The sequence below is a fragment of the Amborella trichopoda genome, chromosome 3 (assembly GCF_054954075.1).
Source record: "Amborella trichopoda isolate Santa Cruz 75 chromosome 3, AtrichopodaSantaCruz75HAP2 v2.0, whole genome shotgun sequence".
Classification (NCBI taxonomy): Eukaryota; Viridiplantae; Streptophyta; class Magnoliopsida; order Amborellales; family Amborellaceae; genus Amborella; species Amborella trichopoda.
In genome coordinates this window covers 48,455,451-48,527,539 of record NC_142338.1, presented here as the reverse complement: position 1 = coordinate 48,527,539, position 72,089 = coordinate 48,455,451, and the positions used below count along the sequence as shown (strand labels likewise).

The window sequence follows — 72,089 nt, the reverse complement described above, 5'->3', positions numbered from 1 at the left end:
AATGGTGGTTCCTTTGGAGAGAGAAGGAGCTATAGCCCCATACCATAAGATGCAATTTCTTCTTAGAGAAAAGAAAGCTTCATTTGAACAGAAACATTATGATGATTCATCTTTTAAACTCCCGAAGATTGATAGGCTTGTTTGTTTCTCATAGAGAAGCGGTTCCCCCTTGAGATTTTGGATGGTTTTCCTTTTAGTGACAGAGAAAATCAGTTTATTGTTGCTCTCACGCGTCTCTATCTGGTATTGTCGATATTGTCATAAGTTTTCTCGACTTGGGATATTTGTCGAGGTTTGTTCTAAAATCTTTGATGTAACTTTGATTGGTATACCCGATATAGCCCTATCGGGTGAACCACGTAAATCTGTGTGTTCTTGTGGTGTGTATTTCATGTTTTATTTCTCATACTTTATTTGTCAAAAATCAACCCGTTGGATTTAGAGCTTCCACGCACAACAAAAATAACCAAAATACCTCTGAAGTTTCAAGAGGCATTTTGGTCATTATATTTTATCACGACATTGGTTTTAATATTTTTTCATGTTCAGCCCATTGAGATGATAATACGTAAACCATGTTTCAAAACTCTTTTATTCGGATCACCCATCTAGATGGTGAATCTGTCAGAACTTTGGGGTGGTATAGGTCTGGTTCCTTTTTAGAACCCCTTTTATATTATATATTTTTTAAGCAACATTTTTTTTTAGACCCCTAAATTCCCACCTCATAAATCTTTATTTTAATTTTTGTTTTATTTTATTTATTGATTAATATTGTTTGGATCATTAATTTGGACCAATTTTATATGGCCGATCCAATGATCCAATACAAATATGCATAGTAAATGATCCAACCCACCGATCCGAGTTTTAAAACGCTGATATAAACTATGAATCGGTAAGCTACTCAAAGCTATCGGACCCCTCTTCCCCTATCTTTACCCTTCCATAATTTCATACACACTTCTTTTATTCTCATGTCTGGCATCCAACTCTTCACGAATACAAACAATCTCTTTCCAATAAATGTATTCCAAGTTACTTTTCTTGACTCGTGAAAAGATGGCAACCGAAGCAAGTGTACGGACATGCACCTTATTTATTGACTCATTCTGGAGAGCGACTGCCCTGGCCTCTTATTTTGAATTGCACCTGGATCCATCATCCGATTCAAGGAACCGTGAATACGGTTGAGGGAGCAAATGTGCAATCTACTCTTGAAGAGAGCACGTTTGGTCTATTAAAGGAAAACTTTATACAAAGCATGCAACTTGGATCTTTACATGTCGGAATAAGTTTATATAGAGCCAAGGTTCTAAATAATCAAATTAGAGTCCACATCAAAAATTTTATTAAAAGAGGTTGTTTTGACGCTCAAATATCTTCAAAGAGTCACGAAATAACTAGAGGTTATTTTCATAGATTTGCTCAATCTATATTATTTTTAAAGCTTTAAATTTTATAATTAAAGATAGAAATATATTTTAAGGCTATCACAAAGATTTTCAATATTGAAACTATATTTCTCGATACTATTCGAAGGACGGCCCTATACAAACTGCACCCTAACATAAAACCTATTAAAAAAAGGTTGTACCAACATTGAAAAATCATCTAAGTGATTATATATAAAGGCAAACTTTCTATGCTTCCCCAGCAGCATAGAAGTTCTATCCTCCCCCTTATCCAACCCTCCATTCTGAATGGAAGGCTAAGATTGCCCCAATCACAATGTCACGTCTCTACACTATTTTATTTTTAATTTTTTTCTATAAACTATTTTGATGCCAAATTTTGGACGTCCATTCCTCTATTAAACTCGCACTAGCAAAAAGTATAAAAAAAATATTTTTAATAAAATAAAATGACCAAAATACCTCTGAAAGCTTCAAGGGGGTATTTTGTTTTTTTATAGGTGTGCCCCAATGAGAAGATGACATGTACCAAATTTTATATTCATACAATTTGTATAAAAAAAAAAAAACTAAAAGTAAAATACTTAGAAACGTCAGATCTAAGATCAAATGGTGAGTGGCTCTCTTGATCAAAATTGGACGGCTGGATGATAAAAGGAGGATAGAACTTCTAAGCCGTAAGAAAAGCATATAAACCTTTCCCTATATACAAGCATATAAACCTTTCCCTGTATACAAACCACACCCTCTGTAAAATAGCCTCGCCTATTGTCCAAACGGCCCAGTATCTGCTTGTGGGTGGCCCTCCCATTGAGAGTTCACTCCTTTCCCAATGTACAGTCATAATAAAAAATAATATGAAATATTCTCCCTCCAGTTTTAACCAACGATTTAAAACTCGCTAATCAGCGTGAGACTGCCCTGATTTTAATAAATTGGTTTGATTTAGAGGGATTTGTTCACTTCTATCAAAGAACCAAACGAGTTTGTTCAAAAATTTAGAAAATCATTGATCCAGATCGATCCAGTAACCAGCTGGTTTACCCGGTAGATCCACCCTTATCAGTGTACAATCAAAATCATGTACCACATGAAATACTCTCTCTCAAAATTTTGTCACCAAGTGTACTTTCGATTTTGCAACATCAGTCCCACCATATTTGATTTGCATGCTTTGTTCAATTGCCTACATTTGGAATTGGGGCACTGACCCACTTTAATTGATTTGAGCTTTTCACAATTGCTGTGCATTCGGGATTGGCATGGGAGATTGCAACCCTAGTCCGAACCTCGATTCCCAAACTCACCAACCAAAAGACTGGGTTAAATTTCAGCCTATTTGCGGCCGGAATAATCTAATACCTGAAAGCTACATATATTTCTAGTGTTTCAAAATGTGATTCGGCCAAAGTGCTCAGACTTTGATAGAGGCGAGTTAATAGGCCGAGTCCGATTAACTCAGACGAGTCTTGTACAATTTAAAAAATAAAATGACAAAAAAAAACCGATTATATAAATATAATTTGAACTCGCTCTTTATACACGTGGCTCTTTATATGAGCCTTTGTAAGAGGTCAAGTGTTCTCCTATGCCCTCTTTTTCATCTCATGTTTTTTAACTCTTAAAAAAGAGAAAGTGGTTGTTGTGGGGGATCGAAACCCTACCTAAATGGGCCCCTAATGAGAATAATAACCAATATGCCACTTAGCAATTCTTGCCTAAAAAAAATATAAGGGCAAGCTTTCTATACTTTCCCTGTAGCATAGAAGTTTTATCCTCCCCCTTATCCAACCGTCCATTTTGAGTGGAGGGCTAAGATTGCCCCAATCACAATGTCACGTCTCTACACTATTTTATTTTTAATTTTTTTTCTATAAACTATTTTGACACCAAATTTTGGACGTCCATTCCTCTATTAAACTCGTACAAGCGAAAAATATAAAAAAATATTTTCAATAAAATATGATCAAAATACCCCTGAAAGGCATTATATTTTATCAAAAAATTATTTTTAATATTTTTTATAGGTGCGCCCAAATGAGAAGATGACACGTACCAAATTTCATATTCATACAATTTGTATAAAAAAAACTAAAAATAAAATACTTTCAAACGTCGGATCTAAGATTAAACGGTGAGTGGCTCTCTTGATCAAAATTGGACGGCTGGATGGTAGGAGGAGGATCGAACTTCTATGCTGTAGGGGAAGCATAGAAACCTTTCCCTAAATATAAACATGATATTTAGTGTGTACATGATACTCGGCCGGCGAGTTGAGTCCAGGATCCCACATTCAAATGATGATTGCTCAATTACATCCCTGGTACCCATCAAAGCCCAAAGAAGAGGTCATAAACGGGCACTCAATTCATCCAAAGCAAAATCTAAAGACATCCAAGGTGCAAAAAGCAAATGGAGAGAGAGAGAGAGAGAGAGAGAGAGAGAGAGAGAGAGAGAGAGAGAGAGCATTGGCCGGTACACATGTCATGTAAAACTTCTGCAGATTCGAAAGCCCAAAGCTCAGAAGGACCGCACAAAACCAATCAATCCATTGCTTACTTTTGAGCACTTTTAATAAACACTAGGCAAGAAACTCACTTGATATGGAATAAGATCAAAGAAACAGTATAATCACAAAAGAACTATATTATTTCTTAATTGGTAAAAGAGAAAATGTATCACTTAGACATTGAACGGTCCTTATTATTCAGAGACCTACAAATGCTTTGGACAAAGGGTTCAGATGTAGTTTGGTAAAATGCCTGGGCATGACCAACATAGGATGTGGTTGTTATTTCCAAGCTGTGGTATAGCAAATTAGAAAATCCATTCCAGATAGGTTATTTGATGATGAAGTACATGCCCATGCTAGTGATTAGGATACAAGAACACATGAACAATCCAAATGCTCACTTCAAATGCTAGAATACATGTAAAGTAAGTTTTACTGGTTCAGACCAGAACCATTTATGGAATAATTCAAAGACAGTTGTATGTGCATATCTCATCCACAGTGTTTGAAAAACAAGACAGAACTTTTCATATTCTTTTTAGTCTTTAAATAGCCTATATGATTCAACCAATTGATAGATAAATTTTCACTTCCTCAGCTTTCACAAAAGAAAAGAAAGATTTTATTTTCTTTTTCTTTGATTAGTAATTGGCAAAAGAGAGAGATCGTCAATATCGATCAAACATCTGACATTGTGTTCTAGATTTAGGAAGAAAAGATGTAAATTTCTAAACTAAGTAAACTTCGATTCTGCTGATTTCAACTCACCTTTGCATTCACTTGACAAGAAGTAGGGCACGGACATCTACATTGAGGGGAGTTCATGGCCCATATCTGACCAATCACATGGTGCGTGTTATCCCCGTTCTCCATGTCTCGGGTTTCTTGCTATTGGTAAAGAGCACATGATCCTTTTCTACATTGTGGGCCATTGTGCATGTTAATATTGGAGTATAAAATACCAATTTTTTTATTAGTAGTACTATAAACGAATGGATGGTTTTCCATAGTCCAAAGGGGTCATCCAAGAAATGATGTGATGGAGAGGCAATGGAGCCCATCATGTAGGTCATGTACTGTTATGCTGGATCCAAAACCCTCAACATCACTGTCCATTTTATTGGACCATGATGACCCAAATAAACTATGCTCTTTCATAGTCCATTAGATTATAGTTATTACAACACATTGTTTTCTTTTCATTTGGCAGTTCAATGAATGAATGAACTTGGGAGATAGTGTTGCTCATCAAGACCTTGACCAATCAAGCCTAGGCCCGAATCATTACAACAGATTATTTTTACTGTCATAAAAGGATTCACCTGAAGTGGTCATATCCAGTAATTGCCTTGTTACATCTGTAACAGAAAACTTTCGTACAATTTCGACACACCATCTTATTGCATCCATCGATTTTTGATATTGCCATGTTGCATGACGGGCACTGCTTTGCAATACGGCGTATCACCTTAAGACTGCGAAGCTCATTGAACTTTTCGAGCAGTTTACGCCTGTGCTTAACACCCTGCATAAGAACCTGCATACAAAATAAACTTTTACTGACCATATATATGTCGCTGTGTGTGTGTGTGTGTGTGAATGTGTCTCTGCATGTGCGCACATTCAAACTTCTGATGTTCCTATAAGATCACTTATGCTCTCCTCCGTCAAAAACCACTTTTAAGGTGTGCAACGGAAACCAAAATAGTTCCATATCATGATCCTCCACATAAGATTTGGTTTGGAGCACCACAGAAAGCTCCAATTTCCTAATATCTGTTGTCCGCCTAAAATGGAGCATTATTGGAGCGCCAAAAAATTATTTTTGTAAGAAAATCATTTTTGGAGTGGCTCCTCCATGTAAGATTTGATTTGGAGCTCCAAATCCCTGGATCCATAGTCGATTATAATGCATGGCTCAGAGTTGCTTGTGACAGTGGCAATGGATTTGTGGCAACTTTAATGATCCTTTTTTCTTTTTTCAAGGAATTTTTTGTTGAGAGGAGACTGATTTGGGACCATTTTGGATCGCTGTTAATGTTCGTAGAGGGAAATCAAAATTTTTGGGAATTTTGATTCTTTAGCTCCAAATCAAACTTTATTTTGGAGAAGCCACTCATAAAACGCTCCTCTCAAAAAAAGAAAAAATGATTTGGAGCTCTGAGAATGCTCCAAATTTATTCCAACCAAAATCAAATTTGGGCTGTCCATTCTGTATGTATTGTATATCTAAGGGATTTGGATCTCCAAATCAAATATTGTTTGGAGGATCATTACCTAGAGGTGATTTAAAACTTTTTTGGTTCCTCATATACCTCAAAGTGGATTTTGAAGTGGGGGAACATCATAATGTCCCCAGAGGAACATCCAAATTTCATAACAACATCATACAATGTCCCTAGAAGAACATCAAAAGATTATCCTATATATATTTTATACATGGGGAATCTTTTGGCACTCAGGAATGCAAAAAAAGATGTTTCCCCCACCTCAAAAACCACTTTTGAGGTAGATGAGTACAAGAAACACTGAAAATCATATCTACATCATGATCCCCCAAGTAAGATTAGTTTGGAGCTCAGAAAAGGCTTCAAATCCTTCAGGTTCACCTTGTATTCAAATGGAAGGCCCATACCCCATTTTGGCTTGGCAGTATACTTAGAGCACTTAGGAGCTCCAAGTCTTTTCCTTTTCTAGAGAGGAGACACACTTGGAATTTCTTTGCGTACCTTATCCACCTCAAAAGTGTTCTCTTAATATATATATATATATATATATATATATATATATATATATATATATATATATATATATATATATATATAAAGGTTTATGTTAGGGTGCTCACACTATGGAGTAATTTATCATTGTAATCAAAAAAATTGAACACTTAAATACCATTGCTTTGTACATGGAGTTTTTTTTTAGTAAGGGTATTTTTGGTCATTAGGAAGGGTGTGATGTTATTCACCTGGGGTGTGACATCACCCTCAAGAAGCACACTAGTGACATTTAATGCTCTATGTAGGTGATGCCACACCCCATATGGATGGCGTTACACCCCTCCTAATGACAAAAAATACCCTTACTAAAAAAAAGCTTCATGAACAAAACAAAGGTATATAATTTTGTTGAGTACAATGATAAATTACTCCATAGTATGAACACCCTAACATATATATATATATATATATATATATATATATATATATATAGGAAAAAGATAAAGTGTGTAGCCTAGTGTAAATGAGCTAAATGCAACAACGGCTCAGATTGAATCTGGGCCGATCTGATGATCACGGATGTTCGGTAATGTTTGAATTTTAATTTCTTTTCTACAAATCCAAATCAATTGAAATTTTAGGCGTGTGCTCTTCAAAAATAGGGGAATCTACAAAAAACATTTTACATGAAAAAATTGACCAAAATATCCCCGCAAAATATTTTGGTCAATTTTTTTCTAGTAAAATATTTTTTTAATATTTTCGTAGATTCACCTATTTTTGAAGAACACACGCCTAAAATTTCAAGTGATTTGGATTTTTAGAAAAAAATTAAAATTTAAACGCTACTGGACACTACCGGGCACCCATAATCGTCAGATCGGCCCAGATTCAATCGGGTTCGTTGTCACATTTAGCCAATCTACACTAGGCTGCGCACCATATCCTTATTCATATATATATATATATATATATATATATATATATAGGAAGATACTACAAAATGACTATAGGCGAAAAATGAACAGTGATTTCGTCTACCCTCATCACCATCCAAACTTCATCGCGCAGTCACAGTTGGCCGGTAGTGTTTCAATTTTCATTTTTTTTTTTACTAATTAGAATGATCTAAAATTTGGAGTGTGTATATCTTAGTGAGGCGCACCTAATAAAAATATGAAAAAAATAATTCGTAAAATATAAATTGACCAAAATACCCCCAAATATTTATGGGGGTATTTTGGTCAATTTATATTTTACGAATTATTTTTTTCATATTTTATTAAGTGCGCATCACTAAGATGTATGCACGCTCCAAATTTCAGTAATTTGGATTTGTAGAAAAAATTAAAATTAAAACACTACCAAACAACTGTGACCGTGCGATGAAGTTTGGATGGTAATGAGGATAGGCGAAATCATTGTTCATTTTCTTCTATAGGCGTTGGGAAGAGTTTTCCATATATATATATATATATATATATATATATATATATATATATATGGAGGAAAAGTATTGTGGCATCTATTTACAAGAACAAAGGAGACATACAAAATTGTGCAAACTATCGAGGGATCAAGCTTATGAGCCATACTATGAAGCTCTAGGAGAGAGTCATTGAGCAACGACTAAAGCATGAAACAAGTGTATCTGAAAACCAATTTGGTTTTATGTCAGGAAGGTCAACAACTGAGGCTATTTTCCTACTTAGGCAACTGATTGAGAAGTTTAGAACGAAGGAAAAAGACCTCTACACGGTCTTTATTGATCTAGAGAAAGCTTATGATAGAGTACCTCAAGATTTGATTTGGCAGGTGTTGGAAAAGAAAGGTGTCTCTAGACATTACATCGACTTGGTGAGAGATATGTACGATGGAGCGCTAACTAGTGTACTACGAACAACTAGTAGAGAGACAAGTGAGTTTTCAGTGATAATAGGTCTACATCAAAGGTTAACATTGAGTTCGTACCTCTTTGTCTCAGTTACTTAGATAGGCACCTACAAGATGAGGTACTATGGTGCATGTTGTTCGCAGATGACATCGTTTTCATTTGTTGATTGATGAGACCTAAAATGGCATCAACACAAAGTTAGAACTTTGAAGGGATTGTCTAGAATCCAAAGGTTTTAAAATTAGTTGGACTAAGAGTATATGAAGTGCATGTTTAGTAATAATAGAGTAGAGACGAGGAAGTAGTCAAGATTGATGGCCAAGAAGTACAAAAAGACCGCACTTTCGATATCTTGGGTTGATAATCCAGGAAAATGGAGAGTAAAGAGGAAGATATTGCACATAGAATTAGAGCTGGGTGGGCGAAGTGGAGATGTGAAACTAGAATTTTATGTGATCGCCGCAGATCAATGAGGCTAAAGAGCAAGTTCTATAGGATAGTGGTGCGACCAGCTTTGTTCTATTGTGCAGAATGTTGGGTCGACAAAAAACAATATATCCATAGAATTAGTGTAGCAGAGATGAGGATGTTGAGATGGATGAGTGAAAAGACAAGACGGGATAGAATTCGAAATGAATCTATTCGAGAGAATTTAGGCGTGGCACCAATAGGCGATTAAATGAGAAAGTATAGACTTAGGTGGATTGGCCATATGTGGTGCCGACCAAGTATAACTCCTGTTAGGAGGTGCAAGTTAATTCAAGTGGAAAGACTAAAAATGCCAAGGGGTAGGCCCAAAAGGATGTGGTTGGAAGTAGTTTGAAAAGATATGAGGATTTATGATGTCATTTGAGGATATGGCCTTTAATAAAGTAGAATGGAGAACCAGGATTCATGTAGTCGACCCCAATTAATTGGGAAAAGGTTAATTATACATTGTCCATCCATCATATCCTTTTCCCAATTTATTGGGGTCGGGTATATATATACATTCCTAAAGTTTTTTCTTTCATCTCCATCAAAAGGCCGTAGGTGGAAAAACTATAAAGCTCACAATCTATGGTTGCAAGAGAAAAACCGCTAACCAACTTTTTTTCAAAAGATCTTCGCCTCTTAAAAAAAATTTTACCTTTTATTTTCAAGTTTTCAACTCCATCTTAAGGACGATCCCGATTTGAATTTTTTTTCAAACTCTGTCTTGTGCTTTCGAAAACTTTAATTGTTTGTTAAAATCGTAACCCGACAGCCTTTGCTTCCAAAGCACCTCCCCCTAAAAAATGAAGGAGTTGGAGCAGCCGCCCATAATGATGAATATGTCGGGTCCCACATAAAAGGATGAACCCTTAGTCCAAAAGAGGAGCAGTCGAGCAGAAGTGAGAGGAGAAAGAGGCCAAACCACACCTCACCTAAACCTCTCACCCAAACATCCAACACTTCTAGCCTTAAACATTGGCCTTCCAACCACACCAACCTATAGCCTGGACTTTAGGACCATCAAGGGTAGAAGGCGTATTTACTTAGTCGGAGAAATTCTTCGTTTTCTCTTCTAAAACCACTTTCAAATCACATTTCAAACTACTGAGAATTTTGTTTTCCTTGGAATCTGACATCATGATCTAAGCTGGCCAACAAATGGAGCTCTTAATGCTTGCCCATAAGACTGGGCTAAGCTCATCTCCATGTCCTAGAGACCATAAGAACCACTGACCGACTGCTATTAGATGTCCAAGTCACTACTTTGCTTCAAAAATCCTTTTGTTCAACTCTGTACTTCTCTAACTCTACGGGTTAGGTTTCTACTTCTTTGCAGCTTAACTAGCCCGAAATGTGCGACACAAGCGATAGAGAGGGGCAACTGCAGACATCCTATTTTTTTGGCTGCCCAAAACTCTAAAAACCATAGGAATTTGGCCTCGAATTTTCCAAGACATATTCCAAACAAATCCTAGTTTCTGCACCATCCAAACACCCTATTTTGAACTTAAACTACACTAGGGACCATACTGCACTTGTACACCCAAGTACACCCTACTCCCATACACCAAACACCCCATTAGGCCCCATCATTAATTAGACTCCTAGTTAATTAAAGCCTAAGCCCTCCTTAACAAACCTTAAACATAGGAAACCCTAGAATTACCTATTTAGGCTAAGCCCCTTTAAAACCTACCTAATTAAGACAAACTACCCTTAAGCCCATCATAAAACCTTCCAAAACTACGTAAGCCCTAGATTAGGAGTCCCTAACTTGATTAGACCCTAATTACTTTTGACTAGCCATAAACCCTATTTGACCCACAATTTATAAAAATCAAAATTTAGTTTATCTAAGTGGGTCATTAGCACAACATAACCCCTAGGAAACCCCCATTTTTAGGCCTCATTTTACCCCAACTTAAAAACCTCATTTACCTCTTTAAACCTCACTTTACCCCTCTTCCCTTCTTTGGAAATGCATACAATGAGACTATTTACTTTTGATATAAGGAGCTTACAATCATCATTGACCATTAGATTTGAAATCGGGTGATTGAGAATGTACATTGGTTGGGCACAAAGTCCAAAATAAAATTTCTCGAATGTTGTCATATAGTTTCATCTTATTAGATTTCACATCCAATGTTTAAAAGTAATTGTAACTTCCTTGTACCAAAAATGGTCTCATAGTGTACAATCCCCCTTCTTTACCACCTATTCCCTTTTGGGATGTGAGAAAGGGAGAACCCATTAAAAAGACCAATCACCTTGAACTTGGAAGAGAGAGGGAAAACCTAGTCTACCTATGCCAATCCCTCATTACATTCACACCCTCAAAACCTTAAGAATTATAGGTTCAACAAAACGCTAGCTCTAGGCGTCCACAGTGGTCCATATCGCCTTGAAAACCCTCGCTGACTCAAGAGCATCTCTGGCTCATCTCTCTAAATCAACAATAGGAACGGTCTCCACGCAACGACACTTCTGACTCCGGTTGCCAATTTCAGGTGCTAGGCCTATGGGCCCGGCTTCGTTTACAAGTAAGCCCACATCTTTTCTTCCTTTCCTTTTTTTTCTTCATTTTTTATATTTTATTCTATTTCTTTATTTTCTTATTGTTTTATTTCTAAGGAATTTTCCAAAATTCCCCTTGTTTTTCCTATTTTTTCCAAAATTATCTTCTTTTTTTATTCTAAGCGATTTTTTGCCGGCATGCTAGTGGACCACCAAAGAAGGTACTGTAATGTCATCTTCCTTCTGTGGTCCATAACTTGATGGAACCCCTTTTTCTACCTATGATCAATGGAGTTTAAACACGAAATGGGACGGATATTGTATTTCTCTACAAGATTCACGTGTAAACAAGTTGTCCACACGTAGACACGCATAAACATGTACACGATTCAACCTTCACAAAAACAAAATTGTTTATGAGAGGAGAAGTACCAAAAGGTAAAATAAAATTACAACAAAGAAAAACCGGAATCGGTAAATTGCAACATATCCAATTCTTGTGAGTCTATGCTGAGCAACAAAGAAACATAACAGCTTTCATAAGTCAAAACTAAAAATATTCTAGGTTATTAATCAGGAAACAAATGGAATAAGATTATCAAGAAACTCCAGATTGTGTAGGATATCTATTTTTCATTTTCTTTTTCTTTTAGAATTGAAGTAATGTATTTAACTCAATAGAAAATTATTAGCAGAAAGGATTACTTTCGTATCCATTTATTGTGGTCATTTTCAGACATAGCTTTTGAATATATTGGCGAATCCAGTTTCAATCAAAGAATTTCTCAAAGAACGCACATTATCGTAGTTTGTTGAATAGCATGATAGTGAAGCAAAATCTCCATATATCAAACCACCTAGAATAAGATTAGAACCAAAAGGATGAAACCAAAATAAAAGTATAAAAAAAGATGGATAAATCTGAGGCCAATCTCGAATGGCATACCTTCAAAATACTGGTCTTGTAATCCATGCATGATGTTCCTATGTGACGTCGCTTCCAACAAAGACTGCAAAAGCGGAAGAAGGACATCGCACATTGGACATGGTTGTCCTCATCTTTTAAGCAAGCAGTTCCGCATCTCGGGCAATACTCTACATCAGGCATAGTGTCTAAAGTCTTTTGTAGCAACAAGGACTCCCATCTTTTGAATGCCTCCTCACTCAACAAGAGATTCAATAGTCCAGGAGGGAGAAGACTTCCGCATTTTGCATCAGGGCAGATTAACTTGCTCACTTCCCCTTCTTTCACATGCATGTTTGAGTATATTTTCATACATTTGTGGCAGAAGAAGTGTTGGCAAGGTAATCTGATGAACTCTGTACCTGATAAGAAGTGAAAGAAACCCAGATTCTCATAGAAACAAAGCAACAAAAAATGTGAATCTCTGATAGGACTAGCGGTGAATAGTAATAACATTTTGAATGGAAATACACATGCATAGCCTTACAACTCAAATCCACAAGAGTATTTTCAAATGGTGGAACTTTTACTACATTGCAAAATTGACTTCCTCAGGACCACATGTCGACAGAGATGCATTGCATTCTTATGCAATTGGGTTATGGAAGTTACATGGGATAATATTTGCATCAAGCATGTGTGGCATATCAACTAAGTACACAGACTGGCTATTTGCAAAGGACAATCCAATTTTTAGGAATATGGTCTTTCTTTTCTTTGCTCAGTACTCACAACTCTCTACTCACTATTCACTAAAGGATGAGGTTTCTATGCGTCAGCCAACTCATACTGTACATATGCCGGCCCCCTCTAAAACCACCTTAAAGATGGATTTTTAATCCAAAATTTTAAGGACTCATGATTTAGGTTAAGATGATGATAAATATGAAAAAAAATAAAATTTTTTACATCTAAAATGTGAATTTTTTGAGAAAAATTTACACCGAATAAGCGCCATGAATTTTTTACAACGTCCATCTTAAAGATGGACGTTGGTGAGTCAGCAGGCTCTTGCACTCGCTGACTCACAAACAACTTCTCCATAAATGAGCATGCAGCACTGGTCAGTGTGTAATGAACTGTTGATACCCATAGTGTGCATGGATGAGGTTGTTCTAGCTTTTTTGTTTTTGGCATACTCTTATCTTATGACGTGGTTTCTTTTTATTCCTGGTATGTACTTTTTGGGATCTTACCCTTCTCATTCTAAAGATGGTACACATTGTTTTAAAATGCGGCTGCATAATATGCGCTCCATTCTGCATATGCAGGAAAATGTGATGCGCCTGCATATGCGGCACATCACCCTTATTTTAAAACTTGCCACGTTCCAATGCATTATGTTATAATAGTTTTTCTTTATTGGTTACAGTTGAAGCATTCTCACCGAGTGACATACTGCTCTCAAACTTCAAGATTAGATGATAAAAAATATGTAAAAAAAAAGAAGATACTTACCTACATAATCGCCAAAACAGATGGCACAAGTATGCAATGATTTACAAAATTTTTCACGATTGAAACTCATCAATAAGGAAATATCACCCTCTGGTGAGGTGCACCCTGAAATGGCACGCCCATCTCCAGCATTCAACATGGGATATGGACCTAATGTGACCTCTCTATCAAAACCCAAATGGGGGAGAGAAGACACATGAAGCCACTCAGCCCATTGATATACCACCACTTGCCCAGGTTGGTCTCCCCATATAGAGTCTAGCATGCAACAGAGATCATAAATCCTTGAAGAATCCAACCATTGAACATATATAGCGAAATGAGGAGGACGATGGCTTGGATACGTTTGAGGCAATAAGCAAGTTAAAACAACTGGGGGGAGATGCTGAACTTTGAGGATGTTCAAACTATTAGTGTCACTTGTGGTGGCATTCTCTCTAAGCTGATATCCCTCAGTAGTTGAATGGAGTTTCGCAGAGAGGGAGAGGTCATCAGATGCTTCAAGGCAAATTTGAATCTGCAAAACCCACAAGTTTGTGAATTCCTTTTTATACAAGTGTGTTTCTCTGAAATACACATATCTAAAGTTTCCTTGGGTTTGGAGAGACCTGAAGTGCACGCATTTCTCCATCCATATGAAAGACAGAAACGTCCTCCCCGTAGATTGCCTTTAAGGCCAATAACTGCAGAAAAAGTGATGGCAACCAGAAATTAGTTATAAGGCTAGTAGCAGATATACGCTTGTACTGTTTGAGATGCTAAATGCCATCCTTGAGAATTTTTTCTCCTTCACAGTTGACAACAATTTGAAGAACAAAGTGGGCCCATCATTAGAAGTCAAACAATGACAACACATATTGTAAACTAAATAATGAAATGCAGAGAACCCAATCGGTATTTGGATTGTAATTTTATAATTAAAAGATCAGCAGAAGATATTCAGCTATCTGTTTTTGGTAAAAAAGAAGACCGCAATTCAAAGGGGTGACATAGCATTTCAATTAACAAAATCACTTTCCGTTGATCCCACAATCAAATTTGCAATCACCATGTAGCAGCTATTATCATATTAGTAACCGACCACATCAGTAACCAATGGATGGTAAGTCCAGGTAGACCACCTTTATAAGATCTAAAGGAAGCCAAAAGACTACCACATGGTTTCGGTCTACAATCTGAGACAGCACCCATAATAGCAGGGCATCAACGAGTGAACTTAGTTTTCTGAGCCAATAAAACCTCTTGAAAATATTTAGGGTTGCACTTGAGAAGAACTTACAACAGATTAATTTGCCACTTGGTGATAATTGTGGTGATGGTCAAAGGAATAGGCTGCTTCTAACGCAACTTCTACAATAAGAAAGAAAGGACCTCATGAAACCTTCTATTTCATAATGTGCTACCTAAAATGGATGCTGTACTACCCAAGGTAAATGAAGCATAAAGTTCAAATACTGCTCCCTGGCAAATTAAGTTGACAAAGATACGTTGCAAGTTAATTCATCGAAACAAAAAACGATGCTTCCTAGCAATCACCCGCATTTGTATCACAAAGAGTCATCATTTATGGCTCAAGATCAATTGATATCAAGATTCTTCTAGTGAAATAAAAGTTAACATTCATAAAGTTCTAGGCATATCACCCGCACATTCCAAGATTAACGACGACATAGAAGGCCAAAAATGTCTCGTAACTTGCAAGTTGAAGAAACCAGAATATGTAGTAGATCAGGGAACAATGTGGAACCAATAATAAAGAGCACTCAAGTAGATCACATTTCAGCTGAAGAATCCATCAGAGGTTAAAAGTTAAAACATAGAACATAGAAAGAATAAGAAGAAGAAACATAGAACATAGGGAGTTGCAACTTAAAAGCATAAGATCCCAGCTAATGCATAGTTTGGGTGCAATCTAGGAGTCAGGCATTGGCATGATTGGTTACTGTGATGACTATTTCAACCTTACATGCCTAGTTTGACTCCCACCGCTGACATATAAAACACTCCCAATTGAAAGAATATTTGGTGCAATCCCTCATAGTGTTCAAGGACTTGGACAAGTCAGCTCGGACTCGACTGAGTAACTTGGCCTAGGCCCTCTGCCCAGCCGAGTTTACGTGTACAACTCGCCCTTCTAAAGATCACTTGCAAAATTCACAAATTTTGTTACAAAATCACTAGTATGATTTAGAAATATGTTCTGTATATTTTTAAGTTTTCTCTGATGATTTGTGAGTTTTTCTCATTATATTTTTTTAATTATTATTATTTTTTGAAATATAAATAATGCAATATTGATAGAAATATTATAATAAATAACATATTGAATGAGAAAATATGACTGTCTTTCATTTTATACTATGCGATTGAATATTAGACATATGCTTGTGACATGAGCAATTGTTTATGTGATATTTAAAAAATGCAAAAAAATTTAATGATATGTAATATAATTCAATATTATTTAAATTAATAATTAATAGATAAATCTAATTACCTAATTTTAATTAGGTGTATTATAAAATTATAACACTGAAATGATATGAATTATAATACTATAAATACAATAAATTTTTTTTAAAACACATATTATAATTATATCAAGTTAATTATAAATAACTATAAACTTATAAATGAATAAATAATAACCATTGCCATGATTATAATTATATTGTATTATATATAGATTTCGCATATTTTTTAAGACAATATAAAAAAGTGACACGTTTCTTAAGTTAATATCAAATCCAGAACGTCCAAAATAAAATGGACAGTATAGAACATCACAATCTCGTTTAGTTTTTGCAATTTTTAATTATTTTAAATAATCCTTTACATTTTTATTTTGGATTTTAAGCCTATGTAGGTGTGGTGCAGGACTTAGACTAGTCCACCGAGTAATTCGGCTTGGCCATGGCCGAGTTTGCTCAGTCCACAAAAAGATTAGAAAGCAAAATTGGGTGTAATAGTAATAAAAAGAATAAACTGAAATCAACAAGAATGAACAAAGTATACTGATCCTCAAAATATGAAGAATCCAAAGTTCGGCGTCATACTTCCATCCACAAACAAAAACAGAGGAAAAGTGCAAATCCCAAATTCAGTTAAAATCACGGCATACCTCTTCATCTTGCTCCCGGTCATTGTTTCTTAATTGTTCTTCTGATAACTGCAGCTCCTCGAAACCAGCCGAAAGCTCCTTCAACCTGTTAAAAATCCCTTCTAGGCCTGGTACCTCATTGTTGCCTTTATCTTTCAAGGGCTCGGTCTGATCACTGGAGTCAAGCTCTTCCCCAACTACAGAAGACCCATTAATAGAAGAACCATCATAGTCAGAGTGATTGGTTTTTTGAGAGTTTTCAACAGGGGATCCATAACAAGAGTTAGATTGCCTCAAAGGCCTTCCGCCTCTCTTATTTGATAGTTTTTGTGGGACTTCTCTGATTATCTGTGACATGGCTATTGAGAAACCAGCCTGCAGCCAAGAATTTAAGAGGGGAATTGAAGGTGGGTCTTCTTCAAAAGCATTTATCTTTGAGTTGGATGAGGACCATCCCTCATTGCACGTCTCAGCCATGCCCTTTTAGAGAGAGAGTGTGAGTTTTAGAGAGAGAGAGAGAGCGGCGTAAGGGACATTAGCTTCAAAGAGTTTCAGCAAAAGGGTGCGGTTCAACCGCCTTCTAACAAATTTAGTTGCGAAAGTTGAAGAACCTTTTTGTAATTTAAAAATATGTGAGGGAGTATGGGGTTTATTGTTTTTCGCCACGTAGACCGCGCTCTCGAGAGCACACAATAATTACTTACTTGTGCGAAAAATCTGCAACACCAGACAATTATCTTCGTGATCCATTGCAGAATCGGCCCTTTTTCGTCAAGAGGTGGCAATGGACCCGACCCGGAACACGACAAGTAGACCCGACTTTGGATCCGAGTGTGTGTTCAAATTTTGGACCTCAATACTATTTGGGTTTGGGTCTGAGTCCGGGTCTAGCTGGACACGACCCATACTAGTAGTGTAGTCATAAGGTATATGATAGTAATCATGTGTCTTTAAACATGCTAGAAAAAAAATAAAATCATATTCATTAAGGTATCCGATGGTAGAACAAAAAAAGAGAGAAAATAATAATAATAATAATAATAATAATAAGCTTATAGTGGCGACTGTGGATTCGACCAAACCTGACAGGTCCAAATATGGGTCTAAATTTTAAACCTGAATATTATTGGCATCTGAGTCTAGGTCCAACCGAACCCGACCCATTGCCCTACGGTTTTATCAGCGTGGCATGCCAGCAGCTAAGTATACATGGTATACGTGCTCATCTTTTTACTAAAAGATTTCTTGCTCTCACACGGGAGTAAAAGATTTTCTACTCCCACTGGAGTATACTAACTATTTTAAAAAGTATATCTAACCTTGCCTTTATCTTCTCATATTATTTTCAATATTAAAAGGTACATACTATTTGGAACGAATAACATCCCTATTTCTCATCAATTAAGTTTTCCATTAGATAATAGGGAATCTCCTAATTCATATTTCATCGAAGAGATTTATCTTCCTATATGTGAGTCGCGTGCTCAGTCTCATATATTCTCTTTTTTTTATAAATTTATTTTTATTGTGATTTTCTAAAGATTACAATTTATATAATAGTTCATTTATAAAAATATTAATTATAATTATATATGGAATAATATATCATTCACAACTTTTCAAATTACAAAAGGTTAATGTTAGAGTGAGCTATCAATAGTGGATTTATTAAATATAGGGTATTTTTTTAAAAAAATGTTACTCATGTCTTGCTCATCAAGTAAGGATTTTTTTGTAAATATCACTTAAAAATAATGAGTATTTTTATCATTTTTATAAGAGATAAAGTTGAAATTTTTACTAAAGGACAAAGGGTTTTTGTGTAAATATCACTTAAAAATAATGACTACTTTTATCATTTTTATAAGAGATAAAATTGAAATTTTTACTAAATGACAAAGGTAATTTTATAAAAATTTTGGCATTTTTTATAAAATTTTTTAATTTACCTTTATTTAATGATTAAGTCACACATTAAAACATCTTTTAAACAAAAATAATGTTTCTTTTAATAAATACACACATCACAACTCATCTTAACATTAACTTGTATTTTGATGAATTATTCACTCTAGACATACCTATTATATATTATATATATTAGATTAAGCGTTTAATAATGCAGGCACAATAGTCATCGAACCTTTTAATTGGATACATCTACCTTTCTTGATAATGTATTCGTGAATTAGGGCGCTTGAATGGGTAATAATCCTTCTCTTGTAACTGTGGGAGTAGTCAGCTTCAATGGAGCTTTGGATCCTCAGTGGCTTCTTCAACTTCTACTCGATGTAAAGCATCATACCATTGTGGTTGCTCACCAAGCCTTACATCTCGACTTTCATTAGTACACTGCTTTCTAGATCAGTGCATCGATATGCGCTGATCTAGAAACATATCGGATTTTTTTATTACAGAGAGCTGCTATAATACACTAATCCCTCTCTTAAGGGCATGTAACTGATCATGTACACTGTATGCCTCAGCCAAATACATCTTAGGTAAGTTCTTATATCAAATCTTCCTATTAGCAATATCATTTTGTTGAGTTGTCAAAAACTAATGCTAGCGCCCCTTGGTCCCCTTTATCTAAGAATTCATTGAATTCTTTCGACACAGATTGTTCGTATTGAATTTTCACTATTTATATTAAAATTATCCTCTACAAGTTGAACTCTTTGAAGTACCTAAATGTTTCATATTTACTTTTGTTTTCTGTACACAAACTTCTTTTTCCTTCATACAAATCATTCACATAAAGTCCCTCTTCAATTTTCTCTGCACAAACTTCTTTTTCCTCATTTTGTTTACCTTGACAACATGGCTTCCTTTGTTATCTCGATAATCAAGGTAAGGCCTGACCTTTCTTTGATCTGGTGGATTTGTATTACTCCTCTCTTATTTTTGTGACTTTGTGGTCGAAATTCTTCATTATTTTTGGGTCTTCTTATACCATGATGTCATCTTTTACCGCAAGTCCTCCGCAACTATCAGTAAACAAGGCTTCATTACAGTCCTCTGTATTCTTGGATCTACAATTTAGTTTAAGAGAAAAATTGATGACATTGTGACAGTAAAGTGAGACAAGGAGATAATCTAATTTAGTTTCAAATGGAATTCAACCTAACATTAAAGTGACAATACATGAGAGAACTGGGGAGATGGCAAGCTCAATTGATCCTAAAAGAGATATGGATAAATTAATCAATTTTGTTTCAAGAACCAACAATTGTGTGGTTGTTTATACAATAGACATCTGTATTATAAATTTTTGAAATCTCAGGTTTGCTCTTTTGTTTAGTTTCCCTTTGAGATATAAGATGGCAATTGGTGATCCTGCAATTTGGGCAGCCAAAACTCTCTCTCTCTCTCTACAGTGGTTCTAACAATCGCCAACATTTTGTCAAAGAACCCAGAAACCTATTCTATGCGAAAATAAGATTGTGAATTAATTGACTAAAAATGAAAAAGGCAAGTACAAACTATTATATAAAGGGTGCAGTTGGCATACGGACGCATCCATAGGTGTAGCGGTAAGGTGCACCTTCAAATTTTATCATAGTATATAATTTTGATGTAAAATGTTCTTAGGATTATCTTAAAATCTATTTTTATATTTAATTATAAAATTTTAAATTTAAAAATTAATTAAAATCAAGTAGATCTATAAACATATGAAAATTTTGAAAATAGATGGTGTAGATAATATGTTGTAAAATGCACTATTTTTTAGACTTAATAATAGTTCTACATCTCAATGTCGAGATGATCAATCAAAAGGTTTTTCAACATTAAAACTACCTTTTCCGATGGATTTTGGAGGGGCATCCATAATTTTACATTATAAGGTAGCATCCTTATATCTTTATATAAACTTTTTCCTTATATAAATATGAGAAATAAAAGATAGAAATAGTCACATCATAAGAGCACAAATACTTATATAGTGCACTCTAAAAGGGCTATATTAACGGGCATGGCAAATTGAAAACTATCATATCAAAGACAATTACATTATCGAAAAAGTTCATATAAGGTTGCATGCAACCTTAAAATGTAGAATTACAGATGCACCTCAAAAATCTATCAAAAATGTTGTTTTAATGTTTGAAGAACCCTCTATTTGATCATCTCGACATTGAGATGTGTGAATATGAATATAACAAAAAAAAAAAAAAAAAAAAGAGAAGAAAAAAAAAGAAGCTTTTGAGTCTCATGAATAGTGATATTGCAACATAGTATTTAGACCGTCCATTTTCAAGATTTTCATATATTTATAGTTCTACTTGATTTTAACTGTTTTTGGATTTTAAAATTTTCTAATTAGATATGATTAAGATAATCCAAAAAAAAGTTTAAAACAAAATTACATATTATGATAAATTTTGGAGGTGGCCTTACTTAGATTGTTTACGATTGCAACTTTATAGAAACCACACCCTTACATTATAGATATTGATATAACCCTCTATAAAACCCAGTCTAGCAAAATTTTTAGATTAAATCTCAAGACTGAGACTGATATCACATGCCGATTCCCATCTCTACCCTACAACTAAACCACTATCCTGAAATAGAACTATAGAAGCAACATAATCTTCTCTAATTAAAAAGGGTATAACACCCAAAATCTCCACAGAAACCACTTCATAAGAAATTATCACTCATTTTGTGGGAGGTAGCGTCATAGCATTTCTCTCTCCAGGAACTCACTTTTCTCTATATAGAGACCTTGCCTATTTATGTAGGAGGCCCTTGCCTCTCTCTAGCGGAAACCGCATTTCCAATATGGTGATATAAAATAGGGAACCCATATTCATTTCTCATTCCTTCTATATATAATAGGTTAGAAATCCCATATCAGATAAGAAACTTCTTATAAATGTCACATATATCTCAAAATACATATAACTAAGAGTTCTAATCTAGTTGCGCTTTTTATTTCTTTCACTAATGTTAAGCTATTTATGGTAAGATTTTTATGGCCCAGGGATTTTGCCTATCAACATCTTTAACAATCTCTACTTTGATAGCAAAAGCATGTTTGTCGTGCTAACATCCATCAAATAGTTTTATGATTTATTCTTTTTTGTTAAATAAGTCCTATTGTCCTTCTTGCATAAAAAGATTAGTCTCACGGTCATATCTTTCCACCTCATACAACTTGCATATTTCACCATGTGTTTTTCTTCAACCAAATACATAGTTCAACTTGCATATTTCACCATGTGTTTTTCTTCAACCAAATACATAGTTCAAGTCATACAACTTGCATATTTCACCATGTGTTTTTCTTCAACCAAATACATAGTTCAAGTCATACAACTTGCATATTTCACCATGTGTTTTTCTTCAACCAAATACATAGTTCAAGTCTTGTAACCAACCATGTGCTCTAATAGCAAGCGGATACAAGAAACTTGAATATTGTATCCACCAAAATCATGTACTTAACCAACTAAAAACAAAATAAGCTATAAAGACGAGAAATATAGTACAGAAATACACACAAAAAAAATATAAAGATTTACATCGTTCACCTTAATGGGCTACATTCATGAGTATAGGAAACTGAAATCCACTAAATCGATGATAATGATATCACAAATTTTAGGACACAGGGTTACCTCTCTAATCCTCGACAAAACCCAATTGAGTACTTTTAAACTAGTATTTCTAACCAATTGAGAGTTATAACGGATTTTGTAGCATGGAGTTACCTCTCTAACCCCTTAACAAAATCTACTTGAGCAGCCCTTTTAAACCTGCTCTCTCGACCAACATGACATGTCAATCTCTCACATCTATGCCTCCACTAACCACTGTTAAAAAAAAAAACCTTGAGAGCAATCAAGACTGTCATCTACTAAAAAGCATACAACCCAAAGTCTCCGTAGAAACCACTTTACAAAAATTCAACCTACGGAGGTACTGTTGTGGCTTTTCCCTCTCTCTCTATATATATATATATATATATATATATATATATATATATATATATATATATATATATATATATATATATATATATATATATATATAGGAAAAGTCATTCCAACGCCTATAGATGAAAATGAATAGTGATTTCGTCTACTTTCATCACCGTCCAAATTTTATCGCGCAATCATGATTGTCTCGTAGTGTTTTATTTTTCATTTTTTTCTACAAATCGGAATGACCTGAAATTTGGAGAGTATGTACATCTTATTGAGGCGCATCTAATAAAAATATAAAAAAAAATTATCCGTAAATAAATTGACCAAAATACCCCAAATATTTTTGGGGGTATTTTGGTCAATTTGTTTCAATTGTAAAATATTTTTTTTATAATTTTTGAATATTCCCTTATTTTTGATGAATACACGCTCCAAATTTCAGGTCATTCCGATTAGTAGAAAAAAAAATTAAAAATGTAACACTATCGGATAATGGTGACGACGCGATAAACTTTGGACGGTGATGGGCGTAGGCGAAATCACTGTTCATTTTTGCCAATAGGTGTTGTGTAGTGTTTTCCATATATATATATATATATATATTTCATTTTTCAATTTTTTTTTCTACAAATCCAAATTACTTGAAAATTTAAACGTACATCCTACTAATTAAGGTTGTCACACATCAAGAATTTACAATACAGATATTCTTGAGATGTGACAGTCCAAAACATATATACAACTCTTGATAGGACAAATTTACAGTGGCGAGGTCTTACAAAGTAAATAAAGAAAGCTAGCACAACAACAATATCTTCCAAGGTTGATCTTGACTAGCACTCAAAATGAATCCGTAGTTATCCTGAAAAAATGTTTATCATAGTTTGATGAGTTTGGCTACTCAGTAAGTGACCATCATAATCCTAAAAATAATCATGGTTGGAAGATATCAATATTTTCCAAAAGGAGATATATTAACAGAAATGCATCAACAGTTTCACTTTCAATAAATCCATAATTAAGTATAATCCGAATAATTGAAATGCATATAACACTTTAACGGTAGTGCATAATTCAAAGGATTTCACAAAATACCCTACTGGCGTCCCAAGTAAGTCACCTATATACCTCATCAGCGTCCTGATGGGTTCACTTAATCCCTATCGGCGTCCCAGATAGGTCCACTTAATCCCTGCAGGTCCACTTATACCTCACCGGTGTACCGGATGAGTCCACTTAATCCCTACCGACGTCCCGGATAGGTCCACTTATACCTCACCGGCGAACCGGATGAGTCCACTTGCATACTTAAATTATTTCTAAATCTCTTTAAACATTCGAAAGCAGCAAATATCATGTACTCAACATATCACTGAAAATCATTAATATGAATTTCACTGAAATCATTAATAATAGTCACTTTCAATAACATTTCAAAAATAATCAATCAAATATTTTGGGCTCAAATTTAAAAAGGAGCAATTTGTAGAGACATTCTAGTATAATTGCCACTTTAATATGTATAGAAAAACTCTTATAGAAATTCAAGAATACGAAATTATCACAATTTATGGAATATCAATTCACAAATAAACATTTCACAACAATGCTATAATCAATTGCAAAAATATCAATTTTTAAATAATAAGGCAGTCATTTGCACATGAATTTTACAATGTCTAAATATAAAAAAAGCAGTAGAAAGAAATCTCACAATTTTAGTAAAAGCAGAATTATCACATTTATTTCTAATAATTTTACAGTATCTAAAATTTTCTAACAATCGACAAGAAAAATAAGTAAATTTATTTCTAAGAGTTTACAGCATTTAAAATTTCTAATATAGATAAAATATCACAATTTTTATTAAAAAGATTATTTTTCAAGATAATGAGGTCGCGTGAGAATAAAATTTATTGCGCCTAAAATTCATGATAATAAGTAGAAATAATTATTTCATTTTATTTTTAAAAAGAATGGATTATTTTTTGAGACAATGAGATCACTTACACACAAAGCTTATAAAATAAAGATCCTGGACGGAAATATCACTATTTATTAAAAACAGATTATTTTTCAGGAAGATGATGTCACTTACCTAAAAAATTTTGTGAGAGAGCTTCTGATAAAAATTGGGCTAGAGAGAAAGAGAGAGAGAAACCCCGCCTCTCGTATTTAAACTCTTACGACACCTTATAATAATATTTTATTAAGTTACACCTCATATACGAGGTGTAGCGTTTATATTACCTCTTATACACTTAAAGCCCACGTCCACTAGACGTGGCAAGGCAGCAGCAAACAAACAAACTCAAACTAAAAGCTTTGAAAATGGTGATGGTCCCTAAGGACTATCATGCTCATATGGACCATCACTTATTAAAATTTTTTTTTTTTTTTTTTGTTTGAAAGTTTAAGATTGTTACAAAGGTGCACTTAATTAAACTATTAAAAAAATAATTTGAAAAATATAAATTGATCAAAATATCCCTAAAATATTTCGGAGGTATTTTGGTCAATTTATATTTTTTTAATATTTTTATTAGATTCTAATATTTTTAAGAATATATGCTCAAATTTTCAAGTGATTTGGATTTGTATAAAAAAAATAAAAATTTAAATACAAAATGATATCGTGACCATTAAATGGGGTCCAGATTCAATCTAAGCTATTGGCTGGTATTGTAGCTGTCATCCCGTGGGTTGACAAGATCTTTTCCCTATATATATATATATATATGGGATAATCTAAACTTTACAACCCTTCAAATTACAAAGATTCAAGATAGAGATTTGTAAAGGGTGGATTTATTAATTTTGTAGTCTATTGTTTTAATAAAAAGTTACTTTTGTGGGGCAATTTTGTAAATATTACTACAAGATAAAGGGTACGTTTGTCATCTCCATAAAGAGTAAAATTGAAATTTTAACTGAAAGACAAGGGTACTCTACAAATAAAATTTCCGGATACTAACTACCAAAATACCATTGTATTTTTATGAAAATTTCAAATTTACTCTTGCTTAATGGTACAATTACTTATTTAAATAATTTTTTAATAAAAAATAATCATTATTTTGATAAATACACCCATCACAACCCCTTCTAACTTGAACCTTTGTATTTTGAAGGGTTTTTAACTCTAGACAAACCATATATATATATATATATATATATATATATATATATATATATATATATATATATATATATAGAAAAAGCTAGGATTAGCTTGATGCCAACCCAACTACGATAACATCGATCTGGATTTGACCTGGACTCAGGTCAGGTTCAAGTCATTTGGACGCGGATCCAATCCACGGGATCCGGATTATAAATAAATAAAAAAAAAATTTATTTTTTAAGCGGCAAAAGTTTATATAAAATTGATACCTTAAAATGTAGAATTAAGGTGCACCTCTAAAATCCTTAGCTTCTTTTGATGTTGGAAAAACATCTATTTGATCATCTCGACATTGAAATGTATAGATATGGAGAAAAAAAGAGATCTCAAGTCTTAAAAATAGTACATCTTGCAACACATTATCTGAACCATCGACTTTTTAGATTTTCATGCGTTTATAATTTTGCTTGATTTGAACCATTTTTAGAGTTTTGCAGGTTTTTTAAAGTAGAGATAAAAATAGGTTCTCATGACATCCAAAGAATTTTCGACACTAAAATTGCATCTCATGACAAAGTTTTAGGGTGCACCTGAATTTGATTGTTTTATACTAATCGATTCCAAGTTGGGTTGGGTCAGGTCAACCCCATCCTAGCCCTAGACCAGATCTGATAGGGTTCAAGCCGGACCTGGCCTAGCCCAGGTTGGGTCCAAGTCGCTTAGACTCGGACTCGACCTGCCAGGTGATACCTATATCAGGACCTGGACTTGGACCCAGTTCAGGTCGACTCAGTAACGACCTGATTGCCACCCCACTGCTTGACTAGTGGAATCTTTGGCGACTGTGCTTATGCTTTTCTCAATTGAGGTTTTATTCAAAGGAGAAGTTTTCATAGGCCTTGTCTCTCTTAAGGCTCCAATGCCATTAGCTGAAGAACAGAGGCATGGATTTTCTCTTTTCTGTAATAACTCCACTAAGAAGACCTGCAACTCCACTACTAGAGGATGGCGAAGATAAAGAGTTTACAAGTTGGGATTTTTTCTTCTTTGAAACAACTCCATTACGAAAATTTGTAACTTTATTACTAGAGGATGGTGAAGATAAAAAGTTCACAAGTTTGGGTTTTTGCTTTTTTGAAATAACTCAATCGCAGAGGAAGGTAAAGAAAAAGAGTTCGCAGGTTTGGGTTTGACCTCATGTAAAATAACTCCATTACCAACAGGCTTGGAAGGTGAGGTTGGGGTCACTGGTTTAAGCTGCTGCTCCTGTCTCATGATTCCATTGGTAGAAGGTGAAAGGGGAGTCACTGCTTTGGGTTTTTTCTTGTCTTCAGCAGCCGATGAGCCCTTGGTATTAATTATCTTAGTCTCACTGCTCTTAACTTTCTTATTCTCAGTGAGTCTATTCACAGATGTTCTAGAAACTTTCAGTGCTGGATTTTAATCAACGTGGGGTTTAATTTCGTATTGAATTTGGTTTTGGTGGAGAGAGAAGGCTTGTTGGGTTTAAGGGAGAGAGAAGGCTTGGGTTTGGTAGATAGAGATGGCTTGAGTATGGGGGAGATAAAAAAGTTTATTTCACCAGTCGATGTAATTTCAAGCGTGACGGTTGGCTTCTTTTTCTTCCTCTCATTGGAGCTTGAATTGACGATAGGGCTTTGGACTTGGACAGGGAACTCTGGTTTTCTGCTGAGAAGAGGACAGATGGGGTGCTTTCCTTTGGATTCAAAGGCATGTTTTCAGCCATAATTACAAAAGTCAAAGCAAGAACTAGTGGAAGCTCTGAGATTATGTGGAAGAAGCTTTTCTTCAGTTTCAAGGGAACATAATGAAGCTCTGGTAATGGCTTTCGCTGCTGAATGTCTCCTTATGCTGCTCCACAATACTTCATACTTTCAGAGCTATTGAAACATCACTCTTTTTCATCTGTTTATCCGCTATTAAAACACAGTGGACCAAAGCCATCCTAAAAAAATGTGCCAAATATAAAAATCGAAAATTATAATTTTCACAGCCATAAAGTCGAAAAATTTCAAATCTATAAAAAAATTGAAATACAGTTGGACAAACGTGCACATAAAAAGATATATCATGATAATATAAAATCCAAATATAAAGAAAGCAAGGCAATGCCTTTATTCAGATTTTTAAAAATTTGAATATCCAAATTTTGTTTGACATACCCAAATATAACCAAGGGTTAGTTATCTGGTTGGATTTTTTATTTTGTTTACCTAATCAAGATTTCTATGGGACGATGATTTTGCCTACCACGTCTCTAACATATATTTCGTTAAGCCTGTCTTGAACTCAATTTAATGATTCATTAGTCAATTTGACCATGGGGAAATATAAAGATCATATGGTGAATGGCTAGATTGTCCATGCCAATTTTTTTTCGCCGCAAAATTTGCATACATATTCTATTGGCCAAAAAGGAAATTTCAAGGGGCTCCAACATAAAGCTCAAAATACCACACAACCAATCTTAGTTAAGAGTACTTAAGTATGAATCAGAAACATTTTGGCAAGAAGCTTGATCTGAAACTGATAAACAAAATGCACAATGGAACGTAACAAGAGAAAGTAACACTTTTTTATTTGTACAAGAAAAACCTATAACTTTAGTATGACGAACTTTATTGCACAAAGAATTGAAAGCCCCTGTGAACAGGGGGTTCAGATCCAATTTGGTACAATGCAATGACATCCGTCAACCGTTACACGGCACCAGTAAACTTGTACTGTTTTGATGGTCTTACCTATACAGAGGAAATAAGTAATTTATAAATGGAGGAAAACACAGGTTCTTCATTTTTTGCAGGGTCACAGATGTTTTCACTGCATTTTCTTGATAAACAGGGCATTGGAAGGGGGTGTTGGCCCATGAATGGAGCACATCAAAAGCAGCGATCTTTCACTCCCTAATGGGGTGGAGGGAAAACATTGGCCCTGTTCCTAAGATTTGGTCTGCCCAAACAGGGCCTGTAGCAATAAGAAGAACAAAATTTAGCATCATCGTCACCATCATCATTTATGAAAAGAGCCAGCTTATGGAATTTACTGCAAGGAACAAAGAAACTCACTGGAGAAATGGATGGCGTGATTCATTGGTTTGAAAGGGCGAGAAATGCTTCAATACTCAAGAGTGTTGTCTACAACCCTTGCGCCCATAATGCTGGGACAACCGTCGCACAACCTTACGGCACAGACCGCAATAATGGATTTGGCATGACCAACAAAATATGTGATTGTTACTCCCAACCTGTATCAGAGCAAATCCGGGTTCACCACCATTCACAACTAATTATTTCATCATCAAGCGTGAGGCCATGTTAATGGGTAATAGATACATGCATTCATATATAAATTCATGTAATACATATGTATGACCTCAGACATACATAAACAAAAGCATGCATGCATAGATTTAGGAGTTTCTAGATGTTATGCATCACAAAAATACAGAAATCCATGCTAGACATGTACACAAATTATTTAATAATGAGACACAAAGTTATGTTAGTGAGTAAATATATATATATATATATATATATATATGAAAAATGTTGAGATTAGCCCACTAGCTCATATGAACATATGAGCCGAAGAGCCCAAATTGAATCTGGACCAATTTGACGGTCACGACCTCATTTCGTGTTTGAATTTTAATTTTTTTTATACAAATCCAAATAACTTGAAATTTTAGGCTGTCCATTCTTCTCATCAAGGTGCACGTATAAAAATATTTAAAAAATAATTCGTAAAAAATAAATTGATCAAAATGCCCCTGAAACTTTTTAGGGGTATTTTGGTCAATTTATTTCTTGTAAATTAATTTTTTGATATTTTTTTTAGATTATCTTCTTTTTGAAAAACACACGCCTAAAATTTCAAGTTATTTGGAATTGTAAAAAAAACATTAAAAATTCAAATACGAAATTAGGCCGTGCTTGTTAGATCAGCCCAGATTCAATTTGGGCCATTGGGCTCATATGAATACATATATTCATATAAGCTAGTGGGCTAATCTCAGCATTATATATATATATATATATATATATATATATACATACATGAAAAGTCTTTCCAACACCTATAGGCGAAAATGAATAGTGATTTCGCCTACCTTCATCACTGTCCAAATTCATCACGCGTTCACGATTGTTCAGTAGTATTTTATTTTTCATTTTTTTTCTACAAATCGGAATGACCTAAAATTTAGAGGGTTTGTACATCTTCCTGAGTTCGAACAAGAGGAAGAGGTTTTTTATTTGTTTTTTCAATATTGATATATTGTATGAAAGCTTCTCTTTTAGCTTCAGGCTCAGTTATTTTGTCTATTATATCTAATATTAGATTTTCTTCTTTGGAAAGTGTATTACAAAAACAATCAGTATTACTATCTTCTGAATCTGAACTACTCAGTATTAGATTTTCGTCCTCTATTTCTCCAACAAGCTGATATGAGTCAGAAGCAGATGAGTCATCAGAAGATTCTATATCTATTTGCAATATCTAGAACAGTTGTCTTCTAATGTCTTTTTCCTATTGCAAGGTGAAAATATCATTCATAATATTTTGAAATTCAGAAGGACCATTTTTTAGCCCAAATGGCATAACATTCCATTCATATTGTCCGAATGGAATATTAAAGGCAGTTTTGTATTTATCTTGCTCAGCAATCTGAATCTGCCAATATCCAGATTTTAAGTCAAATTTTGAAAAGATACAAGCATTGAATAATCTATCAAGTAAATCTTTTTTATTATGTATGGGATATCTGATCCATTTAAGGACTTTATTGAGGGGTTTATAACTTATTACCAAGCGAGGAGCCCCCCCTTTCTTTCTCAGAGGCCTTTTCTACACAGAATGCAGAGCAAGTCCATGGAGAAGAACTTTTTCTAATCAGCTGTTTCTGCAATAAATCATCAATTTCTTTCTTGCATATTTCTAAGAGTCGAGGATTCATCTGTATAGGTCTTGCCTTAGTGGGTATTTTTTCTTCATGAAAATCTACCTCATAAGGAATAGTTACAATATGTTTTTTTCTATTCCAAAAAGCATTAGGCAATTCGGCACATATCTCTTTTTCTATTTTACTTTTGATAGTTTCAATTATCCTTTTATTTTCTGGATTTAACAATTTTTCCTCAACTACTTTATATTTTATTTCTTCCTCCAAGTGATAAAGGAATTTTTCTTTATTAGAAATAATTTCTTTTATATTATTTACTTCTTGAATTTTAGGCTTATCAACAAATTCGAATTTTACTCTATGTCCTTCTATTGTAGATTCAATCCCTGAGCTATCAATTTTTAAAGGATATAGCATATGTAGAAATGGAGTTCCAAGTATAGCAGATTGACTTAGCCCTTTTACCATTATAAAAGGCATTTCAAAGCAATTCCCATTATTACAAACTGCAGTATTCGAAAGTTTATAATTTACAACTAATCTGCTACCATCAACTGTACTTAGTATTTGAGTCGTTTTACCGAAGTATTTTGTAGGAACTAATCCTTCATTTATGCAGTTTAGGTCAGCCCCTGAATCTGTTAAGGCTAAGGTTTGGAAGTTATATTCTTTATGGACTATTATTTTTACTAATGTAAACCACTTCTGAGTAATAACTTTATCAAGTAAGTTTACATAATTATCAGGTTGTATTATACTGAAAGATTATGGTTCTTCCTGTTTGATTGGAAAAGGTGTTTTATGTTTATTTATAAGATTATCATATTCTATTTCTTCATCAGTATGGTTAGAACTATTATCTTGGGAGTTAGAGGCTAATTCTAACACCTGTATCCTATTTTTTAAACTTATTAGTTCATTCCGTACTTCATTTATTTCTTGTTTTACTTCAGCTATAGATGGTTCTTTCTGAACACTATTCTTGTCTTCAACTCTTTTTAGAATCTTAGCAAAATTATAATCTTCCTGAGTTCAAACAAGAGGAAGAGGTTTTTTATTTGTTTTTGCTATATTGATATATTGTATTAAAGCTTCTCTTTTAGCTTCAGGCTCAGTTATTTTGTCTATTATATCTAATATTAGATTTTCTTCTTTGGAAAGTGTCTCACAAAAACAATCAGTATTACTATCTTCTGAATCTAAACTACTCAGTATTACATTTTTGTCCTCTATTTTTCCAGCAAGCTGATCTGAGTCAGAAGCAGATGAGTCATCAGAAGATTCTATATCTATTTGCAATATCTGGAACAGTTGTCTTCTAGAGATCTATACCAAATTTAATGGTGATCCTTTGGGGTCCTACACACGTGAGTGTGGGAGGGTCTCATAGGATCACTACTATATATATATATATATATATATATACACATGCATGCCCTCATAGACACATCACATACGCATGCATATTTAGATTCAGGATGAATGTATGTGGGCCTGAAGTTACCCACCATAATGAGATAAATGCATTTGGGAACACTAAAAACAATTTTTTGACAAATACATACTTGAAAAGTTTTTTTTCCAAACAGATACTTCCTTTAAACTTTTTCAAGACACTGATACTTTGACATGTGGATCTATGGCTGTCTGTGCATGTGCATGTGCATGTGCTGGTCCAGTGAACCCAGATACTAAATACAGCCTAGAATATAAATCGGCAAAAAGGAAGTTATTGCTAATAGAAATCAAACATCTGAAATTTTGTAACGGTATTAGATTAAGAAAAAAAGGATATTAGAAATCAAACATCTAAAAATTTTTAAGGATATTAGATTAAGAAAAAAGGATATTAAATAATGAATAAATAAAAAGTGCAACATCTGCTAAGTTCAACTCACCTTTGCATTCACTTGACCACAATTTGGACATGGACGGGTACGATGAGGCAACGGTACATCTCCACCCTGTTCATTCACTTGGTCATGATTCATCTGGAGCTCCCAATTTTGAATTTCTTGTTCCGGGAAAAGGGTACATGTTCCTTCACTACATTGCATACAATTTAAGTAACCCACCAGAGTAAAAGACCATAACTACTTTCAGATTGTAATACTAAAATCCCATGGACTTTGATTTTCCTTGGGGTCATCACCATCTGATGAAATCATGTGATGGAGAAAAAATTGGACCATCATTAGCATCACTTATGCTAGGTCCCATTCTCTCCATCACTGTCCATTTCACTGGACAGTGTTGACCCAAATGAACTGAACAATAGCTTTCCATATACCATTGGGCAATGTATACTTTCCCCTTTCTTCTACACAGAACTCACCTAAAGTGGCCATATCCATCAATCGCTGTGTTACATGCGTAACAGAAAAGTTGCCCACAATTTTGACACACCATCTTATTGCATCCTTCTACTCTTGATATTGCCATCTTGCATGATGGACATTGTTTTGCATCAGTGAGTATCTTAGTAACACTCAGAATGTCATTGATCAATTCGAGCTCCTTGTGCCTCTGGTTGGGCTTTAGGTGGGATAAATTTTGACGCTCCTAGAAAGAAAACTTGGTAAGTATTTTCTTGGAAAATTTTGGAGGTCAGGAGAAAATGATTTTTAATATGACATTGATATCTATACACAAACCCATATGTATGCATCTATTTATGCATGAATGTATGTATAAAATACACATCTATACATGCATTGTAATTTTTCTCTAAGGTCCATGGAAAGACTGAAGGATTTCATGAAACTCCCTAAAGGTCCCTCGTATATGATCTTAAGCAAAACTCAGAACTTTTCTAAATGGATCAGATCCGTCCCTGGTCAGTGGAAGCCAATAATGATAATCCTTTCACTTCGATACCTTACAATACAAGAACTTTTTTGCCTCAAAAACTATACACCATCTTTAAGTAAAGGGAAAAGTTTATATAGAGCCGAGGCTCTAAACAATCAATTTTGAGCCTACCTCAAAAATTTCACTAGAAGAGGTGGTTTTGATGCCCAAATATCTTCAAATTGATCATCTTGACATCAAGAAGTATGGACATGAGAAAAAAATGGATTTCAAGTTTTGGAAATAGTGTATTTTGTAATGCATTTTTGGACCGTCAATTTTCAAGATTTTCAACTTTTCAAAGATCTGTCGATCTGCACTATTTTTTAAACTTTAAATTTTATAAATAAATATAAAAATATATTTTAAGGCTATCACAAAGATTTCCAATATTGAAACTACATTTCTCGACACTATTTGAAGGCAGGCTCTAATTTGATCGTTTCGAGCCTAGGCTCTATACAAACCACACCCTTCAGTAAATCAAAACAATATAGCTACCACCAATAAGGGATGATAAACATTTATCACCAACAGATGCTCCAAATTCATAGCTATTGTGGAGTTCAAATTTTGTGAGTTTTATCAGTTAGTTGTGGTTGTTGCTTTAAACTACAAAGAAGGGCAATAAAAAAGCAAATACAGAAAGCTGAGTAAACTAGAAACCGCATACAAGTGATAGCTATGATATTTTTGCTTAAGCTATATGAGCTTTTTATACAAGTCAATGACCCAACCAAAAAGAAAAGGGAAATTATAAAAAATATCCCTCCTTTAGGTTATTAGAAATAAATCCCAAAATTTTCAAAACCTCATCCATACCCCTTTTCACCACTTTTCGCATTTTTTGACTAAAATACCCATTACAAAAGTGTTCGGTTTGTGAAGGCATCATAGTTAACCCCGAACCGTGATGGTCTGGAGGGTTCAAACGTTGTTGGTGTGGGGCTTAAGTCATCACGGTTCTATTAGGACCATGACAATGGGGTAGCATTAGCACCATCACGGTACTCAAATAAACGTGATGATCATCTTGACTATCAAGTATCTCGCACCACCGTGATACCATCACGGTTCAAATAGAATCGTGATAGTTAAACAACCCACCAAAGTGCTTTAAGTGCTGTGAAGCTTCAAACACAATTTTTGGCCTTAAATCCAATACAAAGTCACTTAGAACCCACTATGACCATCACAGGGTTAACCGTAATGGCTTCATGGACCTAAAACTATTGTGAAGGGTATTTTCGTCAAAAAACATAGTGTCGAAAAAAGGTATGAACTAGGTTTTGAAAATTTTGGGGTTTATTTCTAATAATCTAAAAAAAAGGGATATTTTTTATAATTTCCCAAAAGAATATCAGTTTTTCAGAAGTAAAAAAAAGAAGAGAAAAAGCAAAAGAGCATCAAAATAAAAGTAAAATTGGTAAATGTGACATTTCGGATTCTTAATGAAATTAATTCTCAATAAAAATTCCTTTTTATCCAAGTATTGTACTCATTTATAGGTCTTATGTGATCGACGCATACTAATGAAACTGAAGGGGAAGTTCTATAAGACAGCTATAAGACCACCCATACTTTATGGCACCAAAGGTTGGGCTGTCAAGAAACAACATATCCACAGAATGAATGCATCTAAGATGAGGACGTTGAGATGGATGAGTGGCAAGGCAATAATAGAATTCAGTATAAATACATTTGAAGGAACTTAGGGGTAGCTCCAATAGTCGATAAAATGAAGGAAAATAGACTTAGTTCGTCTGGTCATGTGCAGCATCGACCTAGAACAATACCAGTTAGGAGGGTGATTTGATTCAAGTGGAAGGCTCTAAATAGGCAACGACAAGGCCCAAAATGATATGAATGGAAGTAGTGAGAAAAGATATAGCGACTTACAGTCTGACAGAGAATATGGCCCTTGATAACGCGGAATGGCGGAACAGGATTCGTTTAGCCAACCCCAAATACTTGGCATAAGGCTCGGATGATGATGATTGTAATCATTTCCAGATATCACAACCTTCGAACTTTTTGGCAAGTCAATTTTCATTTCAAAAAATTTCTTGAAGGAGACCTATTCTCATTGTTTGTTCTATAGCATCTAGAGAGTTAAGCACCACCTACCAAATCCTCTACAGTGAGATAAGAACCATTTTGTAAACAAATAAAGAGTGAACCTACATAAATAAAAAGGAACCAAAACAAAAAGCTAGATAAAATCAAGGGCCATCTCAAGTAGCAAACCTGCAAAATGCGAAGCTTATCTTCTGGACTCATGCAGGTTACTCCAACATGACGCCGTTCCCTACAAAGAGTGCAAAAGCTGAAGAAGCACTTTGCACATTGGGCATGGTTTTCCTCATCTTCTAAGCAAGCAGTTTCACATCTTGGGCAATACACTATATCAGCCATGGAATCTAAAGTCTTCTGTAGCAACAAAGACTCCCATCTTTCAAATGCCTCCTCCCCTAACATAAGCTTCAATAGTCCAGGAGGGACAAGACCTCCACATTTTGGATCAGGGCAGAGTAACTTGTTCACTGTCCCTTCATTCACATGCATGTTTGAGTATGTCCCCATGCATTTGCAGCAGAAAAAGTGTTGGCAAGGTAATTTGATGAATTCTGTGCCTAATAAAAAAAACAAGAAGAAATTAAGTTTATCAAACCAGAAAAACAAGTAATAATCGTTGGTCCATGCTTGGAAAAGTACACCATAACCAAACGGAGTATGGTACAAAGTACTCCAAAGGGGCATCTACTGTCTGTTCTTGATGACAGATGATGGAGATTAACTGTATCAGCGTGAATTTCCCAATGCTATGCATAATCTCCATTCTTCATCATTTGAACAAGATGCTGATGCCCATTAGAATACACTGTATAACATTATGGTCTGCCTTCCCCTATTACGTAGTCACATCCCATCATTTCATTGTCTTTTCTAGAGAAAATTGACTGTCACATTATTGCATTTATTAGCATTCAATTATTACAAAGAAAGATCAAAGAACTTTGTAGATTTCATGCGAGGTTTTAGTGAATTCACAGGAAATGAAGCAACAAAAGAGGTTAACATCTCAGAAGCAATGGTGAAAAGTAACACTGACACAATGTTGAAAACTGCATTTGCTACAGGCTGCCAAAGGCACATCACATTATAATGCAAATTGCTGTATAGAAGTCCATCTTGGATAGTTATGAAGACCGAGTAACACCAGACCGTATAAGTTACAATAATTTGATCTACTCTTTGCCCCCCCACTCACAATTCTCTGTTCACTGATTGCTGCCAGAGCATTTAGCTCTGGCCAGTGCCCGACTGTAAATACTTATTTTCTGCGGTGGTGGGGTGGTATTTTCTTTGATATAGCCCGTCTCTCACTGAACATGATTACTTTCTGGTTTCATGATTCGCTTCTTGTTGGATGAGATGGTTCTTGCTAAGCAAGATCATCCGAAAATGGTGGCCTTCAAGGACAATTCAGCATAAATTTTAGAAGAAGATGCTTGGCCCAATCAAATTTTTTGGGCATTAATACTACTTGTACTTAATATGATGTGTGTTAAGTAAACCTGCATTGCTCTCCAGAGATTTCACAAGGCTGACCAGAAACCTACAGCCACTCTTCAAGAAAAACTACTCTTTTGATAAATAAGCCTGTATTGCTCTCCAGAGATTTCACAAGGCTGACCAGAAACCTACAGCCACTCCAAGAGTTCTTCAACAAAAACTACTCTTTTTTGATAAATAACTAGCTTTCATTAATTCTCCTATATATGATATACAAAAGACATTTTATGTACAAAACTGAGACAATGTACATACGACTCTGACGCTATAGCTACTATACATTGAAACTTGTTCCCACTAGCACCTATTTGGCTTCACCTTTCCCCGCCAAAAAGTGCACCTCTTGATTGGATTCTCTCCCTAATATGTTGGAGAAGATAGCCATACTACTACATCAACACCACACTTCCTCAAATGCATTGCTCTGGTACCATCGGCATTTTTATTTTCGATCAGCCCATTTGATAACAATCGTGGAAAGTACTACAATGTTTGTTGATCTTCATTCATGATAACAATGGTGGAAACTACTACAATGTTTGTCGATCTTCATTCATGATAACAATGCTGGAAACTACTACAATGTTTGTTGATCTCCATTCAGCATCCAAAATCCTGATTCCAATTAGCAGCACTCACTCTCTGCCTTGTGCCGTTCCTTATACTGCAAAGGACCAGAATAAGTTACCCATCCTCTGCATTAATAGTTTCTTATAATACCTCCTAGATCTGAGATGCCCAATGCCAGAAGTAGTCAAGGCAGCAAAATTAAGTTTCATTATACCCTCTGATGGCAGCTTCCATTTCACTGATTCGCTGTTTTTAGGCCACTTAGATGTGCTATATTACCCCATTGATTTTCATAATCTGCCACAGAATAAGACCCCGAATCTCTTCTGGCTCTTGCCCAATCTATATACAATGCTCTGAGCATCTCCTTTACCCTGTATGGTTATTATCTTTGGTCAAGTGCCTCGTGTTTCGCTTCAGCCATATGTCCCCGAGGCCTGCTAATATGGTCAGCCTCTATAGTACATGCCCTTTTCCGACATGGGGGCGTTTGGGTGTGTTCTCTAACAGATTCAAAGTCAATTATGAAATCAAGGAATGACCACACGTTCCTGAACTTAGAAAGTTATGATAATGACTTTCAAATAGGCTGAAACTCCGGGTATAACCTTGAAATGATGAAATAAACCTCCAAAAAATGAGATTTGGAGTTCATTAATGAGTCTTCGAAATTCACCGCGAGCTACAGTGCTTATGAATAGAGCCTGACAGCACTTCACAATGATGGACTAGATGGGGTCCAAATGCCCGCAAATTCAAGGGAATGCTTAATGAAGGTATTTCAAGTCATCTATAAATGACAATGAAGGTTGGATGAGTTTCCAAGGGTAAACAAAGATCGACCGTGGCCTAGTACATACACATATAGGTCATGCAGTGAACTTTTGCTTTAGTTCAAACATTGTCTTGGTAAAGAGCTTTATTATGATGAAATAAAGATGTGTAATGAATTTCATGACGACTAGAAAGATTTGAATAAGTCTAATGGATAAGCATATAGGCCTTGTGGTGAACTTTTCCTTTGGGACCAAATGATATCCAAATCAAACAAAACTTGGAGGAATGATTGGAAAAGATGTTTTAAATATACTTGAAAACCATTACATGAGTTGGCAAGTTTTTAAGGGCTTTGCAAAGTCCCAGTGAGTCTAGTGAAGCCCCATCCGCCTCCTGTGGAAAACTTTTGATTTCATTAAAGTCCAAACCAACTGGAATTTAATGGAGAGTATGGATTTACGCTAACCAACATTTTGGCAAGGCCTCATGATAAAGAACAGATATTTGAGGGTGCTTTGAAAGTGATGCAAGAATAGGACAGGCACATTTGGATTTTTCTTCATAACTTAATTGCGGGGATTACGAGAACTTGTTTTAGGTTTTTATTTTATTTTATTTTAGTTGTTATTTCTGATTTTGTTAGGGGCAGGGTTAGTTATTTAATTTAATTCAGTAATGGATGTCTAGGATTAAAGAGAATGGATGGCAAGGATTTCATAGGAGCGTTTTTGGGTTTCGAGTTTGCTTAAATATTTGTTATTGAACGGTTCTAGGGAGAGATCTATTACCTTTGTTGGAGAACTTTGAGTTAATAAAACTTGGAGGCAGATTCCTCATTGCTTTTGCTAGTTTTTTTCCTTTTCCACTCTTCTTCTTCCATAAGGCTTGTTGCTTTATTGAGTTTTTGTGAATTAGGGTGTTGATTTGAGAAGAACGAGAACCCTAATTTGCATCAAGTGGTATCAGAGTGGGTTATGAAGGCTCAAACCGCAGCAACCCAAGAAGATATTTCTCATTTGACTAAGCGATCCAATCTTTGGTAAAAGCAATAGATGAACTCATCCATGGAGTTGGCAAGCATTGGTGTGGAAGGAGTCTAGAGACTGATGTTGGAGGCAACAATGGTCAAGGAGGTGACTTTCATCTTGCTCCTAACCAACCTCTAGCGGCCTTGGTCAATGAAGAGTTCAATGATCAAACCCCTCAATTGTTGGAAACAAAAAGAGGGAAGATTAAAACAAAATTGATATTCCTAAGTTCCATGTTTCTCTCCATTATCCAATTCCAAGTAAGGGGTTGGATTTTGGGGAAAGAAATGTCAATGACCAACCCATAGATGATGGAAAGATGGTTGAGTTTAAGATAAGGCATACTTAGATTAGAATCCTATTCAAAGTAGGACTTTGATCTTGTTTCTATTTAAACAAGATTTGAACCCCCATCTCTAAACACAATAAGATTCTCTCTCTCACCACCCTCTCTCCTCATATTTTCTATCACGCCACCCTCTCTCTCCTCATGTTGGAGTAAGTCCTATCAAAAGAATAAAAAAGGAGGAAAGATGGGACTTTCGAAACCCTAAGTGAAGCTTGTTGTGTATTGAAGAAAAGAAAGGTGACAACCAACCTAGAGAGAGATCACCTCACAAGCTCAGCTCTAGTTTGTTCATATAAGATTTCTATAAAATCTAGTTGATTTTTTTGCTCTCTAAAACCCTAGAAAAATAATTATTGCCTACAAAGCTTCACTATCTCAGAATTTTCAGCAACACCTAAAGGAGTAAAAGTGTGTCATCGATCAGGGAATCGGGTATGGGGTATACTACGACCTATGAGGGTAACTCTATGCATCTTCCAATAAGTCTTCTTAGTAGTTTTAATTAATTTTCAATCTTATTTCTTATTTTCTGTGAATTTTCAAGAACATTTATTGTACTAAAAATTATAGTGGAAGTTTGTTTAAAACTCCTGAATAGTTTCTATTTCTTTTGGCAGTAAAAATAAGGATCCTAGGTTGTATCTAAGATATTATTTTAATTTACAGCAACATATAGTGGCCCATGTAAGTGAAAAATTCAGGTATATTGTATAAAAGAAATAGAAAATTTTTGAATTTAATAACTTGAGTTCCACATAGCCACTCTTTTCACTGCTTAAAGTTCCCTACCTCAAGAGCACATCGGATCACATATCTAGGAGAACCCCTAGAATGTATTATATATAATATCCATGTACCACACATATCAAGGAGCCGCCTATATGAACGTACATATGTATGCATGAATGCATACTACACATATACACACACACACACACACATAGAGAGAGAGGTTTCAGTTTAATCCACCTCCTAAGTATGCCACCTATTCTTTTGAAATTGTTTGAACCCCAAATTTTGGGGATGGATCTAATAATGCTTGATGAAAAACTTCAAAAAAAAAAGTATAATTAATTTTGAGCACATTTAACTGTCGATCTAACATCTAGTCTAACACACGGTTGACATTAATTCAATTTATTTTCCCCCAAGAAAACCTTTTTTTGGGGTTTTTTTCCTACTGCTTTTTGGGGTATTCACTAGGGTCAAGAGAATGTGTGTGCATAGAAAATGGAATTCAAGCTATACTCCTAACATCAGAAAAATGGGGGTGCCGCCTTTCTACATGGTATGCACTTCTCTACAATGGCATTCTAATAGGCTCACTTGAGCTTTTAGACACACATACACACTAAAATAGGATGAAATTTGGTGAAATTTGGTGAAATTATAAGAAACAAATGATTCAAGTTTTCAAATTGTATACACATGTACCATGGAATTTTAAGTAAGATAGTCCTCAGAAAAAAAAAAATTGAGATTGTTGGCTCATGGCAAGGAAGGGAACTGAATATCATACTTGAACCACTATTGTCTTTCAATGGTGTCATGAAACCTTAAGATCTATCACCAATCTCCTATCAAAGTAAGCAAATAATTGACGCAAAAATTTTATATGCCCTTGCAGGCGCATATCAGACACTGACTCCCTCAAGTAAAATCCTATGGAGGAGTGAACTTGGGACCCCAAGTATTGAGGATGTAAAATCCTCAATCTAGCAACCAACTTGAAAAGGAAAAAAAAGAAAAAGAAAAAAAAAAGTATAAGCAACTTATATAAGTGCAACCAAAACAAATAACATCCTAGCATAGAACAAAAACTGACCAATTTTTTGACGATCCGATCTTTACACATCTGGTGATTCTAAAATGGATCTCAAACTTCCAGATAAAAAAAAAAAAAAATCCTCCTAATTAGGTATTTTACCAAAGAAGTATTAGTGTATCGCATTCTCCTAAAGGAATACGCTATAACACACTCGTAATCAACATACATAGACACATGTGTGCACACACACTACTATAACATTGTGTCAGAGACCTTATTAATCTTTATAACTATAAATTTGTCTAATCATATACTAATTATCATAAAAAAAATCTAATCATATACCTAGTGACTATTGATCACAACCAATCACTAGATGGGATCGAGATCCCATATAGCTCATAGGGATAAACAACTTGAGATCTGCCACCTCCATTGTTCACCAAAACCCATCAATCTCATGGCTCCATCTAGGAATGGCCAATCTACTTTATCACCAAATCCTTTACCAAGTTTACATATAGCTATGTTCCTAAACCTCAAGTGAATACACTCATGAGCCAGCAATATCCCATCTAAACTATGTCTCTCCTCAACAAAAGCAGCATGTGGCAAGAAGATGACCAAGACTTCCCACAACCTGGATGCTAGAACCTCGGCAGAGATCTTATATGCACTTCCAAGTAAGCTTATTGGCCTCATGTCTTTTACATCCACTGCCCCTTCCTTCTTCAAGACCCAAGCTCCTAAATGATGCATTCACGGCCACGTTTATCGTTCTTCTATGATAGAATTCCTGAAAATGAGGAGAAATATTCTTTCGAAAGATAGCAAATTCTTGACAAAATGCTATTGGGTAGCTACCCGGGCCCATGGTACGATATCTACCAGAGCTGAAGACAGCTTATGTAATCTCTTGCTCCTGAAACGACCTTTCCAGCCATCTCTAACTGTTTTGGGAGAGCCACTTGAAAGGAATGTCAACCCTTGATAAGCATGATCTCTTCTCAGCTGTTAAGCATTTTTGGTAGTATTGTTTTATTGCAACATCAGCTTGGTCTCTGTAAGAGTAGTTCCTGACTAAATATATTGCTGCCTCAAGCACAGTAACATCTTCGGATACCTCCCGTAGCATGGAAGAATTTGGTACAGCAGTCCCCATCCTTTGACCATCTGAAACTTTGTCACCGATAAAAGGCCACCTCTAACCTATGGTAATCTCAGAGTTATGCACTAGTTTCCTCGCTTAACTAAATCTATGGTCAGCATTTCTTCTCCAATCCTGTATGTGATCATTTCCATCTTTAAATAAAGCTGATATTTAACCTGAATGTTGCCCAAAACTTCCTTCTGCCACGGCTTCAACCATGTTTTCAATATTTCTAACATTTGGTGTATTGTGTCCAGCCCACCTGTCAACGTCCAAGGACATCCACCTCCATAATTAGAACAGGGAGCTATCCTCTAACCACAACATTTGAACCCAAATCATCTTGGAGTTTTATTGCCCACATTTGTATTCCAGCATCATCAATAGATGGTTAGAAACTGGTTTTGGCATCCTACCACTATAAGGATACTAGGAATCACTCTAGTTTAGAAAAGATTGGGTTCGTGTTACTGTTTTGGACCAGGTGTAGCTGGCTCCACAGTGCTGAATTCAAACAACTTGTGTCTTTCCGATGAAGTGTTCGAAGCCTTCCATGCCCTCGGTCCTCCCACTCTGCCTGCTTTTCTCATGGAGGCTTTCTTGTACATTAAAATGACCATAGGATGGTGCTCGATGGATTGATGCTGTTTAGTTTATTCCAGAAGTCCTCCCTATCTACTGGTCTATTAGGGCCATGTGCTGATGTTAAAGCCATCAAGCTTTAGCAGAAATGGACGAAATTGGTAATCAAACTGGTTGGACTGCCAACCGGGCCCCAAAACAGTTATAGCCTAGGAAAAAAACCAGATCTTGGAAAAGCATTTAAACTTCTGAAAAAAATTAATATATTTTAAAGTTTTCACAGGTTCTAAATGGTCCAAACAATTTAACTACTGGTTTTTTAAGGTGTCAGTGGGAACGGAAGCCACAACATGCAACTGAGGTATGGGGGGTGCTACCACCACGACCCCAACCCTTGAACCACTAAATGAACCAGACATAACACGTCTCTTTTTGCTTTCCAGTCTGGTTCTAAAAACACTCGTTAAAAAGTGCAATTAAGATCAATTAATTGGCTCGTCAAACCATAGTGAGATAGACCAGTTTGTTATCACTCTCTGATCGCACTCGAGTAAAAGCAGATCCCAGATGATTCATATTCCCCCAGAGGCTCCATTGCGGGTTTTGCACACCAGCAAGCAAGAATTTTACCTCAAAAAGACCAACTTGAATTGAGATCTGGCTCCTGCATTTCTTTTTTTTGGGTGGGGGGTTTAGATCACTAGGGATTACAAGGCCCTACCTGTTTTGGAAATAGTCAGATTTTTTAATGCATTAGTGAGAATGAAGGCCGTGACCTTCAACTGGGATTACAGGCCCCAACTTGTTTTATTCTTTAATAAAATCCTCTGCCTCCTCATAGTGTCTTCCTCCTGCTATCCTTCCCTAGAATCTTCTATTCCCTGGAGGGATCTAACATCTAGAACAAACAAAAGGATCTAGACGATACACAGTGATCCACCTGCATATCATCAAGCACATGACTATCTCCTGTTGGGTATCGTCGTGGTCAAATTGTATTGGGGCTGAACTGCAACCAAACTCCATACCCCAGAGAATCTAGCCTCGACATCCATGTATTTAGATAACATCTCCAATCTGCATGAGGGACATCTATGGGGCTTGGAGAGTTAGCTCCAATGACAAACTACAGTCGGCTGAACTTTGCTCTGCCCAGCTTTCATTTCCTGCAATTTGGTTTTTGCGAAGATATCTCTTGCTATGAACTACTTCTGGATGACTACTATTCCTCTTAACCAATGGAATCGTAGTGATATCTTTTCATTCTCAGGTAGCCCCAAGATGCACTTTTTCACAAGCCCAACTCTCCTTCCTATATTACTTTCCCTTCTTCTTCTTATGTTGAACGAGGCAGAGCGAGACGTTTGGCTGCCTGATCCATGGTTCACAAATTCTCCAAAAAAAAGTTTACAAGTGCAGTTTTCTTTTCTAGCAAAATAGAAATCTCTTCCATTGTCCACACCTCAAATAAGTGTTGCAATGTTCAGAAAAGCATAGGCAAGTGCCTAGGCTTTTTGGGGGCTTGGGCGCCCATGAAATCCCAAATGACATTGCCATATATAATTTTTATCAAATATTTGGTTTTGGATATCAAATATTCACAAAATATAAGTCCAAATCAGTAAATGTTCCATCTACAAATATGTAGAAATATCCACAAAGTAAAAAAAAAAAAAAAACTAATAGGATATCAAAACATCACATATTGTACAAAAAAAGAATCAATTATTCATAAAAGAATTCAATAAAGGCCCAATTTCATAGTCCAAAGGAGTTAATAATCAATTAATCACAAAAAAATATAACATAAAAGGAAAAAAAAAGTTAAAAAAAAATCAAATGATTCAAAAGATAATACATTATAGCAAAAAATATCATATTCCTTATTCAAATATTATAATGGCATAATGCTCTAAAAATATCAAAATGAAAACAATGTCGGCTCAAACCTCGTATATTTAGTTGCAGAAGTCCTCAATTTCGACAACTAGAAGCTCTGAAAATTACCACGCGGTATTGTTTTTTATTTCAGAAGAAATCGGAAAAATTAAAAATTTATCGATCTTTCGATAAATCACAAAATGGAGGATTTTGGGAAGTTTTTCTCTCTCTAGATTGCACGGATTTACTTTGGGGGGTTTAGAATGTGCCCCCAAAAAGGGGGGAAATTATTATGTTGACCCTAGCCAAGGGCATTTTTCCACCCTCGACAACCTGCATCGAGGCGGCGCCTAGGCGGCCACCTTGACTATAGTGCGCCTAGGCGGTGCCTTGCCCGCCTAGGTGGGTGCCTAGACGCAATCAGCCCTGCCTAGGTTCTCCTTAGGCATTTTAACCAATTGGCCACCTAGGCAGCTGGGTGGCCGAATTTTCAAACATTGGAGTGTTGTATTTTCTATAATTGACTCATTATTGTTAAAGTTGACCGTACAAGTTAAGGTTAACATTATCAAAAAAAAAAAAAAAGTTGACTGTGCAAGTTATTATTAGTAAACCATGTTTTTTCTTTAGCACAATGGCTTTTGAGCTAGCCAATGCTTCTTGCTTTCAAGCTGTAGTTTGCTGGCTTTGACAAGACTTGGCTACCTAGCATAGCGAGTGCCTTGTTGCTACACATCAAAGCAATCACTCCTAGCTAGTGGAATGGGGCCTCCAATGCTGCACTGAGCAACTTCCTCAGTACGCTCCCCGACATAAATGACTTTTTTGGTTTGGCAGGCTAAATGCCACATTGATAGCATAAACGGCCAAATGAGATGGTTACGTGGACAGATTGGCCTCCATATCCAATCTTAGCCATGGATGAGGCAGCACAGATGAACTCATTGAATGCCACATCAATCAAATATATCTGCATTCATTGTTCAACGAGAGACTAAGCTATTTCAGAGATTGGACTCACTGGTATCTGATTAGTCTGGGTTGCTCCCGAGTGAGGTTCCTGAAACAATTCTGACCAAAATGGATTTTTGAAGAAGGGGGAAGGGGAAGGCAGACACAATGGTCAAACACACCTCTTTTTAGCCGAATAAAGCCGGTAGGATCATCCACTACACGGAGAGAAAGATTGAGAAAGCAACCTACAAAGATTAAAAAGACAAACAGAGATTTTGGCTCTATTATGATATCATGTATAAGGGAAGAAGCCCTAAAATTCCACCCAAAAGTTTGACGGCCGGACACCTTGCTAACATTTGATAATGAGAATTTTAAGAGAGAGTGGTGACATAAAATAATGCTAGAAAATTAAACAAATAGAAATTAGATATACCAATCTTGCAGAATCTCTAAATGAAGTGAAAGTTGAGTTCTAACTTCTAACAGTAGTAAGTCAAACCATAGTTACAAGGATCTCCTACTTTGGTAGTCGATCCCTTCTAGGATCTCGATTCTATCGCGCCAAGAACGCATCTCTCAGGGATTTCGATTTTTAAATTTTGGGATCTTGACCCCACTGATAGGGATCCCGATTACCGCAGTCAGGGATCTCGATCCCAATCTTAAAGACCAAGACAACAACCAAACCAATGATTTTCTTTGTTTATAGCGAACTAGCAACACAACTATTGCTTGCTTTCTATCAATAATAAGATCCCTACTTTAAAGAGTATACATAATCATAGATTATCATACACTTTAAGGTTGGTCATACGATCCCCAAAAAGTTGGGATCAAAATCCCAAAAGGTTGGGATCAAGATCTCCAAAAGGCTGGAAACTTAATCCCTAACATGAATATTGTATGGACGGCGTTCCCAACCATAGGGATCTTCTAGCATTTCACGATCCCTTGCTCCCGATCCCGATCCCAGTACCGTTCCCACTCCCGATCCCAACAACTATGAGTCAAACTGCAAAGAAGAAACTGATTAAAAAGTCTTGAAGGGTTACAAAATCCCACTGGCATATAGTACCATCTCTTCATATATAAGTGAAGAGCTTTTCATCCCAACAAGTATGGATGCACAACTACAACCCACACACGCTTTTCCAAAATTAAAACCGACATGAGTCAAACAAAATCAAATTTCACATAAAGAGAATAATAAGAGAGTTACCTATACAATCATTGAGACAGATGGTACACGTATGTAGAGATTTACAAAATTCTTCGCGGCGTTTGTAATCATTGTAACTCATCAATAAGGGAATATCAACCTCTGGAGAGGTGCAACCTGAATGAGCACGCCCATCTCCAGCATTTGACGTATGATATGGACCTAGTGTGACCTCTTTGTTGATTCCCAAATGGGTAAAAGAAGACCTGTGAAGCCACTCAGCCCATTGATATATCACAACCTGCCCAGGTTGCTCCACCCAGATTTTGTCAAGCATGCCACAGAGATCAGAAATCCTTGAAGAGTTCCACCATGGAACATATAGTGTGAAATGTGGAGGAAGATGGCTTGGATATGATCGAGGCAACAAGCAAGTCAAAACAATTGGAGGGAGATGCTGAACTTTGAATTGGTACAAAAAGTTTGCATCATTTGTTGAAGAACTTTCTCCAAGATGAAATCCTCCTGAGGTTGAATGGAGTTTTGCAGATATAGAAAAGTCATCAGAAGCTTCAATGTGAATGTGAATCTGCAAAATCCACAATTTTGTTATTTTTATCTTTTGAAAATAATTTTGTCATTTTTTCCATAAACACAAGTTTTTTTTGGGGGGTTGTATACTATGAGACCATTTATCTTTGTTACAAGGCGATCACAATTACTCCTTGCTATTAGATATTTTGAATGGCTTGGGGTGTGTCACGAAGTTCAATATTTTTTTTTTGTGTGGAAACTTTGAGTCTAGTCAATAGCACACTTACAACTACCCAATTGGAAATCTACTAGACAAGAGTGATTGTACGTCTTTGTAGCAAAAGTAAATGGTTACTTTATAAACTTTTCCTGGTTTTTTTGTTTTTTTGGGAGAAATGTATAAAATATAAGTCATCTTTTCAATACACATTTCAAATCTAAAGTTCCTCGGGTTTCAAAGAACCTGAAGTGCATGTAATTCTCCATGACTGTCAATGAAAGAGACATCTTCCCCATAAATTGCCTCCAATGCCAATAACTGCAGAAAATGTGATGGTGATGAGAAACCATAAGGTAGGCAGCACATACAATCTATTACTGTATGAGATGCTAAATGCAATCCTTAGGAGCAGCTTCTGCTTTGCAATTGATACCAAATCCAAAGAATAAACCTGGCATACTATCAGAAATCAAAATTAAACCTGAAGCACTATCAAAATCAAATTTCATATGAAGACATGCCGATATCAACACATGCAAATCACACTGCAAGCAAAGGAAATGCAGAGAACCCTATCAATATTTGCATAACCATTTTATAACTAAAAGATCACATGATGATGCACAGCTTTCCAAGATTGACAGAAAGTCCGTTTCAAAGGGTGAATATGGCAGTTGAACTAATGAGATCACTTCTTGTTACTAACATGGGATCTAATTTATAAGAAGCAATGTACAGCAATAGCCACATTAGTCACTGATGCATGGTTGGTGTGCAATTCTAGGAAGTCCGTGGTCATTGGACCCGCTTTCACACATTATAAAATCCGTAGAAATTAGAAAACCACCATATGGTTCCGGTTTACTAACCAAATAGTAGGGTTACAACCTAGTGAACTGACTTTCCCACGCCAATAAACTAGAGAATCTTCGGAGTTTGGAATCACTAACAACATAATGATTTAGATCCCTCAAACCTTGAGTATACTAAGGTAATTTGCTAGTTAACTCACTGAAACCAACGAATAATGCTTGCCACCAATCATATTTTCATGCATGGAGCATTATGGTACCATATGAGTTCAGGGGCACCTTCTAATGCCTAGATAGATTGGTATGATCTTTCTAATGCATAAAGGTGAATAGATTTTGGAAGCACCAGTGCATTGACTTTTCCTAAAGTACTCATGCATGTCGAGGTCCAGTAGAACCTCATAACTCATTCTCTGAATTAGCTAGTGTAATATAATAGACGAGGTCACTATGCCAGAGACTAAGCAATGGAAACTCATGATTCAGACTTTTGGTACAAGGAAAACCCCGAGTGGATCAACTTTCATCTCAAGAACTCAAAATAGGTTGCAATATTTCATATTTGAAATATTACAGGGAGAAGACAGGAAAAACTGAAAAGAAGAAAAGGCTTGGAAATCAAAAATATATATCTCAGCTATTTTAAGAAATTGTTGTCAAACATGATTTGGGTACAATCCATCAATCCACAAAAAGGTTGAAAAACAAAAATTGGGTGCCAAAATAAAAACATTAACAATTGCGATCCTCATTATCGAATAATAAAAGAAACTGTAATCCTCAAATGAACGATAAGTGTATCCAATGCAGATAATCAACTGACCCTCGATAATACTTAAAATCCAAACTGGGGTATCAACTTCGATGCAGAAAACAGAAACAATAGAAAATATTAATTCAAGATTTCCCGAAGTCAAAAACCATACCTCATCCTCTTGCTCTTGGTCATTGATTCTTAACTGGTCTTCTGACAATTGGGGTTCCTCAAAACCAATTGAAAGCTCCTTCAACCTATTAACAATCCCTTCTAGGGTTGATGAATAATTATCTTCCTTACTACTAGAAAACTTTGGCTCAGGCTCGGGCTCGGGCTCGATCTTATCGCTAGAGCCAAGCTCTTCACAAGCGATGGGAGAACCACCAACAGAAGAACTATCCCCCACACCAGAAGTACCCATCTCAGATTCATCACTACTTTGACAGTTTTCAATGGTGGGGGGTCTATCAGAAGAGGTGGGTCGCTTCAAAGGCCTTCGATCTCTCGGATTTGATGATTTTTGTGAGGTTTGTCTGATGAATTGCGCTATGGGTATGAAAGATCTATCCGTTGGTTGAGGACTTGAGAGGGGGCTTGAAAGTGGGTCCTCTGCAAGTGCAACGGATTCATGGTGACGATGCTCAGACTCTTGATTGAAGGGGGTCACGGTCCATATTTCATTGAGTTGCAGGTCCCTACCCTGCTTCACTTTCCTCCCCTTCTTCATAGTAAAAGATAGAACACGAGTGAGAGATTGAAAGAGATGCAGTGTGAGAGAGTGGGGGAAAGTTTCAGAGGGTGGGGTTTCAACGAGTCCGCCGACTTCTCTATTCACATGCGTCCTCTCCCAAATTCCGATCTAGATCAAGAATACACTTTCCAAGATCCTAGGCATAATCCTCCAATTTGGATGTGGACTTTTGGATCCAAGTTATCTCCTAGTGAAGTTTGATATATTAAAAAAAGATAAAATTTAAATTTTTTATCCCATTTGGAAAACTTAAAATGTAGAATTAAGGTGCACCTCGTCCAACATAAAATGTTGTTTTAATGTTGGAAAACCATTTAATTGATCAAGTGAACTTTATCGAGATGTATGAATATGACAAGAAGAAACGATTTCGAGTCCTAAAAATAATATATCTTGCAACGCATTATCCGAATTGTTGATTTTCAAGATTTTCATGTGCTGATAGATCTACTTGATGTGAACTATTTATGAAATTTAAAATTTTATAAATAGAGATCAAAATAGATTTTTGTGTTATCCTAAGAAATTTTTATACCAAAATTATATTTATGATAAAATTTGGAAGGGCGCCTCAATTTGATTGTTTGATGTTGCAACCTTATACAAATCATACCCTTATCTTTTTATTGTTGATAAAAATTTAAAAAGAAAAATATCTTCATATCCCCTATTTTTAGGTTTCATTTATTTATAAGGGAAAGCTTTTTATGTTTCCCCTACAACATAGAAGTTCTATCCTCTCCTTTCCATCCAGCCGTCCATTTTTTATCAAGAGAGTCACTCACCATTTGATCTTAGATCTAATGTCTCAAAGTATTTTATATTTAGTTTTTTTAATACAAAATTTCTGAATATGAAATTTAGTATCTATCATCTTCTCATTGGGGCGCACTTATAAAACATATTAACAATATTTTTTTGATAAAAAATAATGACTAAAATATCTTTTGAAAATTTTAGGAGTATTTTGGTCACTTTATTTTATTGAAAATATTTTTTTTATATTTTTCATTAGTGCGAGTTTAATAGAGGAATGGACATTCAAAATTCGGTGTCAAAATAGTCTATAGAAAAAAATTGAAAATAAAATAGTGTAAAGACGTGACATTGTGAATGGGGCAATCTTTGCCCTCCATTAAAAAATGGACGGTTGGATAAAGGGGAATATTGAACTTCTATGTTGTAGGGGGAACATAGAAAGCTTTCACTATTTATAAACCCGGCATGTAGGGGGGTCCAATGGTCATCTAACCCTTGATGTGTGTGGGGGTTCCAATGGTCATTTAGTCTTTAATGCGTGTGGGACATCCAATGGTCATCTAGCCATTGACAAGATGGAGGCTTGGGAACTCCAATGGTCATCTAGCCATTGACAAGATGGAGGCTTGGGAACTCCAATGGTCATCTAGCCATTGATGAAATCGAGGCTTGGGATATCCAATGGTCATCTAGCTATTGATGAGATGGAGGCTTGTAACAACCTATGAAATGCATGTAACTCTATAACAAGGGCCCTCTTACTCATGTAGCTAAATGGGCCCTCTTACTCATATAACTTGTAGCTAAATGGGCAGGCCCTCCTACCCATAAAAGTTAGCTTTTTTTTTTGCAGCACATTTTTAAGCCTCTCAATGTACTTTTTTTATGCAATTCCAGCAACCAAACCAATGGGTTAACTCTCTCTCTCTCTACTCGATTTTATTTCTTTCTCTCTCTAATACATCAAGACCCTAGTGTATATTGTGTGGGTTCCAAGCTTGAGTGCATAGAACTTAAGAACATTGTTATAAGACCTTTTTGTTTTCCTGTATCTTGAGGACAAATTGCCCTTCTTATGCACAACAAATACTCAATTAAAAGGGGGCAAATATCGTCTTGAGATAGTGCTCCTACATTCCCGAAAACAAAAAGAGTTCGAGATCCTATTTTGTAAATTATACCTTTTCCTGCCCCTATTTCACTCACCAAAACTCCAACAATTCAAGACAATATTTCATGGGTGAAAGAAAGGAAACTGCCATGACTTCGTTGAAGGTCATGAATCACGACTTTACTCGACTTGAACGCTTCAAGATCTCTTTTTGCACTTTTAAAGTGGCTTATATAGTCACTGAATCAATGCCTGCACTACTGCCACAATCGTATGACTCCACTAACGAGCAAACTCACTCATACAAGGGACGCATGGAGGATGACTATATATGTAGGATTCATATCGTAAATGCCTTGGCGGACACGATCTATGACATGTATGCCTCCATTGGCACGACAAGAGAGCTAGGGGAATTACTTGAAACCAAATACCTCACGGAAGAGTCTAGTAACAAAAGATTTCTATTATCTAACTTCCTAGATTTTAAATTCATTGAAAACAAGCCTATACTCTCTCAAGTACATTAGTTGCAGCAGCTTGTAGTCAATGAACTTAACGATTGTAGTATTTCTTTGGATGAATACTTTCTAGTTGGCTCAATAATTCATAAGTTACCCCCCATCTTGGAGAGTACCAAATGAAGGTGAAACACAAGAAAGTTGATCTTGATTTAGCCTAACTTTAAAGATTTATTCAAATTGAAAAAGAGAATAGATTTATGGAAAAGAAAGATGAATCAACTAATGTTACTCTAAGGCAAACCTTGTTGAGCAAAAATCAAGTGCTCTATATACAAGAGGGTTTTCTTTTCTATGGTCTATAATGAAAATTATAAAGACCAAAAGTCTATTGCCAACAAAAAGAAGAAAAAAGCTACTTGCATGTATGTGGAAAACCGATACATTTTTCAAGAGAGTGCCAATACCGAAAAGGGCTCAAAAGGCTTAGAGACCAAGTGAACTTGACTACTAAAGAAAATTTTATAGCAATGGTCATCAAAGTAAATATGATCGATAAAGACAATAGATGGTGGGTTGACAACGGCGCTACCATTCATATGTCTAACAATCGAGACATATTTAAGACTTTTAAACCAGTGGGTGACGGTAATTCAGTTCAACTTGAAACTCAAGCTATAGCAAATATGCTTAGAAAGGGAACAATGGAACTAAAGTTTAGTTCAGGCAAGGCACTCACCTTAGAAAATGTGTACTACATATCAGACATGAAAAGAAACCTTGTTTCAAGATGTATCTTAAACAAGAAGGGCTTAAAAATGGTCATTGGGTCTGACAAACTAATCTTGACAAAAAATTATGTATTTGTTGGCAAGGGATACTCGTGATGGGATGTTCAAGTTTGATCTTGTTAATGAATGAATTTTTCTTCTGCATATGTTGTTACTTCTTATAATGTATAGCATGGTAGGTTAGGACATGTTAATTATACTTCAATTAAATTTTGGTTAAATTATGATTAAATTTCTAATTATGATGGATTAACTGAAGAAAAATGTGAAGTATGTGTACAAGCTAAAATTACTAGAAAATCATTTCTTTCAATTGACAGAAATAGTGAATTGCTAGGACTTTTCCGTAGTGATATATGTGATTTAAATAATGTTATAACTAGAGGTGGTAAAAGATAATTTATTACCTTTATTGATGATTTTTTCTAGATTTTCTTATGCTTATTTTCTGTGACATAAAGATGAGGCTTTTGAAAATTTAAAGTTTTCAAAACGGAAGTTGAAAATCAACTTAGTAAGAAAATCAAAATTATTAGAAGTGATAGAGGAGGAGAATATTTGTCAAATGACTTTAATGAATTTTGTGAAAATAATGATATTATTCATCAAGTAATTGCTCCATATATCCGTCAACAAATTGGACTAGCGGAAAGAAAAAATAGAGCTTTAGTTGATATGGTGAATGCAATGCCATGCTTATCTCCTCTTCTTTGCTTTTGAATTTGTGGGGTGAAGCTTTATTAAGTGTATGCTTTATTTTGAATAGAGTGATAAGACTCCTTATGACTTTGGTTTGATAAAAAACCTTCTTTGAGTTTTTTCAAAGTATAGGGTTGTCTTGCATATATTAGACTTCCAGATCCCAAAAGAAATAAATTGACTCCTAGAACATCTAAATGTGTTTTTTTGGGATATTCTCAATTCAATAAAGCTTATATATTTTTTAATGTAAATTATAACACATTTTTGGAATCTAGAGATGCTGAATTTTTTGAAAATCTCTCTTGTAAAAGTGAAGTGAATGAATCAAGTAGCATGCAATATGAAAATAATCTTGAAAATGATGAATATGTTGATGAAGAACATGTAGAAAATAATGATAATGATATAACATAATCAAGAAGAAGTAAGATAATTAGAAGTGATCCATCTTATAACTTTGGACCTAACTTTTATATTTATATTGTTGAGGCTAATCAAAATAAAAATTAGAGTTCATTACCTATAGTCTCAAATGTGGAGGAAGATCCAACATCTCTAAATGACGCTTTGGCATCTCAAGATGCAATTTTTTGGAAAGAAGCAATAAATAATAAAATGGATTCCATTATAGCTAATAAAACTTAGAAATTGATAGATCTTCCACCAAGTTCTAAACCCATTGGTTGTAAATGGATTTTTAAACGAAAAATGAATTCTAATGGTTCTATTAATAAATATAAAGAATTATTAGTTGCTAAAGGTTTTAAACAAAAAGAAGGCATTAATTATTTTGGACACATATGCACATGTGGCAATAATTATACCTTTTTCTGCCCCCATTTCACCCACCAAATTTCCAACATAAAATGTAATTTTGATACCGCAAAGCCTTGTGATGACATTAAAATATATTCTTGCCCCTAATTATGAAATTTAAAGTTTCAGAAATTGTGGCGATAACAGATCTATTAACAATTAAAAATCTTGAAAATATATAGTTGAGATAATGTGTTAGAAGATGAGCTATTTTTAAGACTATAAATCCCTTATTTTCAAGTCTATGAATCTCGAGGTCGAGATGGTCGATTTGATAGTTTTCCAGCATAAAAACAACCTTCACTAGTTGGTTTGATTTGATAGTTTTCCAGCATAGAAACAACCTTTACTAGTTGGTTTTTTAGGTGCACCTTACCCGCACATTATTGTTAATGTGTGAATATTTTGTTAGTATTGATATACATCATTATGGATACATATCAATATTGATATGTATGTATATGGGTATATATATATCTCTTGATAAGGTTAGGTGTCAATATGTATCTCAAGATTAGTTAGTAATTATTCATAATTGTTGGTATCTATCTAGAACTGTTATTAGCCATATATTTATACGGGTTTTGTATATTCTTGATTAATTAATAAAGAGAGAATTCTCTGCAGTATTTTGAGCTTCTAATATAATGTTGAGACTTTATATAAATTTTTTAAATCTAAAATATAGAGGATAATTCCCTAAATTTAGATCCAAAAAAATTCCAAACAGGGACTCTACAATATGCTTGAACACGAATGCTACAATGGTTCACATCTTGCTTATTTCGTTGAAATTGTTATCCCTTCCGAGACGCTCATTTGCTAACATGTGGTATGTGAATAAAAACTAATAAGTCTAATGAATATGAATAACTATTTCTAATTTTCTTAAAAAAAAGTATCTTTATAAAAAAAGATATAAAATATATTATATCATTGTAATCAAATATAGCTGCAGTTGGCATACGGATGCATATGTAGCTGTAAAAGTAAGGTGCACCTTCAAATTTTATCATGGTATATAATTTTGATGTAAAATGTTATTAAGATTATCTCAAAATCTATTTTTATATCTAATTATAAAATTTTAAATTTCAAAAATGGTTAAATCAAGTAGATCTATAAACATATGAAAATCTTAAAAATGGACGGTGTAGATAATATGTTGTAAAATGCACTATTTCTTAGGCTTAAAATCTTTTTATTTTCATGATCATACACCTCGATGTCGAGATGATCAAATAATGAGATGCATCCATAGTTCTACATTATAAGGTTGCATCCTTATGTAAACTTTTTCCATTATAAAAATATTATTATATTTTTAGAAATTTGTTTTTAGTTATACAAACTTCTTTTTTTCTAAATGACATTTTTAAGACCATCAATTATGAGCAAAAAAAAAAATTTTCTCATTTTTTGTTATGGAAAGATTTGATATCTATCTTCATATTCTATGTAAATTAAACCATGGTTAAGAGTATGCCATATAGTATTCATTTGACTGGAAATTAGGATAGCTACCTTCCAATTTTAGAGGTAGAAAGATTTGACTTTAAATTATAAAGGACTTAAAAAGATAACATTTAGGAAAATTATCTATAATATCACTTAAATGCTTAAGAATGCAAAACTTACCTCTTTTTTTTTTCTTGTGTTTTGTTCAAACTGGATTGCTTGGGGTGAGTTATAATGTTCGAATTTTTTTGAGAAGACACTCTTACAACTACCCATTTTGAAATGGACCTGGTTTCTATGCGGCCAAGCGTGCATATATAAAAATGCGGTTTTATTGATAAATCTATTTTTGAGATAGATTTTTGAAGTTAATTTTTTAAGGACACGTAATCTCTAATATGGATATCATTAATATGAAAAAATACGTAAAATTTAAAAACAAGAAATAATAATTCTAGTAAGAATACATTTGGACCATTACTCTCCATTGTTTTAAGATACAACACCTATTTGCATCCATCTTTAAGATTGATGCTTTACACTTTTTGGACCGCATATATATAGTCATGTGGCCTTACATGCATGAATCAATTTTCCTTTCGAAAATTAAAAGACAAGAATGATTGTGACACCCATTTTGTAAAAAGTAAATGGTCTCTCTAGATAATTTCCTTTATATTAAATATAAAAATATATTATTTAAATATTATAACAAAAAATATATAATTATATTTATTGAAATATTATTAAAATATTTTAAATTAAATATTATTTAAATATTAACACTGTTAGAGTCGAGGTTCAGGTTGGGTTTACATGGACCCAAACCCAAACTCAAATAGTGTTCGAGTCCAAAATTTAGACTTTGAACACTATTTGAGTTTGCGTTTGGGTCCATGAAAACCCAACCTGAACCCCGACTCTAACAGTGTTAATATTTAAATAATATTTAATTTAAAATATATTAATAATATTTCAATAAAGATCATCAAGGTCATTTTAGGGTTAAAAAAAAAAAAAAAGACAAAAAAAAAGAGAAAATTTGATACGGGCATAAATTTGAAAGCCAAAAAAGATTTCGAGATTTAAAAATTTAAGGGATGTTATTGAAAGTTACCTTAATATTTACAATCTATGTTATCTAAAACCGTAAGAAATGCCTTTATCTCTTTATCTATTATCTATAGTGAAACCAACCAAAAATTGGACCGTTTCTTTTCAAACTAAGGACATTATTTCACTAGGCACATATAGAGTGTGCATGCTGCATTTATTTTTTTAAAATGTTTTGATAGGGCTGCAGGTTTACTGAAATAAGTAACACCTCACCACAAAAAGTCACTAAAAATTGCAGTTTTAGCACAAAAAACCTTCAAATCGATCATCTTGGCCATGACCATGTGTTTGTGAAAAATCAAAAAAAATATTTTGAAAAAAAAATTGGTTTCAAACCCTAAAAATAGAGTATGTTGTAACATATTATCGAAACCACCCATTTCGCCCTAAAAATAAATGTTCACAATTCTGTAAAAACTCTACTAATTTTTAGCTTCGAATCTTATAGTTTGAATTGCAACTGATTTGTGAGTCATCATAGAGATTTGTGATGCCCAAAGTGCCTTCCAGACGAAGATTTAAGATGAGGTTTTACTTTGTTTTCATGAAGCCTAAGCTTTATATAATCTGCGATGATTACTCCTAGATAGTTTTTAAGTGAGGCTAGCCGCATGGTCATTCGAAACCAATGACCATATATGGGTAATGAAAAATGATTCACAAGAAGTGTGCAACATTAAAAGGCATGTCATAACATTAAAGAGGTTTTATTTTAGATTGTGTGTGCAAGTATGTCTCAACATTTAAGAGGTTTTATTTTAGATTGTGTGTGCAAGTATGTCTCAACATTTAAGAGGTTTTATTTTAGACTTTGTGTTCAGTTAACTAATCCCTATCTACCGGATTTCACATCTAATGATCAATAATAATTGTGATGTTCTTATACTAAAAGTTAAGAGCCTTATCTTATATATTTGCATATCGAAAAACTTTAAAAAGATGTTGAGATGACCAAGATTATCAAATAAAAAATAGTATATAATCTGTGTGGTCATAGTTGCAACCATGATCATTTAGCTTATCGTCATGCCATCAATGGCGAGGACAGTTGCTAACTTCATCACCATTGAAGTTATAATGATCATATGCATCTTATTACCAAGTAGATAGCTCATAGAAACTGCTTAGTATTGCTTTGTGTGTATTTGCGACTGCTTAATATATAAAACATAGTATAAAACGAATAGATCGCTAAAATCAACTCTAAAGAAACATAACAATAAGGATATACTATGTTTTGTACAATATCAATTAATTTCGTACAATTCCATTTCATAGTAACATTAACACGTGCATAGCTGGTGTCCCTACTAGTATGTTTTAAAGGTACTTTATAAAATAGATGTGGCAAAAGTTTTACGCTGGTTGTCAACCTAACACAACCCTCCTCTTATCTCTGGGCTCAGGACCATCGTGATCGACTTGGGACCGACATGGTCGAGTTGAGGTTATTGTCAATATCTTGAGTCGATAATTCATGAGAATTGAGAGATTGAGGAAGATATGATACATAAATTAGAGTTGGATGGACAATGTAGCGATGAGCTTCTAGAGTCTTATGTGATCTTCAAATAGTATGAAATTGAAAGGAAAGTTATATAGGATAACCCTAAGACTAGGTATGGAATGAAATGTTTGGTGGTCATGAGACAATATCTTCATAGAATAAATGTAGTTGAGATAAGGATATTGAGATGGATGAGTGACAATACAAGAAATGATAAATTCGGAATAAATACATAAGAGGGAACTTAGACAATGAGACAAAGGAAAGTAGTATTAGGTGTCTAGAAATTTATAATATTGACCTAGAATAACAATAGTTAGGAATGGTGATTTGGTTCAAGTGGAAGGCTCTAAGAGACAATGAAAAGGCCCACAAAAGATATGGATGAAAGTAGTGAGAAGTGATATGGTGACTTATAGTTTGATTGAGGGTATGACCCTTGATAAAGCAAAATGGTACAACAAAATTCGTATAGCCTAATCCAAATAGTTATGATAAGGCTCAAATGATAATGATAATGATAGTTAAATACTTTTTAAACACGATCTATTTGAATTTATAGGATATAATCAGCATTTTCCCAAGTTTATCTCAAAGATGGATATTTGGTGCGTTGAGAAACTGTTCTCTATGCATGAAATACTTTTCCAATATTAAGAGATGTGTTTAGGGCAAGGACATGAACTTTACAAGTTTAATTCAATGCAATATGTTAAAAAAAAATGCTGTAAACTTAAAATAAAAATATAATTAAAGAAATATTAATTAACTCAATACATGATGCATAATTTTCTTTAAAAGTTTATTTTTACTAAAGAAGTGTATTTGAATGCCCAAAATCTATCTACATGCTTAAGAAAAATTAAAATACTATAAATAAAGCTATCATACAATAAACTATAAATACTATTAATTTATATCTATATTGCACATTTAAGGCATGATTAGATGTACCACGCCCTTTTTCTCGAAGAATTGTACATTATAAGATCATTTATATTGTTACAAGCAGGCCATAATTATTCCTAGCTATTGGAAGTAAAACTAAGTGGCTTGAGGTATATCACAAAGTTAAATAAATTTTATTGTAGATTTTGTACCTTGTCAATGGCATACCCCAACCACCCGATTTCACATCTAATGATAAACAACGATTATACTCATCGTATCAAACGAATGGTCTTATTGTATACTTTTCCTTCTGTTTAACCCCTTTGTATAGAAAATGCCATCGAGTAGTGCCCACTTAATGACTAGTTTTTCCTAATTCCGTTTTCATTAATTTCGGAATGGCTTAAGTTTGACTAACTTTCAAAAACCTAGTTTTGATAATCCCAGGTTCAATCAAACACAAAATATTTCAGACAAGTTATTCAATATAGGATTTTCCATTACCAACTATCTCAATCTCAACACTACCAACCAGCTTCTAGTTATCAAACACACTTCAATAATAGTGGGAAGAATGGCACAAACTCACCATTGATGTGTGGTTTCAGTGCCACCAAAACCCCATACTGCATTCCCAGTTCAAAACCCATTTTTTCTAAACATCTGGAAATTCATTTCCATGACTAACCAGGATCTAGAGATCTAGGCATTAGGGAAATGGACTACACATCTCAAATGTTTGAGCGAGGTCAAGATCAATGTTATTAGGGCTAGATTTTGGTGCTCAAATTGGTAGAGGGACTCGTCTAGTCAACACGAATTTGACCAATGGTTGAACCTATTAAACCATTTTCTCTAAATATAAAATTTATAAAATTAATTAAAATATTAAATCAATAAAAATAAGGAAAATGAGGTAAAATTGTGATAAAATTATAAGAGCATTAAAAATGAATCCTTCGCACGTCGTGAGAGAGACATGTATGCAAGTGATAAAGAGATATTCATGTTGAGAGAGAGATGAATATTAGAGAGAGAGGGTGGGGGATAAATTAAATTAACCGCCAGCCATAGGGGCTCGATTTTCAAAACCAATAAAGCAAGGTAAGTTTCTTGATAACTAGGAGCAAGATTTTTGTTTCTTTTGGGAAATTTATAAAAGTACCTCTCACATTTTTATCATTTCATATTTTACCCTTTTTTATTTGGTATCCTAACTCAAAATCATATGTATTTTAATGGACATTTTAAAATTAAATCAAAACATGCAGGTGCAATGTTAAAAACTTAATAGAAAATATAAAAAAATTGGTTGAAGCATTTTAAAATATCACTAAAGTGGTCAAAAGATTACAAATTACACTGCAAGGTGTTCTTTAAATATCTATATGAATCAAGTATATCCTAAAAAAAAGTTAAAAAATTCTCAAATTATCCCTATTCGATGTTAGGAAGCCAAGGGTACTTTGACAACCAATTATCATTTCGTGAAGTCATCTTTGGAGGTAAAATTACACTTGAGGATACGCTTTTTAACTTTTTTCCAAGACGTACCTAAATGGTATGGGAATTTAAAAACACACCTACAAGTAATTTGCGATCTTTTCATCTCTACAGTGATATTTGAAGGGGTTTCAACCCCTTTTTTGATATTTTTGATAAATATTTTATGTGTATTTTGATAATTTTTCTTGTTTTAATAATTTGTGGCAATAAACACCGGCTGGTCGGATCCAATAACTTTGTTCAAGATAGACCGTTGTAAGGCTCCCGGCCTCCGAACTCCGTTGTCTGCAGTTATACAATTGCAGATTTGCAGTGTTTTGGTCCTCAAGACATTGGCATTTTCTAGACATCCAGGTGTGAAGGGGGAACCTTGGATCTGTATCAAAATACTCAAGCACCTTCTAGTTTCTAGGTCAAATTGCAATTTTGGCCACTTTTAAGAATTTATCAATTTGACCTCAAAGGATTTTAGACGTTGGATCGTTTCACAATTGCAATCACTCTCTTAGATTGGATTACGTACTCTTACAAAATTCAAACTCTCTCTCTCTCCATATCAACAATACTACTATTTTCACCACCGCCACTACCGGCATCATCACAGCCGTCATGTAGCCCCCACTACTCCACCAACAACGTGCCCATCCACCACCATTGCTCTACCGATACCACCACTACCATCGCCTATAGAAGGTGTCCCTAGCTTTGGATGGTTAGGGTGATAGGGTGCCACAACATGACATCTAGAATCTTATTTGGTTCTAGTCGAGATTTATTTCTTATCTGGTTCTAGTCGAGATATTACATAGGACATAAGATTATGATACGTTATGGATGATAATCATGTAGAGTCTTTTTGTCTAGCAAAATGTACTTGGAATTTGACTATAAGCACAACTGCAACCACAAGGGCATATGCGTTAAGTTTGAAAGAGAGAGATCATTTAAAATTTGAAAGAGGAAGAACTTCCAATTGAGGTACGATTTCATTCTACAAAGGTCGTTAATATAGAGGTACAACATGTGTAATCCCTTGATGCAGGGATATAATCCCTTGATTATAGGGATGATGATCAACCATCAATCTAGTAGGGATGTAAGTTACAAAGATATTTGAAATATTTGAATACCTGGGGATGATGGTCAACCATTAATCCCTTGATAGTAGGGATGTAAATTACAAAGATATTTGAAATATTTGAATTCACGTTCATTCTTGGTGGGAACATAAGTTATTTGAATTAGTCTTGGTTGAATCTTTTCCCAGATTAGATGAAAATCGAGTTCGATGTGTTTTTTCGCTCATGATAAACGAGATTGGCAGCAATATGAATGACAGCTTTGTTATCACAATAGAGTGTCATAGGATTTTTGTGGTGAATACCAAAATCCAAAAAAAGATATTTTAGCCATGTTAATTCACAAGAAACGACTGTCATGGAACGATATTCAACTTCAGCAATAGATCGAGAGAGTGTGTTGCTTCTTTGTTTTTCAGGAGAGTGGACTGTGCCCGAACATTGTGCAAGAACCGGTAGTTGAGCGACGGGTCATTGGACAACTTGCCCAATCGGAGTCTCAGCAAGCAATGAGTTGTAATATGCTGGATGCAGAAAGAAGAATACCCTATCCTGGAGTCCTGTTTAAATAGCGTAGTACACAGATTGTTGTATCTGTAATGTAACTTTCATTGGCATAGTGGATTTTAGTTTGCCATACCAGTGGATGTAGCCCTTCTTGAGCGAACCCATAAATCTTTGTGTTCTTGTGGCGTATGTTACACGCTTTATTTCTGATCAATAATCAATCCCTTGATAATAAGAATGTAAGTTACAAATATTTGAATAACTTGATAATAGTTCACAAGTGATATTAAATCAGATGAAACCCAAAAACCTACAATAAGACCTACAAGGAACGCGTTATCTCTTATGACTATTACCATGTAGATATCTCAAATGAGGAAAAATCATAAAGGGTTTCTCCGCATGTTTAGTACTAAATTGGGCAAGAAACCTAACGAACTTTCATGTGAGGGCAATAATTAAGAAGAAACAAAAAGAAGAATTAAAAAAGTGATTTATATTAAAAAAGAATTAAAAAATGAATTACTGTTCATACAAGGTAAACTAGAAATGAATTAAATGATACATGAATGAGAAAGGTCCAACATTTGTAACCTCTCACCTCCTATGTGCCAAACGGGTGCCACCAACAAAGAAAGGAAAAGAACTCTTGTCTGCCCAAAAAATATATATTTTTTAAAAAAAACATTTCTAGAATACCAAAAAGACGCATGTATTATTTTCACACCAAATCATTCAGCATTCTAAATATTTATTATTTCACTATGAGTGAGCCAATGTGGTGGAAAGGGATCATTATCATATGACTTTTCTCTATATTAAATTTTGAGAAAAAATATCATTATCACCCCCACTTGCCATGTCTGTGTCTATGTCTGCCTTGCCTTCACCACCCACCTTTCAATTCCAAGGAAATGGAGTAATTTCAGAGAGAATTATTGGCAAAGTTCTCTAAAGAATTATTGATACTTAGAAGACAAGAATGTCAATCATTTGACCCGAATTGATTTTGTAGTTGTTTTTTACTATTGACAATGACACACATCATCTGAAGCCATATATAATTACTTATAATATTGCGTAAATTGTCAGTTTTATGCATTTCCCATGTAAAATAATCCAGCAATTTATTACTAATTACATCATGCAAATTTTTATTTCCATTATTTATCAAATATAGCGACACAAAATTTGCAAAGTCTTTCTTTGGATATTAATGAGGCAATGCCGAAGATATGCTGAATACTATGATCCACATGATCATAGAGAATGTTGATAGGTGTCATGACCATTCAATCAATGGCAGTGCCCCAAAGAGCATGCATTGACCCAAAAGCCATACCCCACTCCATCACTATCACCTTCCGTCCACTGATTGGACAGTGATGATGCTTAAGAGCACAACTGTTCCATTATGGTCATGTGGATCATAGCACTACTCTTAATGTATCTAACTGGGACTCAATGACCACCCAACCGAAAGAGCCATTCCCCTTTCAAAGCCGCAAACCTTATAGTATTTTATGTACACCGGACACGTTGCGAGATTCCTTGGGGTTTCAACTGCCCAATCATTGAGGCCTTTCAATTTGCTAGACACGTGTGCGGCTGCAGTTGTCAGACTAGTCCCACTGCTACTGTATTTCAATGTACAAAGAAATATCGCCTGTGGTCATTATCATCCATAAAAGACTGTCCAAATTTTATAACACTTGTGTAAGGGTAATAACATAAATCTTTTACTGATCCAGTTATCAAAATACCCCTATTAAAAATTGGAAAAAATTTATATAAGGTTGCAACCTTAAAATGTAGAATCAAGGTGCGTTTCAAAAATCGATCATAAAAGGTCGTTTTGATATTCGAAAACCTCCTAATTGATCATTTCGATATCGAGACGTATGAATATGAAAAGAACAAAAGAAGTCAGTTCCAAAAATAATGTATATTGCAAAACATTATTTGGACCGTCCATTTTCAAGATTTTCATGTGTTGATAGATTTACTTGATTTAAACTATTTTTAGAGTTTAAAATTTTATGATTAGAGATGAAAATAGATTCTCAAGACATCATAAGATTTTTTTCATATATACTAAAATTACATTTATGATAAACTTTAGAGGTGCACCTTAATTGAATGGTTTAAGATTGCAACCTTATTCAACCACTCCCTTTAAATTTTGATATAGAGGAAAAATTTATAGAGAACTAAAGCCAAAAGATCTCCTGCTCCCGCAGGAATATGCCATCCATTTAGCCCCTCGGGTATAACACATGCTAGGATTGCCCTTTAGATCTCAAATTTTGGGGATGTAACTTCTACAAATCATAAACTAATCTCAATAAAAAAATTTCTAAATAAACTCTCTATGTACTAGACATAATAATAATATCTCAAGATTGAATAGAGACCTAAGTGTCACAAAGCTCAAAATTCAAATTTTTATTTTCAAAAAAATCCCAAAATTTTAGGCTAAAATAATCTTTTTAAAGAGGTGTTTTCCACGAAGGAGTATATGCATAGTATGCTCCCACGTAGAAACTACAAAAATTGCATTCCTTACTCTCCCAAAAACAAAATTACCAAACCAACCACGTCGGACATTGAAAACCGTGGTTGCCATAAAGCAGCATTAAAATAATTCCAAGACAGTTTAATGGAGTTTAATGAGAGTCTCAAGTAAAGCACTAACTTTGTGTAACAATTCTAAGTCCATTAAGGGAAAGGGACTTACCAAAAGAAGCATTTAATGGGGCATTGATAGTGTAAATTTAGTGTGATTAGTCATGATTAAGATATGCGTATGATTAACCACATTATAGTTTTCATTCCCCTTGACACCATCTGCTGACACCTTCAAAAAAGTTAACTCCCCACTCTATACGTAGAACGAGTAAAGATCTGTCTTTCTCACTGAATTACCCAATAAAAAATATATGCCTATATAGGGTGTATGCGAATTGGATTTGATAATAACCACAACCAAGGTAGATTAATATAAATGGAGTGACGTTTTATTGTTGCCCTTGCTTATTAGTGTCACGTAGTTTTTTAAAGAATTATGGATCGAATCGGGATGGTCCGACTCAGGATTTGTGGGTGAGGCCCTAAAGGTTTTGGTAGTTGACTTGATAATATGTTGACTGAATCCATTGGTGGATTGGTAATTTGCCTATGGATTGAGCCAACAGCTCACCGATTCAGCTACCCAATTTGGTATTTTAAAAGACTAATGTCAAGTAAAATGCCCGAGGGCACTCCGCCTCACCTCCATTTCTCTTATTCTCTCTTTGTGTATACGCGTTAAGCAACACTGTTTCAAAAATCGGCGAACCGGTTGATTCAGATTGGGAATCGGTCGGGCCGATTCAAGTCTGCCCGAGGATTGGCCGGTTTCCCACAAAACTGGCTGGTGGTTGTCTAATTTTTTTCTATTGTCTATTGTTTTTCAATTTTTTATTGGCCAATTCAATCAGCGAGATCGCCGAACCAACGATCCAAACCCATTTTTCATATGGACAATCCAAGTCACCAATCAGTACTTTTAAACCTTCATCAACACATTTATCATCTCCAAGCATTTAATTCTTCAACATAGCCAGAGAGACTCGAGCATGACTCTTTACCTAGTATGTTCTCCTAAATATTCTCCAACACAGATAGATAGAGACCCACTGGAGCATCTGAATATATGCTCTTATCTAAGACGTACAACCCTAGCATTTGAGAGAGATTGATTGGGGATTGACTTGCAATGTGCCTATGCTTTATTTCTTTGGCATATTCGCCTGTATATGTTCTCTGGCTCGTTCTCTGTGCATCAGAGAACGAGCTTTGACTGCACCTACGCTTCTCCGGATAGGTACTATTTTTTCGAGACTCTGGACCGGGCCAGGCAGGGCCTAATAGAAAACAAGGCTGGGACGGGCTAGCCTTGTCAGGACTATACCCTAGGCTAGGCCTAGTCCGGCCTGAAAATTGGGCCTTGGTGGCCTAGCCCCTGGCCACATTTTGTTGCTTAGGCCATAGTTTTTCAAGACAAGGTGGGGCCTAGTGGTACAAGTAGAACATTTTAAAATCTATTTTTTAGTTTTTTTAAAATCTATTTATTTGTTTTTTAAATTGAATAACCAAATTTCGGCACCTTAATAACATTCGCTTGCAAGATTAGAGGTGGAGTTGTGTTGGGAAGCAGGAGATTAGTTGGGTTCTTGGGTAGTCTTTGTTGTAGGATTGATGAGGTTTTTGGGATCGTTGTATTCCAAGAGTTAGGATAGGTCAGTCTTAGATTTAGAGAGTGCGCCTCCTTATTTCTTCGTCTTGTAATTTTATCTAATTAATACTATTGTTAACGACCAAAAAAATGTTTTAATATGTGTGGCCCACCTCTTTCTAACCATTGGTTCAGTCGTTCATTTTGCTAAGCTCCTGCCTTCCTTTTCCTCATCCTCCATTCATTGCATTGCATGATTCTCTATCACACGTACCATGCGATACTATCCAAGTTGAAATAACAAAATGCCAATCAAGATTTTGGAATAAATTCTTTGTTTTTTGACCAAACCCAATCCATTCTTCTCATTATTCTTTGCCGAAATTCTCTGAAAATTTCACTTCCTTTTACTCACAAGATGTCCACTATCATAACATGGCTAAGTCTAATCAATAAAACGAAGGATAAATGAATGGGTTGGTATTTGTGTCTACAGCATGGGACCCTTGAACCATGCTCATCCAAAGGTCACAATAAATATTTTAAAAAAAAATTATTTAAAATAATATTAATTTAAAATTTTGGTTTTAGGTTTATTTTTATAAGTAATATTGAATAAAAATAGTAAAAAAATCTGAATAAAAAATATTGATCAAAATAAATTTAAGGGTATTTTAGTTATTTTTTATTTGAAATATTTTTTAATCTTTTTTATTTAGTTATATTTATAAATATACACCCACACTCCAAAATTTAGATAGGCATATTATCTAAATAAAAATAAAATATGAGACTAGGTTTCAGTTATTAGATATAGCCATATGAGATCTCGTGGTTGTGCACCCTTCCATCATGTGGACCGGATGCTTTTTCTTATATAAAAGAGTATAGATGGAGAAGACTAAGAGGAAGGCCTAGATATAAAGTGTTTGCCCTTAAAGAAGATGTTTGCCCAATGGAGAATGGGTTTTTTTTTTACATGTTAAGCCACTGAAGCCTCAGCTAAAATCTAGGTCTCTATTATCATCTGACGCATTAAAAAACTACTAACGATTTGAAAAAATGAGTGGGAGCTTGTCATCCCCACTGAATTACCTAAAATACGAAAAGACAAAGCCAAGAGGCCACCTTTTGTTCCTCTAATGGGCTAATGACCCAGAAGCCCCTACTACTTATTCCTTGCCGATGAAGTTAGCACATGTATCTTGTGAAAATCAAGGGTGTGGTTTATATATTTAAGGTCGAGAGCCTTAACAATCAAAGTACGGCACACTTTTAAATAGTGTCGAAAGATGTCTTTTCAATACTGAAAACCTTTACAATGTTCTGAAAATTTATTTTCATCATTAATCATAAAATTTAAAGCTCAAAAAAAGAGTGTAGATCAAGCATATCTATGAACATTTAGAAATCTTAAAAATTTGATGGTCTAGATAATGCATTATAAGATGCACTGTTTCCAAGACTTGAAGTTCATTTTTTTTATGCCCATGTATCTCAAGATCAAGATGATCGGATTTGAAAATTTTTCGGCATCGAAACAACTTCTTTTAATGAATTTTTGAACTGCACCTTAGTTTGATTATTTAGAACCTCAACCTTATATAAACTTTTTCGAAAAGGTTACCAACATGATAGCTTGCCGTTTCCAAATTTACCTTCTCTAGGATGCTAGGACCGTTATTTACAACACCTTTCCAACAGTTAGTCAACTAATTATTAGGGTTACAAATGGAGCACCCAAAGACCCTAGCAAAAAATCACATCACTAAAAAAATTAGAGAAGATAGCAATTGGACTTGGGCTGGATTGGTTTGTTATTGACTTCAGCAAAACTACGTCTAACTTGAATCCTACGGCTAATCTGAAAATAGAAAAATAAAAATTAAAGAAATCAAGAGATATTCTTAGACTTTTTAGTGAAAAAACCAAATTTCTTTTCTTTCAAAAATTATGAAACTCAAAAATCCCTTAAACTAGTATGGTACATAAGATTGAGAAGTGGCTTACTAGTAAGAAAGAAAAGCTTCTGAATTCCAAATTGAGATAGATATCAAGAATTCACCTAACTGATTCTCAATCCGCTTAAATTGGTAAGATCATTAGAGTTAGAGTTAGACTCATGAAAACTAGGCCACAAATAAGTAAACCAAATATAGCTCAATCTACTACTAGCGGTAAAACAATCATTTATAGAAAATCTGATGCATGATGATAATAGTTGGAATACGGCTCAAATGATGATGATAAAAGTCGAATAGATGAGTCAATCTACCACCAATGAGGGTTTTCTATCAGTGTTTTAAAAACTAGATCATTAGGGTGTGGATGTCTAAGAAATGGGTCCAGATTGGTGAATCCTTAATTCGGATTGATGGTTTTTGAACACTTGCTTTTGTTTTCTAAGGAAAATGATTTGATAGGGCTGCAACACTATCAAAATAAGTAAAGTTTTATCTTATCACTCCTCGAAAATTCAAGTATTGGAAAACCTTTACATTGATCATCTCGGCTTAAACAATATAGTTGTGAAAAAAATTAGGATTTCAAGCTCTATAAATAGTGTATATTGTAACAAATTATCTAGACTGTTCATTTTGTCCTAAAAATAAGTGTTTCTAGATCGGTAAGATTTGTACCCTTTTTAAGTTTCAAATTTTATTGTCATTGTTGGAAATTGATTTTAGAGCCATCATAGATATTTTCGTTGCCAAAAATACTTTCCATACGAGGATTTGAGATGAGGCTTTATTTTGTATCCATAAATCCTAGGTCTTATAAAAACTTCATCCTTTTCTGAAGGTTTTGTTTGGCCAATACTTAGGTGGCGTTTGATAAACTTTCACTGCAGTGTCTTGAGAATCATCCCTGCTGCTGACTTCCTGGATTCTGGAATCGCAGGCGAAAAATGGTAGGGTGAAAGTTGGAAACCCTGTTTGATAAACCGACTTCTTGAATTCTGAAATCGCAGGTGAAAATTGATAAGGTTAAAGCTGGAAACCCTGTTTGATAAACTATGGTGCTGGTAATTTCACCTGTTTGGCAATGAGAAAGCTGGAAACTACCTGCAATACTGTTCATTATATATTTCATTGATATGACGTGCGCAATGCAGTTTTTTAAAAATATTTTATAATTAAATAAGGCTCATTCCATTCATCCAACATATTACCAAAAATGCAAATAGTTTCAAAAAAATACCTATATTCACATAAATATTGAAAAATATTGTCATGAAGTCCATCTTCATATAATGCTCTCTCTCTCTACACCCATATGTTACATGAAAATTCAAGTATCAGTGACATTTGGGCATAAGGCAATTTAAATATATCCAATGTATAAAAGTCCTTTGCCCATTTTTTCTTTGAATAATTCTTCAAGCTGAAAAACGGGGGTGCAAACATATATCATTTATTTGAGAAATAGATATTTAAAAGTTTGAAATCTAACCATTCAATATTGCCACCACACTAGTCCATTACAAAAAAGATAAGTACGTATTTTTTGAAATAATAACACGAAAGAAATCGCTTGAACAAAAAGATAATGAGAGAGAAAGAGAGGAACAAAGGAGTGACTAAACGAACATCATTGCATCCCATACATAAGTCCTTGGCTAAGTAATAACCAAATGTGACCAACAATTGTATCATGACATGAAAAAAAAATACAACAGATGCCATGGAAATAGGAACATACTTCATAAACAACCTCCAGTGGGCAATTGAAAGAAATGAGTAAATGTTGTGTTCACCCAAACTAGAATTTAAGACATTTCAACTTTTTGCTTGCAATATTTCCAATATTAACAATCTGATAAATAAATGTTGAACTGCATGCCAAATTATTAGGTAAAAAAACGATAACAAGAAAAAAACACCTTAAGCTTCATAAGACGACAAATCTATCATTAGATTATATAGAGCTGAACATGAAGCCTCTCATTGTCCTAGTAAGAAATTGAACAATCTAATAGGGTTCGAAACTCAAAAATTGACTTGGACTTGATGAGAACCCTAATGAGTTACAAGTGACTCAACTAAAAAATCATCCCAATTACCCTTCATATGTTGTAAATGAAAAGAAAAAACTACAACATTATACATTCTATTTGCATAAATTCATAAAACATTACCTACAGCAACAAATACATATACTATGACCTGATCAATAATACTCGTCCAATGGTCAAGTCGATTGGAGTCGATTGGCAATGTTCAAGTGTCATGTATATGCCCTTAGCCACAATCTTATATTTTCAACTTCTAGGCAACAACTATCGTACTGACAAGAATTGAAATTGGGATAAAACAACTATCATATTGAAAAAAAAAATGTAATTAAATAAGGATCCTTCCATTCATCTAACATATTATCAAAAATGTAAATAGATTAAAAAAATACCAA

General features: G+C 34.7%; 2 protein-coding genes across 5 annotated transcripts; both read right to left on the bottom strand.

The window, feature by feature from the left end:
• Window positions 1–3,378: 3,378 nt before the first annotated feature.
• LOC18443796 (uncharacterized) lies at window positions 3,379–17,652 on the bottom strand. 3 transcript variants are annotated; one of them, XR_966976.3, is made up of 7 exons: window positions 17,079–17,652; window positions 14,566–14,640; window positions 13,958–14,474; window positions 12,482–12,861; window positions 5,250–5,464; window positions 4,696–4,843; window positions 3,379–3,735 (listed from the first exon to the last, which is right to left on the bottom strand). XR_966976.3 is itself a non-coding variant. In XM_011628597.3 (6 exons), exons 1-6 carry the CDS (start codon window positions 17,532–17,534, stop codon window positions 4,816–4,818), a joined length of 1,671 nt encoding a protein of 556 aa, XP_011626899.1. In that variant the 5' UTR covers window positions 17,535–17,652; the 3' UTR covers window positions 4,527–4,815. The 3 variants fall into 3 exon arrangements, 1 of the variants encoding a protein (XP_011626899.1); XR_016051420.1 differs by lacking the exon at window positions 3,379–3,735 and adding an exon at window positions 4,044–4,217; XM_011628597.3 differs by lacking the exon at window positions 3,379–3,735 and having other exon boundaries at window positions 4,527–4,843.
• Window positions 17,653–28,806: 11,154 nt separating this feature from the next.
• Window positions 28,807–50,936, bottom strand: LOC18443797 (uncharacterized). 2 transcript variants are annotated; one of them, XM_011628598.3, is made up of 8 exons: window positions 50,178–50,936; window positions 48,683–48,757; window positions 47,746–48,274; window positions 36,136–36,521; window positions 33,374–33,600; window positions 32,937–33,084; window positions 29,204–29,382; window positions 28,807–29,102 (listed from the first exon to the last, which is right to left on the bottom strand). In XM_011628598.3, the coding sequence occupies exons 1-7, from the start codon at window positions 50,733–50,735 to the stop codon at window positions 29,260–29,262; spliced, it is 2,046 nt and encodes a 681-aa protein (XP_011626900.1). In that variant the 5' UTR covers window positions 50,736–50,936; the 3' UTR covers window positions 28,807–29,102; window positions 29,204–29,259. The 2 variants fall into 2 exon arrangements, with proteins under 2 accessions (XP_011626900.1, XP_088717189.1); XM_088861063.1 differs by having other exon boundaries at window positions 35,788–36,521; window positions 50,178–50,868.
• Between the last annotated feature and the right edge of the window lie 21,153 nt (window positions 50,937–72,089).

Bases quoted from the DNA above. Each gene is read 5' to 3' on its own strand.
- LOC18443796 (XM_011628597.3), bottom strand. From the start codon at position 17,534: ATGGCTGAGACGTGCAATGAGGGATGGTCCTCATCCAACTCAAAGATA. The intron at 5,465-12,481 runs GTATGCCATTCG...TTTTGTATGCAG, and splicing joins ACAAGACCAGTATTTTGAAG to GTTCTTATGCAGGGTGTTAA. The intron at 4,844-5,249 runs GTGAATCCTTTT...CCCACAATGTAG, and splicing joins ACTGGATATGACCACTTCAG to AAAAGGATCATGTGCTCTTT.
- LOC18443797 (XM_011628598.3), bottom strand. From the start codon at position 50,735: ATGAAGAAGGGGAGGAAAGTGAAGCAGGGTAGGGACCTGCAACTCAAT. The intron at 33,601-36,135 runs GTTTGCTACTTG...TTTTCTTTCTAG, and splicing joins ATAAGCTTCGCATTTTGCAG to GAGCGTCAAAATTTATCCCA. The intron at 33,085-33,373 runs GTGAGTTCTGTG...TATGCAATGTAG, and splicing joins GATGGATATGGCCACTTTAG to TGAAGGAACATGTACCCTTT.